Source organism: Somniosus microcephalus, chromosome 5 (assembly GCF_052327205.1).
Source record: "Somniosus microcephalus isolate GS21.2 chromosome 5, FLI_Smic_1.0, whole genome shotgun sequence".
Taxonomy (NCBI): domain Eukaryota; kingdom Metazoa; phylum Chordata; class Chondrichthyes; order Squaliformes; family Somniosidae; genus Somniosus; species Somniosus microcephalus.
Genome location: NC_140991.1, coordinates 217,713,260 through 217,785,348, shown reverse-complemented (window position 1 = coordinate 217,785,348; position 72,089 = coordinate 217,713,260). Strand labels below are relative to the sequence as shown.

Here is a 72,089-nt window from a genome sequence, read left to right as displayed (position 1 = left end):
CGTGGCTTACGAAGGGAGTTAAGGAGAGTATCAAATTGAAAGAAAAGCCATGCAATGTTGAGAAGATAAGTGGTAGGCCAGAAGATTGGGAAATTTTTGAAAACTTGCAAAGGATGACTAAAAACATAATAAAGAGGGAGAAAATAGATTATGAGAGTAAACTAGCAAGAAATATAATAACAGACAGTAAGAGCTTCTACAAGTATATAAAAAGGAAGAGAGTAGCTAAAGTAAATGTTGGTCCCTTAGAGGATGAGACTGGGAAATTAATAATGGGAAACAAGGAAATGGCAGAGACTTTGAACAAATATTTTATATCTGTCTTCATGGTAGAAGACACTAAAAGTGTCCCAATAATAGTGGAAAATCAAGGGGCTAAAGGGAAGGAGGAACTTAAAACAATCACTATCACTAGAGAAAAAGTACTAGGCAAACTAATGGGACTAAAGGCTGACAAGTCCCCTGGACCTGATGACCTCTGGTCATCTGCCATTGGGAAAATGCTGGCATCCATTATTTAGGAAGTAATAGCAGGACATTTAGAAAATCATAATACAATCAAGCAGAGTTTTATGAAAGGGAAATCATGTTTGACAAATTTATTAGAGTGCTTTGAGGATGTAACGAGCAGGGTGGATAAAGGGGAACCAGTAGATGTAGTGTATTTGGATTTCCAAAAGGCATTCGACAAGGTGCCACATAAAAGGTTACTGCACAAGATAAGAGCTCATGGTGTTGGGGTAATATATTAGCATGGATAGAGGATTGGCTAACTAACAGAAAACAGAGTCAGGATAAATGGGTCATTTTAGGTTGGCAAACTGTAACTAGTGGGGTGCCACAGGGATCAATGCTGGGGCCTCAACTATTTATAATCTATATTAATGACTTCGATGAAGGGTCTGAGTGTACTGTAGTCAAATTTGCTGACAGTACAAAGATAGGTGGGAAAGCAAGTTGTGAGGAGGACACAGAGTCTGCAAAGGGGTATAGATAGGTTAAGTGAGTGGGCAAAAATTTGGCAGATGGAGTATAATGTGGGAAAATGTGAGGTTATCCACTTTGGTAGGAAGAATAGAAAAGCAAAATATTATTTAAATGGAGAGAGACTACAGAATGCTGCGGTACATAGGGACCTGGATGTCCTCGTACATGAAACACAAAAAGTTAGCATGCAGGTACAGCAAGTAATTAGGAAGGCAAATGGAATGTTGGCCTTTATTGCAAGGGGGATGGAGTATAAAAGTAGGGAAGTCTTGTTACAACTGTACAGGTTGTTGCTGAGACCACACCTAGAGTACTGCGTCCAGTTTTGGTCTCCTTATTTAAGGAGGGATATACTTGCATTGGAGGCAGTTCAGAGAAGTTTCACTAGGTTAAATCCCTGGGATGAAGGGGCTGTCTTATGAGGAAAGGTTAAGCAGGTTGTGCTATTCTCATTGGAGTTTAGAAGAATGAGAGGTGATCTTATTGAAACATAAGATTCTGAGGGGGCTTGACAGGGTAGATGCTAAGAGGATGTTTCCCCTCGTGGGGGAATCTAAAACTAGGGGGCATAGTTTTAGAATAAGTGGTTGCCCATTTAAGATGGAGATGAGGAGGAATTTCTTCCCTCAGAGGGTCATGAATATTTGGAATTCTCTACCCCAGAGAGCTGTGGAGGCGGAGTCATTGAATATATTCAAGGCTGAGATAGACAGATTTTTGAACAAAGGGGAGTCAAGGGTTATGGGGAACAGGCAGAAAAGTGGAGTTGAGGCCAAGATCAGATCAGCCATGATCTTATTGAATGGCTTGAGAGGCCAAATGGCCTACTCCTGCTCCTATTTCTAAAAAATATAGAGCTGCAAAAAGGGAGAATGAAAAGAAACTTGCAAGGGATATCAAAATCAATATGAAGAATTTTTACAGTTACATTAGGAAAAAAGGGTAGGTAGGAGGAATGTTGGCCCCTTAAAAGCTGAAAGCGGTGATATTGTAAATGATTATAAGGAAATGGTGGACATGTTGAATAATTACTTTACAACAGTATTTACAGTAGAAGAAGAGGATAGCTTGCCAGAAATCCCAAGGAAACTAATATTGAATCAGGGACAGGGATTCAATAAAATTAACGTAAGTAAAATAACATTAATGAAGAAAATAATGGCACTAAAGTGTGACAAATCCCCAGGACCAGATGGTTTCCATCACAGGGTTTTAAAGAAAGCTGTTGAGCACATTGCAGATGTCCTAACTATAATCTTCCAAAGTTCTCTCAATTCAGGAACCGTTCCTTTAGATTGGAAAATTGTGCATGTCACTCCGTTATTTAAGAATGGCGAGAGAGGGAAACTAGGGAATTATAGACCAGTTAGCCTAATAACAACAACAATTACTTTTATTTATATAGCGCCTTGAACGTATATAAAACGTCCCAAGGCGTTTCACAGGTGTATTAAAAGACAAAAACTTTGACACCGAGCCACATAAGGAGAAATTAGGGCAGGTGACCAAAAGCTTGGTCAAAGTGGTAGGTTTTAAGGAGCCTCTTAAAGGAGGAAAGAGAGGTAGCGAGGCGGAGAGGTTTAGGCAGGGAATTCCAGAGCTTAGAGCCTAGGCAACAGAAGGCATGGCCACCAATGGTTGAGCAATTATAATCAGGGATGCTCAAGAGGGCAGAATTAGAGGAGCGCAGATATCTCGGTGGGGGGGGGGTGTTGTGGGGCTGGAGGAGATTACAGAGATAGGAAGGGGTGAGGCTATGGAGGAATTTGAAAACAAGGATTGGAATTTTGAAATCAAGGTGTTGCTTAACGGGGAGCCAATGTTGGTCAGCGAGCACAGGGGTGATGGGTGGAAAGGGACCTGGTGCGAGTTAGGACACGGGCAGCCGAGTTTTGGATGACCTCAAGTTTACATTGGGTAGAATGTGGGAGGCCAGCCGGGAGTGCTTTGGAATAGTCAAGTCTAGAGGTAACAAAGGCATGGATGAGGGTTTCAGCAGTGGATGAGCTGAGGCAAGGGCGGAGACAGGCGATGTTACGGAGGTGGAAATAGGCGGTCTTAGTTATGTTGCAGTTATGTGGTCGGAAGCTCATTTCAGGGTCAAATATGACACCAAGGTTGCGAACAGTGTGGTTCAGCCTCAGACAGATGTTAGGGAGAGGGATGGAGTCAGTGGCTAGTGAACAGAGTTTGTGGCAGGGACCGAAAACAATGGCTTCGGTCTACCCAATATTTAATTGAAGAAAATTTCTATTCATCCAGAAGTGGATGTCGGATAAGCAGTCTGACAATTCAGAGATGGTGGAGGGGTCGAGAGAAGTGGTGGTGAGGTAGAGCTGGGTGTCATCAGCGTACATGTGGAAATTGACGCTGTGTTTACGGATCATGTCGTCAAGGGGCAACATGTAGATGAGAAATAGGAAGGGGCCAAGGATAGATCCTTGGGGAACACCAGAGGTAACAATGCGGGAGCGGGACGAGGAGCCTTGCAGGTGATTCTCTGGCTACGATTATATAGATAAGAATGGAACCAGGCGAGTGCAGTCCCACCCAGCTGGAGGACAGTGGAGAGGCATTGGAGAATGGTGGAGAGTTCAACCATGTCAAAGGCTGCAGATAAGTTAAGAAGGACATGGAGGGATAGTTTGCCTTTGTCACAGTCACAAAGGATGTCATTTGTGACTTTGATGAGAGCCGTTTCGGTACTGTGGCAAGGGCGGAAAGCTGAATGGAGGGATTCCAACATGGAGTTGCGGGAAAGATGGGCACAGATTTGGGAGGCGACAACGCGTTCAAGGACTTTGGAAAGGAAAGGGGGGTTGGAGATGGTGCGGTAGTTTGCAAGGACGGAGGGGGTCAAGGGTTGTTTTTTTGAGAGGGGTGATGACGGCAGATTTGAGGGAGAGGGGGACAGTACCTGAGGAGAGCGAACCGTTAATAAGGTCAGCTACATGGGAGCCAGAAAAGGAAGTTGGGTGGTCAGCAGTTTGGTGGGAATAAGGTTCAAGGAGCAGGAAGTGGGTCTCATGGACAAGATGAGCGCGGCGAGGTCATGAGGGGAGATCAGAGAGAAACTGGAGAAATATGTGAGTACAGGGCTAGGGCAGGGGGGAACCTTAGAGGAAGTTTGACCATCTGTTTTTGGGAAATTGCTAGAGTCTATAATTAAGGATAGGGTGACTCAACACCTCAAAAAGTTTCAGCTGACCAGAGAGAGCCAGCATGGATTTGTGAAAGGTGGGTTATGCCTGATAAACCTGACTGAATTTTTTGAAGAGGTGACTAAACTAGTGGACAGGGGAATGTCTATGGATGTTATTTATATGAACTTCCAGAAGGCATTTGATAAAGTCCCACAGAAGAGACTTTTTTCTCAGGTAGAAGCCCATGGAATTGAAGGCAAATTATTGACCTGGTTAGGAAATTGGCTGAGCGGCAGGAGACAGAGAGTAGGGATAATGGGTAGGTACTCTAATTGGCAGGATGTGACCAGTGGTGTCCCGCAGGGATCTGTGTTGGGGTCTCAACTATTCACAATATTTATTAACAACTTAGATGATGTCATAGAAAGTCATATATCCAAATTTGCCGATGATACAAAGATAGGTGACATTGTAGGCCGTGTAGATGAAAGCATAAAATTACTAAGGGATATCGACAGATTAAATGAATGGGCAAAACTGTGGCAAATGGATTTCAGTGTAAGCAAATGTGAGGTCATCCACTTTGGACCTAAAAAGATAGAACTGGGTACTTTCTAAATGGTGAAAAGCTATAAACAGTGGATGTCCAGAGAGACTTGGGGGTCCAGGTACATAGATCATTAAAATGTCATGAACAGGTACAGAAAATAATCAAAAAGACTAATGGAATGCTGGCCTTTATATCTAGAAGACTAGAATACAAGGGGGTAGAAGTTATGCTGCAGCTGTACAAAACCCTGGTTAGACCACACCTGGAGTACTGTGAGCAGTTCTGGGCACCACACCTCAGGAAGGATATATTGGCCTTGGAGCGAGTGCAGCGTAGGTTTACCAGAATGATACCCGGACTTCAAGGGTTAAGTTACGAGGTGATATTACACAAATTAGGGCTGTATTTCCTAGAATTTAGAAGGTTAAGGGGTGATCTGATTGAATTTTTCAAGATATTAAGGGGAACAGATAGGGTAGATGGAGAGAAACTATTTCCGCTGGTTGGGGATTCTAGGACTAAGGGGCATAGTCTAAAAATTAGAGCCAGACCTTTCAGGAGTGAAATTAGGAAACACTTCTACACACAAAGGGTGGTAGAAGTTTGGAACTGGCAAATGGCAATTGATGCTAGATGTTCATTTTAAATCTGAGATTGATAGCTTTTTGTTAACAATTGCTGGTATATGGATTTAGGTCACAGATCAGCCATGGTCTCATTGAATGGCGGAACAGGCTCAAGGGGCTGAATGGCCTACTCCTGTTTCTATGTTCCTATGGTGGGGGATGGAGGTGTAGAGAGATTAGACATCAATGGTAAAAAGGAGACAGTTCTGGCCAGGAAACTCTTAAAGTGGCGGAGGGTGTCGGAAGAGTCATGGATGTGGGTGGGAATAGACTTGACCTGCTGAGTATTTCCAGCATTTTCTGTTTTTATTTCAGATTTCTAGCATCCGCAGTATTCTGCTTTTATATTTATGGCCCCTAGTTTTGGACTCCCCACACAAGTGGAAACATCTTCTCTACGTTTACCCTATCAAACCCCTTCATAATCTCAAAGACATCTATCAGGGCACCCCTCACCCTTCTCTTTTCTAGAGTAAAGAGCCGCAACCTGTTGAACCTTTCCTGATAAGTATATCCTCTCAGTTGTGGTATCATTCTTGTAAATCTTTTGTTGCACTTACTTCAGTGCCTCTATCTCCTTTTTGTAATATGGAGACCAGAACTTTTAACACAACTGGCTCTCAGATCCTGTGGGAATCAAGAACGAGCAGTAGACAGTCAGGAACTAAACACTTGTTCAGGTAAACTGAAAACATAAGATTGCAGAACTCAGTTGACCGATTACAGAACAGCCAGGAGGAAAAGTTCAAGAAAAGTATTTTTTGATGTCGGGACTAAAACTCAGAAAGGACAGATATCAAAAGGGAGTGAAGGTGTCACAGACAAACTACAGGATGCCAATCATCATAGAATCAAAAGCACAATTAAAGAAGATGAAAAGGACCAGAAAGACTTCAAACAAAAGTCAATGGGGGAAACAGAAGCAGAGCAAGGGATATTTGAGTAACATGAGGACTAGTTTTGATCACCTAGCTCCATTTTTGTCACAATTAGTTTGTAGTTCTGATCCTTAGAGGATCTTGGGAATGGAATACATTTTGTAATTAATTCTAGAATGCATCATGCTCAAATGTAATTGAATATGTATATACAGTAGGTGCCATGTGAAATGGTGATGTGTGCCATTTTATGATACTTGTTTAATTCCAAAACAAACTTTAAATTGCAAAAAGACAAACTTGAATTGTAGATTTCAACTTTCCAGTCATCACTGGCACTCAATAATGGCTAATTTTGTTCTTATTTTCTAGTCCAGTGGCACTGAGGCCAACTGTATTGGCCCAATTGCTGCTCTGGCTGAGATGAGCTAGTATTATAGGGGGAAGAAAGCCCTTCTACTTTCCACTACTAACCAGATAGTTCCGATGGGCATTTGCATTATGTTTCAGTAGTTGTTTTATTACCTTTCTTTTTAGTATATTAGTATTTCCCTCTTTCTTTATTTCAATTAGGTACACATGTGGCCTAGATGGGATAACTTTTATTTACAGAGACATTGAATAAGCAGGCTGCTGGGAAATAGTTATTTTCTCAGCAAACTGAAAGTCAGATACTGATATTCTGCCTTATAGTTCCTTCTGTCTTCTAAAGGTACAACATACAATGTTCTGAACAAAATTAATGCAAATTATGATATCTTTCACAGATCAAAAGGGAGATTAAATAAAGCAAGTTTACCCACAGAAATAGAATAAGAAAATTTGTTCCAATAAGATGATGGATTTTTATACTGAGGAATTAAACCTTAAGAAAAGGTTAATCGAACTTCCTTCTTGACCAAATGTCTCTGCAACAACATATAAGTGTTACCAGAACTCCTTATATAATATGTCAAAATTCAGGAATTTTAAAGTCTAGCAATATGTTTATTACTCCAATAATAGTAAAGTCCCTCCAGGATTTCCCTCTTAAGTTAACCCTTTTTCTGCTGTTCTTGCTTTTGTGTTTTCCCTCAAATATACATTAAAAAGAAATTCAACTGTTTCGACTACTCAACATGTTACAAAATAAACAAGCAATGCAAAATTTCAAATGCAAAGTTTCATTTGTCACATTTCTAATTACTGGAATAAGAAAAACAAAATGTAAATGACATTATTCATAAACTAAGCACACATTTTCATCAGTTACATCGCTACAATGAATTGAAGGCTCAATACATCTCTACTGTATAATGCAATGATTAAAAAATCCTACCAACCATTTAATTATTTAATGTACACTATTCGATCTCCCATGGTGTTGGACATGACGAGTGAAGACCAAATGTAGTCTTCAGTTGAAAGGCAGTTAGAGGGTGGGGAATAATGGGACCAGGGTGTACAGAGGTAATTTAGCCCTAATTTTAAAGTCATACATTCTTTTTTTTAATTTTTTTTTAATAGGATGTGGGCGTTGCTGGCAAGGCCAGCATTTATTGCCCATCCCTAATTGCCCTTGAGAAGGTGGTGGTGAGTCACCTTCTTGAACCGTTGCAGTCTGTGTGGTGAAGGGAACGGTCGCATAGTGGTAATGTCACTGGGCTATTAATCCAGAGGCCTGAACTAATGGCAGCTGGGGAATTTAAATTCATTTAATTAAATAAATCTGGAGCTAGTATTAGTATTGGTAGCCATGAAACTATCGGATTGTCGTAAAAATAAAACAAAAAAGGTGACTCAACAGTGGTTAACAAGGGAAATTAGGGATAGCATAAGATCCAAGGAGAGGACATATAAATTGGCCAGAAAAAGCAATAATCCTGAGGATTGGGAGCAGTTTAGGATTCAACAAAGGAGGACAAAGGGATTAATTAAGAAAGGGAAAATAGAATATGAGAGTAAGCTTGCAGGGAACATAAAAACTGACTGTAAAAGCTTTTATAGATATGTGAAGAGAAAAAGATTGGTGAAGTCAAGCATAGGTCCTTTGCAGTCAGAATCAGGGGAATTTATAATAGGGAACAAAGAAATGGCAGACCAACTGAATACATATTTTGGTTCTGTCTTCACAAAGGAGGACACAAATAACCTCCCAGAGATGCCGGGGAACATAGGGTCTGATGAAAGGGTGGAACTGAAAGAAATCAGAATTTGTAGGGAAATGGTGTTAGGAAAATTGATGGGACTGAAGGCCGATAAATCCCCAGGGCCTGATAATCTACATCCCAGGGTACTTAAGGAAGTGGCCCTAGAAATAGTAGATGCATTGCTGGTCATCTTTCAGAACTCGATAGACTCTGGAACAGTACCCATGGATTGGAGGGTAGCTAATGTTACCCCACTATTCAAAAAAGGTATTAGAGAAAAAGTGGTAAGCCTGACATCGGTAGTGGGGAAAATGCTAGAGTCCATTATAAAAGATGTGTAATAGCAGAGCACTTGGAAAGCAGTAACAGGATCAGACAAAGTCAACATGGATTTACAAAAGGTAAATCATGCTTGACTAATCTACTGGAATTTTTTGAGGATGTAACTGGTAAAATAGATAAGGGAGAACCAGTGGATGTGGTGTATTTGGACTTTCAGAAGGCTTTCGATAAGGTCCCACATAAGAGGTTAGCGTGCAAAATTAAGGCACATGGGATTGGGGGCAAGGTATTGACTTGGATAGAGAACTGGTTGGCGGACAGAAAGCAGGCGGAATAAACGGGTCATTTTCTGAGTGGCAGGCAGTGACTAGTGGGGTACTGCAAGGATCGGTCCTAGGACCCCAGCTGTTCACAATATATATTAATGATCTGGACGAGGGAATTGGATGTAATATCTCCAAATTTGCAGATGACACAAAGCTGGGTGGGAGGGTATGCTGTGAGGAGGATGTCGTGAAACTCCAGTACGATTTGGACAGGTTGGGTGGTTGGGCAGAAACATGGCAAATGCAGTATAATGTAGATAAATGTGAGGTTATCCACTTTGGTGGCAAAAACAGGAAGGCAGATTATTATTTGAATGGCAATAGATTGGGAGAAGGGGAAGTGCAAAGAGACCTGGGTGTTCTTGTGCACCAGTCGCTGAAGGTAAGCATGCAGGTGCAGCAGGCGGTTAAGAAGGCAAATGGTATGTTGGCCTTTGTAGTAAGAGGGTTCGAGTACAGGAACAAGGATGTCTTGCTACAGTTGTACAGGGCCTTGGTGAGACCGCACCTTGAGTATAGTGTGCAGTTTTGGTCGCCTTACCTGAGGAAGGACGTTCTTGCCATGGAAGGAGTACAGCGAAGATTCACCAGGCTGATACCTGGGATGGCAGGAATGACGTATGAGGAGAGATTGTGTCGATTGGGCTTATACTCACTGGAGTTTAGAAGATTGAGAGGGGATCTCATAGAAACCTATAAAATTCTGTCAGGCCTGGACAGACTAGATGCAGGAAGGATGTTTCTGATGGCCGGGGAGTCCAGAACCAGGGGTCATAGTCTAAGGATAAGGGGTAAGCCATTTAGGACTGAAATGAGGAGGAATTTCTTCACCCAGAGAGTGGTGAACCTGTGGAATTCTCTGCCACAGAGGGCGGTGGAGGCCAGTTCATTAAATATATTCAAGAAAGAGTTGGATATATTTCTTAAGGCTAAAGGGATCAAGGGATATGGGGAGAAGGCAGGGACAGGGTACTGAATTTGGATGATCAGCCATGATCTCATTGAATGGCGGAGCAGGCTCGAAGGGCCGAATGGCCTACTCCTGCTCCTATCTTCTATGTTTCTATGTTTCTATGTAAAACCGATCTGGTTCAATAATATCCTTTAGGGAAGAAAATCTGCCGTCCTTACCTGGTCTGGCCTATATGTGACTCCAGACCCACAGCAATGTGGCTGACACTTAACTGCCCTCTGATATGGCCTAGCAAGCCACTCAGTTGTAACAAACCACTACAAAACATAATAAGAATAATAAGAATGAAACCACCCAGCATCGACCTTGGCACCGCTACGACACACCCAGCCCAGTTGACCTGGAAAAGTTCTCCTCACCAACATCTGGGGACTTGTGCCAAAATTGGGAGAGCTGTCGCACAGACTGGTCAAGCAACAGCCTGGCATAGTCATAATCACAGAATCATACCTTTCAGCCAATGTCCCAAACTCCTCCATCACCATCCCTGGTTATGTCCTGTTCCACTGGCAGGACAGACCCACCAGCGGCACAGTGCTATACAGTCGGGAAGGAGTGGGCAAGGAAACTTCCTGCTGATTACTAGCTACCACCCTCCCTCAGCTAATGAATCAGTACTCCTCCAAGTTGAACACCACTTGGAAGAAGCACTAAGAGTAGCAAGGGCACAGAATGTACTTTGGGTGGAGGACTTCAATGGTTCGGTAGCACCTCTACTGGCCGAGTCCTGCGACATGTGGTGAGAGAACCAACACAAGGGAAAAACCTACTTGACCTCGTCCTCATCAATCTACCTGTAACAGATGCATCTGTCCATGACAGTATTGGTAGCAGTGACCACCGCACAGCTATTGTGGAGACAAAGTCCCGTCTTCACACTGAGGACACCCTCCACCGTGTTGTGTGGCACTACCACCGTGCTAAATGGGATAGATTCAGAACAGATCTAGCAGCTCAAAAATGGGTATCCATGGTGCTGTGGGCCATCAGCAGCAGCAGAATTGTATTCCACCTCAATCTGTAACCTCATGGCCCAGCATATCCCTCACTCTACCATTACCATCAAGCCAGAGAACCAACCCTGGTTCAATAAGGAGTGAAGAAGAGCATGCCAGGAGCAGCACCAGAAGTACCAACCTGAGGAAGCTGCAACACAGGTCTATATGCATGCTAAAAAGAGGAAGTAGCATGCTAGAGACAGGACTAAGCGATCCCACAATCAATGGATCAGATCAAAGCTCTGTAGCCCTGTCACATCCAGTCATGAATGGTGGTGGACCATTATACAACTAACGGGAGGAGGAGGCGCCATGAATATCCCCATCCTCAATGATGGTGGAGCTCAGCAGGTGAGTGCAAAAGACAAGGCTGAAGCGAAAGGCAGAAGTGCCGAGTGAATGATCCATATTGGCCTACTCCTGAGGTCCCCACCATCACAGAAGCCAATCTCCAGCCAATTCAATTCAATCCACGTGATATCAAGAAATGGCTGAGAGCACTGGATACAACAAAGGCTATGGGCCGACAACATCCCGGCTATCGTGCTGAAGACTTGTGCTCCAGAACTAGCCGTGCCTCTAGCCAAGCTGTTCCAGTACAGCTACAACACTGGCATCTATCCGACAATGTGGAAAACTGCCCAGGTATGTCCTGTCCACAAAAAGCAGGAAAAATCTAATTCGGCCAATTACCGCCCCATCAGTCTACTCTCAATCATCAGCAAAGTGATGGAAGGTGTCATCAACAGTGCTATCAAGCGGCACTTACTCACCAATAACCTGCTCACTAATGCCCAGTTTGGGTTCCGTCAAGACCACTCGGCTGCCGACCTCATTACAGCCTTGGTCCAAACATGGACAAAAGAGCTGAATTCCAGAAGTGAGTTGAGAGTAACTGCTCTTGACATCAAGGCAGCATTTGACCGAGTGTGGCATCAAGGAGCCCTAGTAAAACTGAAGTCAATGGGAATCAGGAGGAAAAATCTCCATTGGCTGGAGTCATACCTAGCACAAAGGAAGATGGTTGTGGCGGTTGAAGGTCAGTCATCACAGCCTCAGGACATCACTGCAGGAGTTCCTCAGGGCAGTGTCCTAGGCCCAACCATCTTCAGCTGCTTCATCAATGATCTTCTCTCCAACATAAGGTCAGAAATGGGGATGTTCGTTGATGACTGCAGTGTTCAGCGCCATTCACAACTCCTCAGATAATGAAGCAGTCCATGCCCGCATGCAGCAAGACCTGGACGGTGTTCAGGCTTGAGCTGATAAGTGGCAGGTAACATTTGCGCCACAGAAATGCCAGGCAATGACTATCTCCAACACGTGAGAGCCTAACCACCTACCCCTGACATTCAATGGCATTACCATCGCCGAATTCCCTACCATCAACATCCTGGGGGGTCACCATTGACCAGAAACTTAACTGGACCAGCCACATAAATACTGTGGCTACAAGTACAGGTCAGAGTCTAGGTATTGTGCGGCGAGTGTCTCACCTCCTGACTCCCTTGCATATATTATTTTGACAAAAGTTTATGGCAATTTGGGAAGCAGAGAAATAAAGTTGGCTGCAGCCTCGGCGTTTCTCTGCAGTACAGGCTGAGAAGCTGGGAGACTCTTCAGAATTATGAGGTGGGTTTACATTGTGCATTTCCCAATTAGTTTTAGTATGCCTCAGTTTGTCAATCAAATTCTCAATATTAAAGGTTATATTAGCAACATTAGAAAATGTAATTGACATGTGCTCAATTTCTGAGTACAATTCAGTCACTGTTGAGTTCCGTCACAGCAGTTTGCTGCATCATTGCTGATTTTATTTCAAGCGTGATCTCTTCCAAAGCTTCTGCATGGTGAGTGACATCATCTGGGTTGCTCCACCTATTCTTCCATTTAAATTATATTTTCTTTAGTCTGGAGATGAGAACTTGTCTCTTCTCGGAAATATCAATTTGACTTTCAGTTTCGACTGTAACTCATCCATAGAATCGACCTCTGTCGCCGAGTTAGGGAGGGCAAAATTGGCAAGACACAAGGCAAGGTGGTCTCCGCAAGGCATAGAGTTTCGACACCGATAATGTTGTAATTTAATTGTGAATTTATTTTAGTTTAATTAGATTTTCTGTTCAATTATTACTGCACTTGTGCAGCTGCCTTTCTGTTTCTGTGACACAGGGGCAACACAGCGTCACCACTATTGGTTTATTTAAAACAGGCAACGACAGCGAAACCTCGGGCTGCTCCCGGAGCCGGGTTGCGCATGCGGCTGGAGTCAGGCTGCCTCTATTGGCAGCCAGCACGGACCATTGATTGGTGCACTGTTTTCGACCTCAAGTTTCTTGTTGTTTTTCCCCATAAGGTGGCGGGGGGCTACTAGTCTTTTATTAACTACAGCTCTGCGCTTGCAGCTGTTATAAATGTTCTTCCTGGAGGAGGGCTATACTCTGTGGAGTGAGTTTTCAGGCTGGAGGCCGCTACTGTTCATCATGTTGCTGGTGGTTGGGGCCTTCATCGTGGTCTTCGTTCTGCTTTTGTACATGGTTTCCCCACTGATCAGCCCCAAGCCGCTCAAACTGAACGGGTCGCACGTTGTGGTGAGTGAGAACTTGGCAAATAGAATCCCGGGGATACTGTGTGTTTCTGGGAATGTGTTGAAGAATCCCGGGGATACTGTGACTGTTCCATGGAACAATCACTCCGATCTGTAAACAAAAGAAAATCCAGGAACGAACGCTTCCCGGGGGAGAGAACTGTCTGGGGATTCCTGCTGCATATTGCGTGTTTTGTACTTGCAGAAGCTGAATAATAAGCGCTTCAGTTGGAGCTGCTAAATATGTTCGGTGCTGCAAGAAACTGTCTTAAATGATTACTTTCTCCAAGAAAAAAAACTTCTATGCTTTCCCTTCCACTTTTTTTTTACTAATTTAGCTTTATACACTACTTATAAGCAATGCTCTATATTTCACTTGTTACTTTTTTCCCCCATTTAAAATAAAATGCAGAACTGTACTTTTCTCCCCTCCCCGTTTTTTGTATTTTTGGCTTAATATTGATTCCAGAGGCTGTTCTCTTTTTCCCATTAGTTTGTTCAAGATATTATAATCTGTCCTGGTCATGTCATTAAATGTGTTTCTGAAAGAACAACGGTGCTCTTTGTTGCCCCTTCCTACATTCATTCTACCTGCATGTGGAGAAGTACCAGGCCTTTGCTTTGCACTTGCTCCCAAGGGCACAGTTCAGTTTAAGAACACTGTGTGGAGAATTGTAGTTTTTTTTTATTCATTGATGGGATGTGGGTGTCGCTGGCTAGGCCTGCATTTAGTGCCCATCCCTAATTGCCCTTGAGAAGATGGTGGTGAGCTGCCTTCTTGAACCGCCGCAGTCCATATGGTGTAGGTACACCCACAATGCTGTTAGGAAGGGAGTTCCAGGATTTTGGCCCAGCGACAGTGAAGGAACGGCGATACAGGTCCAAGTCAGGATGGCGTGTGGCTTGGAGGGGAACTTGTAGGTGGTGATGTTCCCATGCGTCTGCTGCCCTTGTCCTTCTAAGTGGTAGAGGTCGTGGGTTTGGAAGGTGCTGTTGAAGGAGCTTTGGTGAGTTGCTGCAGTGCATCTTGTAGATGGTACACACTGCAGCCACAGTGCGCCGGTGGTGGAGGGAGTGAATGTTGAAGGTGGTGGATGGAGTGCCAATCAAGCGGGCTGCTTTATCCTGAATGGTGTCGAACTTCTTGAGTGTTGTTGGAGCTGCACTCATCCAGGCAAGTGGAGAGTATTCCATCACACTCCTGACTTGTGCCTTGTAGATGGTGGAAAGGCTTTGGAGAGTCAGGAGGTGAGACACTCGCCGCAGAATTCCCAGCCTCTGGCCTGCTCTTGTAGCCACAGTATTTATATGGCTGGTCCAGTTCAGTTTCTGATCAATGGTAACCCCCAGGATGTTGATAGTGGGGGATTCAGCAATGGTAATGCCATTGAATGTCAAGGAAGATGGTTAGAGTCTCGCTTGTTGGAGATGGTCATTGCCTGGCACTTGTGTGGTGCGAATGTTACTTGCCACTTGTCAGCCCAAGTCTGAATGTTGTCCAGGTCTTGCCGCATATGGACACGGACTGCGTCAGTATCTGACGAGTCTCGAATGGTGCTGAACAGTGTGCAATCATCAGCGAACATCCCCACTTCTGACCTTATGATGGAGGGAAGGTCATTGATGAAACAGCTGAAGATGGTTGGGCCTAGGACACTGCCCTGAGGAGCTCCTGCAGTGATGTCATGTGATTGAGATGAATGACCTCCAACAACCATAGCCAACTTCCTTTGTGCTAGGTATGATTCCAACCAATGGAGAGTTTTCCCCTTGATTCCCATTGACTTCAGTTTTGCTAGGGCTCCTTGATGCCACACTCGATCAAATGCTGCCTTGATGTCAAGGGCAGTCACTCTCACCTCACCTCTTGCATCCAGCTCTTTTGTCCATGTTTGGACCAAGGCTGTAATGAGGTCAGGAGCTGAGTGGCCCTGGCGGAACCCAAACTGGGCGTCAGTTAGCAGGTTATTGCTGAGTAAGTGCCGCTTGATAGCACTGTCGACGACACCTTCCATCACTTTGCTGATGATTGAGAGTAGACTGATGGGACGGTAATTGGCCGGGTCGGATTTGTCCTGCTTTTTGTAGACAGGACATACTTGGGCAATTTTCCACATTGCCGGGTAGATGCCAGTGTTGTAGCTGTACTGGAACAGCTTGGCTAGGGGCGCAGCTAGTTCTGGAGCACAAGTCTTCAGTACTATTGCCGGAATCTTGTCAGGGCCCATAGCCTTTGCAGTATCCAGTGTCTTCAGCCGTTTCTTGACATCACGTGGAGTGAATTGAATGGGCTGAAGACTGGCATCTGTGATGCTGGGGACCTCAGTAGGAGGTCAAGATGGATCATCCACTCGGCACTTCTGGCTGAAGATAGTTGCAAATGCTTCAGCCTTGGCTTTTGCACTCACGTGCTGGGCTCCACCATCATTGAGGATGGGGATATTTTTGGAGCCTCCTCCTCCTGTTAACTGTTTAATTGTCCACCACCACTCACGACTGGATGTGGCAGGACTGCAGAGCTTTGATTTGATCCGATGGTTGTGAGATCGCTTAGCTCTGTCTATCGCATGTTGCTTCCGTTGTTTGGCATGCAAGTAGTCCTGTGTTGTAGCCTCACCAGGTTGACGCCTCATTTTCGGTATGCCTGATGTTGTTCCCGGCATGCTCTCCTGCACTCTTCGTTAAACCAGGGTTGATCTCCCGGCTTGACGGTAATGGTAGAGTGAGGGATATGCCGGGCCATGAGGTTACAGATTGTGGTTGAATACAATTCTGCTGCTGCTGATGGCCCACAGCGCCTCATGGATGCCCAGTTTTGAGTTGCCAGATCTGTTCGAAATCTGTCCCATTTAGCGCGGTGGTAGTGACACACAACACGGTGGAGGGTATCCTCAACATGAAGACGGGACTTCGTCTCCACAAGGACTGTGCGGTGGTCACTTCCACCAATGCTGTCATGGACAGATGCATCTGCAACAGGTAGATTGGTGAGGTGCAGGGTTTGCCCCTTTCAGGTTTGCCACATTTTGTTGGAGCTTGAATTGTGCTGTCATTGTTTTATATATTTTTATTTTCTAATCGAGGTCAAGGTTTTGCAATGAATTGATTGCATGTTGTTCTAACATACCTCCAGTTAGTAATTGCATAGCAGTGCTCAGTGATTAGCACAGTTCTGAGCATAATTCCCTCAATTTAGATTAGAGAAATATAAATGTCTGTCAAGCTATACTTGATCTTTAGTAGTAACAAAACATATTCGCTTCCATTTTCTACTATAAAAAGGGTATCCCATCTGCAAGGATTCAACTTAGAAGTGAAAGGACAATTCTTTGTGATTTTCATTTTCCATAAATTATTTTAAATGGTTCAGAAAGCTCAATTATCAAAGGTTTTATAGGTTGTAGCACTGGTGACAAGTGCAACTAACAGTTATTTCAGTCAATGTGAAAGATTTCAAGTTCCTTATAACGACAATATGTTGCTTTAAAAAAACACTCATGAAACAACATACACAAGCAAAATACTGCGGGTGCTGGAAATCTGAAATAAAAACAGAAAATGCTGGAAATACTCAGCAAGTCAGGCAGCATCTGTAGAGAGAGAAACATAGTTAACATTTCAGGTCGATGACCCTTTGTCAGAACTGGAAAAAGTTGGAGATGTAACAGGTTTTTAAGCAAGTGTAGGGGCAGGGAGAGGGGGGAGGAGAGGAAAGAATGAAAGGGAAGGTCTGTGATAGGATGGAAGGCAGGAGAGATTCGGAGACAAAAGGGACCATCTCCTTTTGCCTTGCACCATCATCCCTTTTGAGCATCGATTGATTCTTGGCAACTTTCAAACTTGCCCTACCTGTGTCTTCTGATTTGTGTCTTTTGTTGTACCTCCCTTAAGTTCGCCCAAATTCACAACAATCTCTCAACCTTGTTGTCCTGTACAGCCTCTCTTCCTCCGGAATCTCGATCGCTGACAAAACCATCTCTCCAACCATTTTTTCTTCTTTCTCACCATATGCATCACCCTGTCTAGCTTTAAATGTTCCAGCCTCATTCTGCCCCAGCAGGAGGAAATAATTATCTCCCAAATCTCACCAGATGACTGTTCTAGCTCCCTCTCTTGTCCACTCTCCTTTTTCTTTTCCCCCCTCCCCAGAATCAAAGGCTGATCTTTCAGCCTTAATGCCTCTGGAACTCTCTTCCAAAATCATTCCGCTTGCGCACACGCTAAATCCCGAACTTGCGGTCTGTCTTGACAGATGATCCGCACCGACGGGGAAATACTTATTGCTGGCGCAGAGTTGGGCCAACTGCCCAGCAATTACAGACGAAAATGTTACGGTTAGTGAAAGCAGGCGCAGGAGCCTGTTTCACTGCGAAAGGAACCATCTTTCCACTCTTTTGCAGGCTAAGCCGCGTTAATGGTGAAAATAAATAAGAGTTTGCATCCAGCCAGGGTGGTTCAGCAATGTTTTAAGGAGTATATTTTTAAAATTTATCAAAAGCTTTTTTCATTTTAGACAGGCCGTAGTATAATTTGATATCTTGATTAAATACGGTACAATTTATGTAAAAGCACTGTCCTTTCTCTTCTGTCGCCTTAGTACAAAAAACAGCAGCCTGACACCTGGCAGGGGCTTCGACTCCCTTGCCTAAGGGACTGTGTTCTACTTTTGGGGCTTAAACAGGGAGTTCCAAAGTCGGCCAATAGACCCGAATTCAGGTCGGGACATCCTGATTTGGCAGGAGAGACTAAGTCCCAGCCTGGATAAATCGAACCAAAAAGGACTTGGTCGCTGGAATGTCATACCATGTGATTTATGACGAGAATCAAATCTAGCATCATAGTCACAGCCAGCAACAACCTGAGCAGACACTCTTGTCTCTGAATATAACCGCAGTGAATGAAGTGACAGACTTTTATGAACAGGATTTTACCTCTGAACTGTAACTTTATTTCCCTGTGCGCCAGTATCCCATTGAACAATTAACTGTAAAAACCTGATGCTGGTTCCCACATAATCTGTCAAGAGGAAACTCTGCGCTTCCACTGATTGGAGCACCAGGCCCATGTGATCCCAGGTACGCTTCCGCACACGCTGCGCCCCTGGGATCTGTGGCCATTACACTGCCCTCCAGTACACAGCGTCAGAGAGCAAGTTCACGAAGGAGGGTCCCCATCAGGTAAGTTTGTGTTCTATTCGGATGCCGGCGACGTACTCCATAGGTATGCTGCCGACTGCAAAATCTGCCCCTTATTTATGTCTTCAATTTGATTTTTTTTTTTCTCTCTCTCTCTCTCTCTCTTTCCCCCACCCCCAATACTGTTTTGTTTTGGAATAGTGTGCATTATGGGACTACATTTTTTTTTTTTTCTAAATGGATCTGAATTTAGAAACCAATTTTCAAGTGTAGTTTTTCTGCAACAGCCTGGTGCCACAAATATTGTCTCCAATGCTGCCATTAGTCAATTCCTTTCCAATAGCATACTGATTACTTGCTTACTGTTTATGTTGAACCATTAGTGTTAAATGTATGTTGGGTAGAAAAAAATCTTAACTCGGTTCAGTCACTTATTCTTTCATCATTCTACAAGTATTGCTGTGAACATAAGAAAAGCACAGATAGTTGCTGACAAACCTAGGAAGGAAAGGATGGAGAAAATTTAACGATTTGTACATGTAGTATAAGGTTGGTAATAGATTCCAACATATGTGTTTACAGGGTTTTAGCACTCCAGTCCCATTTTAATATTCTGCTTTTCCTTATGTTTCCTTATCTGCATTTCCTTATGCCAGAATGTTAACAAATGTGAAATCTCATAATATCTTGATTATGGATATTACCAAATTTGCTGGGTGTCTGTATTTCAATAGCTTTTAAAATAAATTACATAAAAACTGACTTACAATAGAAGGTACCTTTTTGTTCCATGAGAAATGTTCTTTTTATTTACTGTGAATCTTAAATGTTTTTTACATATAGGTGACAGGAGGATCGAGTGGTATTGGGAAATGCATTGCCATTGAGTGCTTCAAGCATGGTGCTTTTATAACCCTGGTGGCTCGGGATGAGGTATGTGACTGGATCAGTTATAGGAATCTGCCTGAATACTATACTTTAATTGTTTCTTATAGGATTATTTTGGTGGGAAATGCTTTTACCCAAACCAGTGATAAAAAGACTGGTATTGAGATTGAATCAATTTGTTCCTTCAATCAGGTTGTGAGAAAAGGTGGGGGAGAAGGTTTGATTTGAATAGTGACATTTTTTTACATGTTTCAATTTACAGATTGGGAATTGTTATGGGTGAAGTCTTTGACTGAAAAGGGTTACATTGACCTTTTTCAATACTGAAAAATATTTTAACACTAAAATAATAGACACTGCATAAGCAAAATACTGCAGATGCTGGAAATCGGAAATAAAAACAGAAAATGCTGGCAATACTCAGGTCATGCAGCATCTGTAGAGAGAGAAACAGAGTTAAGGTTTCAGGTCGGTGACCCTTCATCAGAACTGGAAAAAGTTGGCGATGTAACAGGTTTTTAAGCAAGGGTAGGGGCAGGGAGGGAGGGGAGGAAAGAACAAAAGGGAAGGTCTGTGATAGGATGGAAAGCAGGAGAGATTCAGAGACAACAGGGATGATGGTGCAAGGCAAAGGAGATGGTAATGGGACAAGTTCAGAAACAAAAGATGACTCTAGTTGAGGTGTGAATGGCAATGGCAGGAGGATCAACAGCCTCCATGTGTGAGAGAGAGAGAAAAAAAATGATATGGGCAGAGGTTATGATTTGAAATTGTTGAACTCAATGTTGAGTCCAGAAGGCTGTAAAGTGCCTAATCGAAAGACGAGGTGCTGTTCCTCCAGCTTACGTTGAGCTTCATTAGAGCAGTGTAAGAGGTCAAGGACGGAGAGGTCGGAGTGGGAGTGGAGTGGAGAATTAAAGTCACAGGTGACCGGAAGCTCGGGGTCCCCCTGACAGACTGAACGGAGGTGTTCCACAAAGCGGTCACCCAATCTGCTTTTGGTCTCCCCAATGTAGAGGAGACCGCATTGTGAGCAGCGAATACAGTATACTAAATTGCAAGAAGTACAAGTAAATCGCTGTTGCACCTGGAAGGAGTGTTTGGGGTCCTGGACAGTGGGAAGGGAGGAGGTAAAAAGGGCAGGTTTTGCATTTCCTGCGCTTGCATAGGAAGGTGCTAGGGGACGGGGTGTTGAGGGTGATAGAGGAGTGAACCAAGGTGTCGCGGCAGGAGCAGTCCCTTCGGGGTGCTGAAAGGGGAGGTGAGGGGAATATGTGTTTGTTGGTGGGATCACGCTGGAGGTGGTGGAAATGGCGGAGGATGATCTGTTGCATGTGGAGGCTGGTGGGGTGAAAGGTGAGGACAAGGGGAACCCTATTGTGGTTCTGGGAGGGAGGGGAAGGGGTGAGAGCAGAAGTGCTGGAAATAGAATGGACACGGTCGAGGGCCGTGTCAATCTTGGTAGAGGGGAATCCTCGGTTGAGGAAAACGGAAGACATGTCGGAAGCACTAGTATGGGAGGTGGCATCGTCGGAGCAGATGCGGTAGAGACGGAGAAACTGGGAGAATGGAATAGAGTCCTTACAGGAAGCCGGGTGGGAGGAAGTGTAGTCCAGGTAGCTGTGGGAGTCTGGGCTTATAGTGAATGTTTGTCAATAGCCTGTCCCCAGAGATGGAGACAGAGAAATTGAGGAAGGGAGGAGTCGGTGACGGACCATGTTAAGGTGAGGGAAGGGTGAAAATTGGAAGCAAAGTTAATGAAATTTTCTAGTTCAGGGCGAGAGCAGGAAACGGCACCAATACAGCCATCAATGTACTGGAAAAAGAGGTGAGGGAGCGGACTGGAGCAAAGAATGTTCCACATATCCCACGAAAAGACAGGCATCGCTAGGGCCCATGTGGGTGTCCATAGCATCACCTTTAATTTGGAGGAAGTGAGTGGAGTCAAAGGAGAAGTTGTTCAATGTGAGAACAAGTTCAGCCAAGCGAAGGAGGGTGGTGGTGGATGGGGACTGGTTGGGCCTCTGTTCAAGGAAGAAGCGGAGCGCCCTCAGGCCGTCCTGGTGGGGGATGGAGGTGTAGAGGGATTGGACGTCCATAGTGAAAAGGAGAAGGTTGGGGCCAGGAAACTGGAAACAGTTAAAGTGGTGTAGGGTGTCGGAAGAGGCGCAGATGTAGATGGGAAGAGACTGGACAATGGGAGAAAAAATAGAGTCGAGATAGGAAGAGTGTGGCAAGAACAGGCTGAAACGATGGGTCTACCAGGGCAGTCCTGTTTGTGGATCTTGGGAAGGAGGTAGAAGCGGGCTGTGTGGAGTTGAGGAACGTCCAATCCCTCTACACCTCCATCCCCACCAGGACGGCTTGAGGACGCTCCGCTTCTTCCTTGAACAGAGGTTGGCAGCCGTGGAGGGAAGATCTCCAGAGGAGATGAGGTCAGTGACAGTCTTGGAAACGATGGCTTGATGTTCGGTAGTGGGGTCATGGTCCAGGGGGAGGTAAGAGGACGTGTCGGAGAGTTGACGTTCAGCCTCCGCAAGGTAGAGGTCGGTTCCCCAAACAACAGCGCCACCCTTGCCAGCAGGTTTAATGACAATGTTGGGGTTGGATCTGAGAGAATGGAGTGCTGCAAGTTCAGAGGGAGGTAGGTTGGAGTGGGTAAGGGGAACAGAAATATTGAGACGACCAATGTCACGCCGGCAGTTTGCAATGAAAAGACACTGCATAGTTGTAGACAGTCCAGTTTCTTTTCACAAAGCAGATTTCATGGTACACAGTAACAGTCATCATAAAAGTTCTGATGATTTTTGAAATAATTTTGTAATTGTATTCCTGGTGGATTGATAAGATCTGCAGTGCCAGCATATGAAGAAAATTTAAATTGGATTTGCCTGTCCAACCCTAATTGGATTAGCATTACATAACTTTATTATGTTAATTATTTTGGTTACGAATTTGTTTTAAGGCTAAAACTTTAAATTGACATAGATGACATTTTGAAAAAAAATGTAAGAAGCTGATCTGTTTCTGAGGCAAAGAAACATCTACAGAATAATTAATTCTTCAGCAAGGAATTGCTAGGTTTAGGAAGATAGGGACAGGAGTAGGCCATTTAGCCCCTTGAGCCTGTTCTGCCATTCAATGAGATCATGGCTGATCTGCGACCTAACTCCATATACCCGCCTTTGGCCCATATCCCTTAATACCTTTGGTTAACAAAAAGCTATCAATCTCGGATTTAAAATGAACAATTGATCTAGCATCATTGCTGTTTGCAGAAGAGAGTTCCAAACTTCTACCACCCTTTGTGTGTAGAAATGTTTCCTGATTTCCTCACTGAAAGGTCTGGCGCTAATTTTTAGACTATTCCCCTTAGATCTAGAATCCCCAACCAGGGGAAATAGTTTCTCTCTATCTAGCCTATCTGCTCCCCTTAATATCTTGAAAATTTTGATCAGATTCCCCTTAACCTTCTAAATTTTAGGGAATACAACCCTAATTTGTGTAATCTCTCCCCATAACTGAACCCATGGAATCTAGGTATCATTCTGGTAAACCACTCATCCAAGTCCAATATATCCTTCCTAAGATGTGGTACCCAAAATTGCTCACAGTACTCCAGGTGTGGTCTAACCAGGGTTTAGTATAGCTGCAGCATAACTTCTACCCCCTTGTAGTCTAGTCCTCTAGATATAAGGCCAGCATTCCATTAGCCATTTTGATTATTTTCTGTACCTGTTCATGACATTTTAATGATGTATGTATCTGGACCCCCCAAGTCTCTTTGAAACTCCAGTGTTTTTAGCTTTTCACCATTTAGAAAGTACCCTGTTCTATCCTTTTTAGGTCCAAAGTGGATGACCTCACAATTGCCTACATTAAAATCCATTTGCCACAGTTTTGCCCATTCACTTAATCCGTTGATATCCCTATGTAATTTTATGATTTCATCTACACTGCTTACAATGCCGCCTATCTTTGTGTCATCGACAAATTTGGATATATGACTGTCTGTGCCATCATAAGTCATTAATAAATACTGTGAATAGTTGAGGCCCCAACACAGATCCCTGTGGGACACCACTAGTCACATCCTGCCAATTTGAGTACCTACCCATTATCCCTATTGCCTGTCTCCTGCCGCTCAGCCAATTTCCTAACCAGGTCAATAATTTGCCCTCAATTCTGTGGGCTTCAACTTCAGTTAACAGTGTCTTATGTGGGACTTTATCAAATGCCTTCTGGAAGTCCATATAAATAACATATATAGACATTGCCCGTCCACTACTTTAGTCACCACCTCAAAATATTCAACCAGGTTTGTCAGGCATGACCTACCTAAGCAAACAATTTAAATTTTATACTTTTTGAAGGTAAATCACAAAAAAGTTATTTGTTGCTTACTATTTTTGTGCTAATTCTTTTCCAAAACTCGGCTGCCCATACCCTAACTCGCACCTAGTCCCGTTCACTTGGCTCTCCTGAGCCCGCTGACCTACATTGGCTCCTGGTCCAGCAACTCCTCGTTTATCAAAAAAAAATTCTCATCCTTGTGTTCAAATCCCTCCATGGCCGCGCTGTTCCCTATCTCTAATCACCTTCAGCCCTACAACCCTATGGGAACTCTGTTCCTCCAACTCCGACATCTTGTGTGTCCTCCACTTCCTTCGCCTCACCACTGACGGCTATGCCTTTGGCCGTCTAGGCAGTAAGCTTTGGAATTCCCTCCCTAAACCTCTTCGCCTCTCCACCTCTCTCTGGCTGAGAATTAGAGAAGTTGGTAGATCAGAGGGGAAGTCTGTCTGTCTCTGTCTCTCTCTCCTCCGACTAGAAATCCAATTTCAGCACAAGAGTCCGAGATTGAGGCAAAAGTATCAATTCGAAGCCTAGGCTTTTTGGAAGGAGATGAAGCCTTCAAGTAAAAACTTTGGTCATTAAAAGGCACACAAGACAATTCGGTGGATAAATTTAATCATGTTATTGTGAAATATATAATTTTGTTTAAATTTTATTTTGGACTTGAGAAATTTCAGTTATTGAAGGTGAGGAAGAAGGATGAATGGGAAAAATCAAAACATTTTGAATGACCTTTTGGAAACTTTTGGTGTAATTGCACATTCTGAATGCCAAGTTTAGATGGGGAAAATCCATTGTACATGTGGATATAGGAATTAACACAAAGTGGAACAAAAATGCGATGATTGGAAGTGCTGCTGAAATAAAATATGCATAGTAAATTTATAGTTATATTGGTTATTTGGGAAGATCAGTTGGACTGCAGGAGTTTCTCTAGGCTGAGGAGCTGGGAGATGCACCACCAATGTTAGGATGGTGTAATTGCATAAGTTTACATGGGCAGTTTCCATTATGATGATGATGGGGGAGGGGAAAGTTGACGCAAGTGAGACAAAAATATAATGGGAAGTAAGGTTTTATAGACAGGAAGCATGTGCAGATAAACTTATTAAAAACTAGATGGTATAAATGAATTGAGTTATTTTTAGTACAATGCATGTTATGAGGAAGCATTTTCAATGAATGCAGAAAATGCTGGAAATACTCAGCAGGTCAAGCAGCATCTGTGGAGAGAGAAACAGTTAACGTTTCAGGTCGAGGACCTTTAATCAGAACTGGAAAACGTTAGAGATGTAACAAATTTTAAGCAGGGGTAGGGGAAGAGGAGGAAAGAACAAAAGGGAAGGTCTGTGATAGAGTGGAAGGCAGGAGAGATTAAATGACAAAAAGCATGATACAGGAAACTTCGCGATATCCGGCACTGACGGGACCGGCGTGATGCCGATCTATGAAAACTTCCGGACAGACCAGCGCTAATGTTGAAGGATACGGAAGTTTTCATCTCCGTATCTGACAACAAACACTGTTGCTTAGCAACAGCTTGTAAACAGTCGGCCTGTACCTTGAAGCGTCTCTGTAGCTTAGCAACAGCTTCAGAGAGGCTTTCCAGAGACTGACTGCTTTTATAAAAAAAAAAAAAAAAATGCTAGGAGAAGAAGAAAAAAAAACCTAACAAAATGGCTGCTGATTTCTGCCGTTAGATCGAGGTTTCCGGACATACAACCTCCGGATAAACCAAAGTTTCCTGTAGTACAAAGCAAAAGGAGATGGTAATGGGACAAGTAAAGAAACAAAAGATGGGTCTGGAAGAGGTGTAAATGGGTATAGCAGAATCATCAACAGCTGTCATCTGAAAAAATAGGGGCAGATGTTATGGTCTGAAATTGTTGAACTCTATATCGAGTCCAGAAGGCTGTAAAGTGCCTAATCAAATGATGAGGTGCTGTTCCTCGAGCTTACATTGAGCTTCGTTGGAACAGTGTAAGAGGCCGAGGATGGAGAGGTCAGAGTGGGATTGGAGCGGAGAATTAAAGTGACAGGTGACCGGAAGCTCGGGGTCGCTCTTGCTGACTGAACGGAGGTGTTTCGTAAAGCAGTCACCCAATCTGCGTTTGGACTCCCCAATGTAGAGGAGACCACATCGTGAGCAGCATATACTAAATTGCAAAATATACAAGTAAATCGCTGTTTCACCTGGGAGGAGTATTTGGGGCCCTGGACAGTGGGAAGGGAGGAGGTAAAAGGGCAGATGTTGCATCTCCTGCGCTTGCACGGGAATATGCTGTGGGAAGGGGAAGGGGTAATTGAGGAGTGGACCAGGGTGTCGTGGAGGGAGCGGTCCCTTTGGAATGCTGATAGGGTATGGGAAGATCTGTTTGGTGGTGGGATTATGCTGGAGGTGGCGGAGGATGATCCGTTGAATGTAGAGGCTGGTGGGCTGAAAGGTGAGGACAGGGGGAACCTTTTTCCTCAACCGAGGATTCTCTATCGTGATTGAAATGGCCCTTGACCGTGTCTGTTCCATTTCCCGCACTTCTGCTCTCACTCCTTCCCCTCCCTCCTCAGAACCACGATAGGGTTCCCCTTGCCCTCACCTTTCACCCCACCAGCCTCCACATTCAATGGATCATCATCTGCCATATCCGTCATCTCTGTTCAGTCCGCAGGCGTGACCCCGAGCTTCCGGTCGCCTGTCACTTTAATTTTCCGTCCACTCCCACTCTGACCTCTGCATTTGCTTTTGCTTTGTACTATCATCCCTTTTGTCATTTAATCACTCCTGCCTACCACAGACCTTCCCTTTTGTTCTTTCCTCCCCTTTCCCTGCCCCTGCATTTGCTTAAAATCTGTTATGTCTCTAACTTTTTCCAGTTCTGACAAAAGGTCATCCTCTGCCAATGACGTGTTGCAGTTGTATCCTTTTAATCATGGCAGTATTGTAAATCGTTAGGTTCAAGATTTTTTTTCCCCCTTCAAAATGATGGTAATTTGCTTTTGAAGGAATTTCTCTAGGAGTTTGGTAGCTATTCCAGATTTTAAAGTAATTGTGGAAATTAATGGGTGGCTCAGCAAGTATTCCTTGAAAGCTTTTGCTTCCCATGTGCTCATTAACCGCCTGTTACTGCTTGCTCTATGTCTGAGGTGGCTGCTGGGACATGTAAGAAAATACATGGGAAACTGGGTTAGGAATTTTTTTAAGGAGTTGCAAATAATGCAACAGTTTTGATTAAGTGTATTATGGATATAACTAGGAAATGTTGATTGACTAATGTAATAATCCAATTAGAGATCATTGCCTTTTTTGCTTAGTGTTTGCATTTTCACTGTTCTAACCTAGAACAGATTAATCAGTTTGAAATGATAAACAATTGTTTTGTGTTGCTTTTATTGGAGGGGAGCAATTCTCTTCTATCAAATAAGAATCTGCACGTACAAACACCATGCTTTTTAAAAAAAAAAAGCAAAACAATCTTAAAATGCTTCTTTAATTGGAGCCTCAAATAGACCAGCACATTCGAATTTGCTAAGTTCATTGATCAAACAGCAGTTAAACTCTGAATCACCCGAGGCTTGGTTAACAGTTAGACTTTAGGAACTTGGAGACACAGCTCCACTTGAGCATATGCTGTTACAAATTTTACTGAATTTCCAAAAATGGCAGTCTAAAATGTGTTTCTTTGTTTTCCAGGGCAGACTTCTACGGGCAAAGAAGGAAATTGAGAAGCATTCAATTAACGATAAACAGGTGGGCGTAGAAGACTAGTAAGCTGTGCGAGTGCTGTATACTAGAGCATTTTGTGCGTGTTTGGGTGTGGAACACTTGTGATTTAAATGCAACCCTTGTATTTCTAAGTAGCTTCTTTGTTCACTGACATTTTATTGAAAGAGAGCAGTTCATTTGTGATTGGGGAATTAGAAAGCTTTCATTTTGGCAGGATAAATTGCGTAGCTCTGCAAATATGATGAAAATAATTCAGTTTCTGGCAAAATAATGTCAGCCAAGGTTTAAAAAAACTTTCTAATAGTTGGTTTTAAAACCAGTTAAATACTAACCATCCATAGCATCAGTATTTCTACCAGATTGGTTTCTTAGTTTTTATTTCTGTAGGGTATCACCATGTAAAGGCCCAAGTGACTGCAAGTGGGGCATATTCACTTTAAATTTACTGGGTATGCTGATGAGTTCTCTTCGGATACCCAGTCAGTATTGCACTTTTTTTGTCGTCTTCCCTTTTGAGGAAATGCTTACCCTTTATGCTGTTGCCTTCTTTCCGTACTCCACATTGCCCAGAGGTAGGCAATCTGTCATTGCGCAAGAGTGGTTTTGCTTCCCCCCTCTCGCTCCGTTGCATGCATGCTCTCTGTCTCGCTCTCCCTCTTGTGCTCCCTTGTGATTGTGCTCACCTGCACCTCACCCTCCCACTCTCATGTGCAGCACTCACCCCCCCCCCCCCTTATGTTTTCATGCCTCTTGGCCCCTTCTCTCCCTGTGCTCTTTTGCAGTCTCCCTCTTTTCCCCACCTCCTCCCCCATACAATCCATTTCATAGTGTAGTCACTTGTTTTCTAACTAATCTGGTTGATTCCTTCTTGCATAGTTGTATAGAATTTCATTTGCATGATAATTTCAGGAGATATTTGTGCTGTTTTGTATTCAATGATGCTTCCAGTGCATTGTGCTGCTTTTGTTTACAAAATGCACTTTTGGGAGTGAATACCTTCTGATTTGTTTCACAGGTAGTATTGTGTATATCTGTTGATGTATCAAAAGACTATGGACAAGTGCAAAGTGTGATTAAACAAGTAAGTTGGCTTTTGCTTTTTTCCAAACATACTAAACACTTACTTTGATGTAATAGACCCCATTTATATTTTGTTTATGCTTAGTAGAAGTGGTTGAAGAACTGCTGCGTCTGCTGGTGCTACAATGCTATGGAAACAGGCCTGCACTCTAAATGTGCTGACAGCCACACACACCTCTTACTCTCGCGTAGTTGTCTTTGATTTCTTTAATTTATCTAGGCCTCATTTAAATTACACTTGTTGCTGAAGTCGAGGCTTCCTGTTATGAACAATCCGATACTGTAATGTCTTCTTAGGCAGTCCCTCGGAACCGAGGATGACTTGCTTCCACGTTAAAAATGAGCTCACAGGTGGCTGATTAGTCCAATGTGGGACCTACAGTCTCTGTCACAGGTGGGGCAGACGGTGGTTGAAGGAGCGGGTGGGTGGGGTGCTTGGGTTGACTTGCGGTGCTTGTGCTTGGCTTGCGCTTGCTCCCGACTAAGAGACTCGAGGTGTTCAGCGCCTTCCCGGATGCTTCTCCTCCACTTTGTGCGGTCTTGGGCCAGGGATTCTCGGGTGTCAGTGGGGATGTTGCACTTTTTCAAGGAGGCTTTGAGGGTGTCCTTAAAGCGTTTCCTCTGCCCACCTGGGGCTCTCTTGCCGTGCCGGAGCTCCGAGTAGAGCGCTTGTTTTGGGAGTCTCGTATCGGGCATGCGGACAATGTGACCCGTCCATCGGAGCTGATTGAGCGTGGTCAGAGCTTCGATGCTGGCCTGAGCAAGAACACTGACGTTGGTGCGCCTATCCTGCCAATGGATTTGCAGAATCTTGCGGAGGCAGCGTTGGTGGTACCGCTCCAGTGCTTTGAGGTGCTTGCTGTACATGGTCCATGTCTCTGAGGCATACAGCAGGGCAGGTATCACTGCTGCCCTGTAGACCATGAGCTTAGTGCCGGGCTTGAGATCCTGGTCTTCAAACACTCTCTTCCTCAGGCGACCGAAGGCTGCACTGCCATTCATAGAAAAATGCATGGCATTGTAGAATTCAAACTCTAAAACACTGGAAATATCCCAGAAAACTTCATATTCATGTGTAATACAGGTAGACTATCCTTTATCCGAAAACCTTGGGACCAGCTGTTTCGGTTTTTGGAATTTTTCGGATTTCAGAAGGTTTTCATCTCCGTATCTGACAACAAACACTGTTGCTTAGCAACAGCTTGTAAACACTCTGGCCCTGCCTTGGAAGCGTCTCTGAAGCTGTTGCTAAGCTACAGAGACTCTTTCCACAGCCTGACTGTTTTTATAAAAAAATAAAATAAAAAATAATGCTAGGGGAAGAAAAAAAACCTAACAAAACAGCTGCTGATTTCTGCCGTTAGATCGAGGTTTTCAGCTCCCCCTGCTCCGTATCTGAATTCCTTGACTTAGAGGGGGTCTGGGGCTCGACTGCCGCCGCCAGTTGTGGGAAAGCCAGATATCGGCTGACTCCTACACTAAGCTGGCCTGCAAATCAGGTCGGGGGGTGGGGGGTGGGGGGGGGAAGAAAAGACTATCGGACGGGCCGCTGCAGCTATTGGACGGGCCGCTATATTGTTGGGTTCACTCTCCCGGTACCTCCTTCACACTGCCCGGCTCGGCCTGCAATCTCCTACCCAGGAGGGAACTCTGACCCTCTGCCCTGCTCACAGGGAAAGGCAGAGCTCCCGGACCACTCCTGTCATGTTTGGTGCCACTCGGGTCATGTCGTGCGCACGACTTACGCTCCACGAAAAAACTTTCGGTTTTTTAGAGGTTTTCGGTTTTCGGAAGTGCGGATAAAGGATAGTCTACCTGTAGTGGAATTTGGCTTATTTAGTTACCACAAATCAAAGGTCTTGGAATCGCAGAATGTTGCTGCAAAGTACTAAATCCTATGTAAAACCAGCGTCTCTGACTGTTAGTTACAACTGGGGTTTAGTATGGGAATTGATATCGTCATAGCTCCAAGAAAGAAACTTGAATTTTTTAAAACTTGTTTAATTACCTGTTGGAATAACCATACCTTGCTGAGAGCAGAAGGAAGTTAAATGTAGATCCATTTTTGCTGTCAACCACAAATGTATTATTTCAGAGTTTGTTATTGTAAATTGTATATCATTGTCCGAATGCTGTTTTGCTTGTTTTACGCAAATTCCAAACTGCTCTAGTATGAGAATAGTGAGGTGCTCGCTAAATAACATGGCTTAAAAGCCAACCTGAGTCTAACCAAAAGAGTTACGCTTTTTAATTGCATTGTTTATTTTTTGCCCGCACAGGTTCATTTTTTTTAAACCTTGCTTTGAGTGTGATTAAATCTGGGAATGCCAGATTATTAATAAATAAAGAATAGTTGACTTTTTTCAGGCAACCAAGCGGTTCAAAGTGGGAATCAGTTTCCCCTTTTCTCAACCAAACACATTTTTCCTGAAGCATTTTATTAATATTTAACTGTCACTCTAGGCACAAGAGAAGCTGGGACCAGTAGACATGCTTGTAAATTGTGCTGGAACATCTGTTGCTACAAAGTTTGAAGATGTTGACGTTGGCCTATTCAGAGTGAGTAATTTGCATAACTAAATTTAAAATTATTTTCTGTAAAGTGGAACAGTTTTTAGGAGTGTCTACTGCAAATTACATTCTATTTAACTACTTCAGAACTGAACAATTCCTACTAGTAAACATCCTTTCTTCTTCCCCTTTCTTCCTCCAAATATATGGATGCCTACCTTGAGCACTTGAATAGTTTAAAAGTCTTCTAATTCCTTAGGTATCCATTGTCTGCTAAAGTGTGCAATTGTGAATAATTTGGGACATGAATTGTGAAATGGCTGGGGGTTCAAAAAGTAGTGTCACATTTTTGAAACTTGATGTACTACCAGTTTATTTAAAAATAAAAGATGATGCATGATTGCACATTGTGTTGGTGCTCTAATGTACTGTTCCGTTAATTGGTAGTGTGCAGGTTCAGTCCTCTAATTAGTTAGTGCCATTTGATAAACCTCTGATCTCTGCTGCTCTTATTCCAGTCATTGGAATGTCTCAGAAAGCAGTCTGAGGCCTGGTTATAAAGTAACTTATCTTGGTAGAAGAACCATTCTATGCTCCAGGCAGTCTATAGAGAAGATTTTTTTTAAATTAAAGTGGGGTGACAAAGTAAAATTTCAAAGAAGTCTTGTGTGTTGCTTTTGAAAATACAAGTCTCTTAAGTGTGGGTATTGTGTATGGATGGAAATAGTTAATTGTGACTATAGTAAAGAAAGGCTCAACTGCTTAATTAGTATTGAAACAATTTTTGCTATTGTATGCATTGGTACAAAATAACACAATTTTCTAAAATACCCACGGGGAAAAATTCGGTTGCTTTGCACCTCTCATTAGCACCCGAGGGGGCGCTAATGGGAGGCGCAAAGCAACTAGCGCCTGGGCGCGGCGCCGCTAACTCCTCCCGCAAAATTCATTGGGAGGTTAGTGGCGGTGGTAGCCGGTAGTGCCCCGCGGTGCTGTGCCACCGGCGATGATGTCCTCACTGTGCGCAGCGCCCCGGCCGCAAACTTGGCTTGCGCCCCCTGACCTACTGCCGGACGCTATGTCCGACAGGGTCAGGGGGGAGTTCTTGCGGCTGAGGCGGCAATAATTAAAGGGCAGGTGTCAGGCAGCCTTTTTTTTTTTTGGGCCACCTGGCCTCCTGCTGTTGGGTGCCGGCTGCGCTACGACCCTCCCCTTTAATCAGGGGAGGGAGGCCTGCAGTACCGTGGCACTATGTGTCGACACGCATGGCACTGCTGCATTGAATTTAGGGTGCGGGGGCGAAGTTAGTGCCCCAAAGGGGGCGCAAGCCAATTTCCTCCCACCCTTCCCCCCCCCCCCCCCGGTTTTGGTTGAAATTGGTTTTAAGATAAGATTTGTTCATTTTTGTGTTTAAAATCTGACTTGCTTCCAGTGCCACCCTTCAATCATGAACAGTGATGGTGTGTGCCATTTCACTAATACACATGGTTTGTGATTTTTCTTTTTGAAAAGTCTGCAAACAAGAAGAAATGGAAAATCACATTTTGAAGTTTCATCACCAGTGAAGCAGTAGATTTTCTCCCTTGAATTTAAAAAAAAAGTTAAAAAAATAAACGTGCCAATATTATTCACCGAACCCTTCAAGAGGTCAATACGACGCTGTTCTTTAACTTCACTTGAGTATGACTTATTGGTTTGTTGCTCACTAACTATATGGTTCCTTACTTGTATGAAACTAAACTTGTTGCCGTTTTTCTTAAATCCTCCCTGCATCCAGCCTGTCTAGCCCTGTCAGAATTTTAAACGTTTCAATGAGATCCCCCCTCATTCTTCTAAACTCTAGTGAATACAGGCCTAGTTGACCCAATCTCTCCTCATACGACAGTCCTGCCATCCCAGGAATCAGTCTGATCCACCAAGTTTGATGACTGGAAATCTATCCTATCTGCCAGCTATGTCACAAGTAAAACCAGCTGTTTTTGCCTCTCTTCCTTTCTTGATGTAAACATTATCTGTGGCCAAGGCCTGAAGAATGGCAAGTGAACTGCTGCCAGCGCCTCTTCTGGCTCAGAAGTAACTGCTAAGAAGTGCACAGAGAAGTTGTCTTTGTCTCTTTTTTGGCCCCTCCTTGTTTAGGAGTGCCTGGTTTACACCTGACTCCCCACAATGGCACAGTTGAAATTGTCATCTCATGAAGAGTGCTTTTTGGATTCTTTGGGCTCGATTTTTCCAGGCCCGAGGAGGCGGGATTGGAGGCATGTGAGGTGTTAAAATCGCAAAAACTGGCGGGCGGGCCTGATCCTGCTTCCAACCCGCCTCCAAGCAATTTTCCCACATGCAAGTTTTCTGACCCTGTCTCCAAGAGGCGGGATAGGCCCTTAAGGCCCTTAACCAATTAAGTGTCTCTATAATCTCATTTTGAGAGGCCTTTCTGATTTTAACACTTTTCCCATGTGCTGCACGCCTCCTGTGAAACCTGGCAGCAGCACAAGTGGATTGCTTACTAACCGCTGCAGCTCCACCATTAAAAAGGAGTTTTCAGCAATCTTCATTTGCAGGTGGCAGAATTTTGTTGTCTCGGGTCTGGGGGAACTTTTAGCAAGCATACCCATTGTTGTGGAAGTTTGGGGCCTGACACCCATCTCCCGTGTGACCTCCTGGGAAACCCCTCTCCCCCACCTTGAATGAGCACTTCCTCAACTGAGGTATATACCAGAAGATGGGAAACATTTATTTCCTTTCCTCCTGGACATCAGATTCGGACGAAGACCAGCCGTGGCAGCAGCAGAACCATGAACAACACCAGCAGCAGCAGCAACAATAGGAGCGCCAAGCTGCTGCTCACCCACCTGAAGCTGCACAGGCCAGAAGGCGCCAGCGCGCGACCACATTGCTGCTCGGGATGCAAGGGACGCACTCATGTTGGCCAGATTTGCTTAGCCTGCACAATCAAACACTTTTGCCTTGCACCTTCTTGTCAGACCATCGACAATGGCCAAGAACCTGTGGATTCCTATCACTCTGACCACCATACTGACAATGTATTGGTGAGACCGCACCTGGAATACTGCGTACAGTTTTGGTGTCCATACTTAAGAAAGGACATACTTACTCTCGAGTCAGTACAAAGAAGATTCACTCGGTTAATCCCGGGGATGAGGGGATGGACATATGAGGAGAGGTTGAGTAGATTGGGACTCTATTCATTGGAGTTCAGAAGAATGAGAGGCGATCTTATTGAAACATATAAGATTGTGAAGGGGTTGGATCGGGTGGATGTGGGGAGGATGTTCCCGATGATAGGTGAAACTAGAACTAGGGGGCATAGTCTTAGAATAAGGGGCTGCTCTTTCAAAACTGAGATGAGGAGGAACTACTTCACTCACAGGGTGGTAGGTCCATGGAATATGCTGCCCCAAAAAGCTGTAGAAGCTACATCATTACATAAATTTAAAACAGAAATAGACAGTTTCCTAGAAGTAAAGGGAATTAAAGGTTGCGGGGAGCGGGCAGGAATTTGGACATGAGTCTAGGTTCGGATCGGTCATGGCCCTGTGGGTAGCGGAGCGGGCCCAGGGGCCGTGTAGCCTGATCCTGCTCCTATTTCGTGTGTCTAATTCTGTTAGATTCAGGAGATGGTTCTGTGATAGTGGATTGGCGGTTAGGATCAGATCAGCCATGATCTTATTGAATGGCGGAGCAGGCTCGAGGGGCCGATTGGCCTACTCCTGCTCCTATTTCTTATGTTCTTATGTAATTGCAAGTTGCCCTAAGCCCTCAATGTGGAAGTCCCATTTGCGAAATGACACACTCCACAACTGCAACAGTTTGCCATCAGAATTTTTTAATGACAATAAGCAACTGGTGGCATTTTAAAAATAAACACATTACACCCAAGTGACTACTTGTGTATTCTCTTCCTCTTACGCGTGCTCCTACGTGGTGCTTCCCCTGTGGCTTCAGCAGATGTGGAGGCCCCCTGCACACTTTCTTGCTGCTCCTGCCTCGACACCTTTGGCGGGCATCCTCTGGTATTGCGAGCCTCTGAGGACTCGGCAACAGTCTGCTGCTCCTGCGGCTGTGCAGGGGTTGAAATGCCAATCTCAGTTGGGTGGGGACTCTGGTGGGGCTCTGACCGAGGGCTCTGCAGTGGCATGGTTGTGTGAGTGCTTGGAGAGGGGCCCCCACTTTCTTGTTGTATTCCACCAACATCCCTCTCGTGGGTCAGCCCCACTTCAGAGCTAGCCAGTGGCTTGACAGCACCTTGCTGCAATTCAGGGGGGCCATGAGGACCCGTTTCTGTACTGGAAGTCCTACTCCCGAGGACTTGCCTGAAGGTCTGGTTTGTTTGCTCAAGAGCTGACCATCGCTCCTCAAGAGATGTCAGTCTATTCTGAACAAATACCATGTTTTCAATACCCTGGCGACTAAGCTCCTCCATGGACGTAGCCAGCCTCTCCCCGGCCGTAGCCAGCCTCTCCCCGGTGATGCGTTCATGTGCTAATGCCTCCACAAAGGCTCTGCTCATGTTAGCGATGGACTCCTCCATTCGCTCCACACTCGCAGCGACCCTGGAGACAAAACCTGCCAGAGACTCCTGCACCTCTTCCTGGAGTTCCAGCACCGCTCTTCTTCTGGATGGACCTGGAGGCAGAGTGTCTAGGACTCTCCACTGCTGTCCCTGTCTTCACCATCTGCTGATGCTCACTTGTGAGCTGTGATACACCAGGTGATAACACTGCACTATCTCGCGAAGGTACCACCGAGGTGTGAGTGTCTGCGCTGGTGCTGGGTGCGCTGAATTCTGCTGACGCTGTGCCCTCAGAGGTTGCCGCTTCCTCTGAGGAGTCTGGAGGCTCAGGCTGTTCCTCCTGGATAGTGGGGACGGGGGCTTTCGATTGTCCTGTGGGGGAGTAAAGGAACGAGTCAGAGATGAGGCCAAGGTTACATGCACATTGACTTTTGATCATCTGCAATATTCAATCTGTTAGAGCATCAGAATCATTATCAGTGACTCATGCAATGTCAATGAGAGAGATGATAAACTATTCTGTCACCAGCTTGCTCTGATGCACCCGCCTGTCCCTCCCCCACTTGCGCATCCTCCTCCACTCCCACGATCTCCAGGGCCGCCTCCTCCCAGGGGGTGAGCTGGGCTACTGAGGGTGGCCCTCCTCATGTCCTCGCTCTTTCCCTCTTATTGTGAGCTCTCTTTTCCTGCAATGAGGGAGACAAGTGGAGTTTGAGTGAGAATGAAGGGGTGAGTGTAGGGAATCCATATCATTGATGGCTAGAAGGAGACAAAGATGGAGTGAGGTGGCAAGACCAAGGCCCTCACTGTGTGTTGCAAGTTGTTTTCATAGCATCACAGCGATAGGGAGTATGAGGGCTGCATAGTCGAATAGTTAGGTGAATGTGACCATAGAGAGGGTAAGGGTGCAGGGATGTCAGTGTCAAGTGGGATGCGGAGGAAGAGGTTGCTAAAGCTGAGTGCTGGTGAGGAGAGGCAATGGGGATCAGATTGAGGGTGATGGGAAAATCATACTCACTTTTCCAGTGCGCAGAAGGTCATGAAACCTCTTCCTGCACTGCAGCCAGGTTCTGCGGCACATAGACAAAGAGTTGACCTCCTGGGCCACTTGCATCCACACAGCTTTCGTCTGCTGGGAAGGCTTCTTCCTCCCTGGGGAAGGGAAGAGCACCTCCTTATTTCCTCTTGCTCCCTCCACCAGAGCTTGCAGGGCGGCGTCATCGAACCTTGGTGCAGACTTTGGCCTACTGCTGGACATATTGGCTGGAGGAATCTATTACAGCAAAGGGCATAAGGTTTGCAGTCTGCAGAAGAAGCAAGGCTGCTTGCAGGCCTTAAATCCAGAAGCACTGATGACGTCAACGGAGGCGACTTTCAGGATGGAGAGACTAAGTGGACCAGGGGTTCCCACACGCTGGAAATCAATTGCTCAATTAGGGGAAAATCGCATCTTTTTCCCACATCAAATTGGAGTCGGGTGGCTAAGACGAAAAGCGGTTGACACGTCCCGCAGCCCGCCCCAGTGGCAAAATCGAGCCCTTTATGTTTAAGACAACTAACAAATATGGTATCCGCCAAGTCATAGGTGATTCATATACATGCCAACTTCGATAACTACCAAAGCTTGACTCAGTGGGTTTAAAGAAGCTGACGCCACCCCAAAAAGATGACCACTCCAAACTGTAAATACGTGCTGGATAGTCCATACTGTAGTCCAGGTGTTGTTCATGCAGTGCAGCCCTGGAGTTTGTGGTAAGCATGTCACTTTGCCAGTAGCAATGGCATTTTGTGAATTGCTGAGACACCACCTGTATCCTTTTCCTGTCTCACCAAGCACAGGAGCCAGGAAGGTACATACATTTTACTGGACTGAAAGTGACTTAAGACTGGTAGTTCTGCAGATTTTCAACATTTAAATGTCAACTTCTGGGTTCAAAACCCTGTCTCAGTGTACAAGGTTGACATCTATCTTTGTGTATATTAAGTATTGCAAAGTTTTGTATTTTAAATTTATCTGGACAGTTTAAATGGCTGAGTATTGTTTTTCTCCCAGAGGTTAATGGAAATCAATTATCTGGGTAGTGTTTATCCTACTCGAGCAGTCATTCACACCATGAAGGAAAGGAGGATGGGAAGGATAGTGTTTGTGTCCTCACAGGCAGGACAAGTGGGGTTATTCGGATACACCGCCTACTCTCCATCCAAATTTGCTCTGCGTGGATTGGCTGAATCTCTGCAAATGGAGGTACGTACATCAACATTTAATTTGTACCACATCTACTAGTACTTTGTTTTTTCTCTACAGATACAGCAAATTAGTGTTGACTTTGCTGTTTGAAATCGTCAAGGGCTAATGCTGTCTTTTAAATAGCAGATGTTTGTGGCCTCCATGATTTCTTGAGTCATGCTGGACTATGTTTCCAGCCTTTTTCTAGAACGTGCAGGCCCAGAATTTGCAGTCAGCAGCAAAGCAAAGGTGTTGGCTGCTGGCCCCGAAGTAGCTTCACACAAGGATCTCTCCAAACAAGGAGATCTCAATCCCTGTGTCAAAGCTTGGGTTTTCCAACCTTCAATTCAGTTCAATGGACTGCAATGGGGATTCCCTTGTTCAAACTGCTGTGACGTCAATGGGCTGTCTAAGCAGCCAATCAAAAGGCAGAATTCTCAGACAGCGAACAAGGCAATGAGTAAGCTCTTAAAATTCTAACTTTTAAAATAGTTAGAGAGAAAAAGAAAGTTTGGGACTCGCATGGGGAAAAGGCAAACCAGAAATAAAGATGGCCAAACTTTTTTTAAAAATTAAAAATTCTTTTGAACAGTTTCTTTTAATTTAAATTTTTATTAAAATGGACAAATTTCACACTGCATAAAATTAAAATTAGTTTTCCAGGCCCTTAACATTTGTTTAGCAGTCAATACGCTGTTAAAACCCCAGTTATACCTAATCCCTTTGGGTCTAACTTTTAGTGGGGAAATTAGCAGCGTACTTACTTTTGTCCGTTTCAATGATTTCCGAGATTTTGCTGATTGCCGGCTCGGGGGGGGGGGGGCAGACAGAGCACAGCCAGTTTCGGAGCGGTCATTGAGAGACCGTAACTTTGGGATTTCCGCAAGCGCCTGCACCAAATCCGAAGTTGTGGTCAGTTTCAAAGGCAGAATGACGGCGAACACTAGCAGAAATTTCTCTTATTTTTGGGCCTGCCTTAGTCGAAGGTTCAAATTAAGTTCTCCTCATAGGCACTTCTCTCTCTGGAATTTGGGGGGGTGGGGAGTGGAGGATTGGCAACGTTACCGCAGACCATTCTTTGTGTGTACAGCAGCTAGCTAAATAGTGATTTTTGACAAGGTGATAGAGCAGGATTGTTGCTTGTTTCTTTTGAGCTACGAAATGGTGAGAGAGTTGGAAAGAAGGACATGAATGGAGGAAAACTGTCAAACCCATCTTGACGGATGGACATATTGATGCTTTTTTTCATCTTGCAGTAGGTAGATAAGAATCTGTGTACAAATATGCATGTATATATTCTTAAATGGGTCACGCTCCAATGAAAACTAAGTAAACATTTCCTGTGGAAATTCCACATTTGCCTGTTGTTTCCCTGTCCTGCGAGTAGATGGCACTCTAACAGGAAGCTAACAGACAGATGAGAGCAAGAGACCATATGTTCTGACTGTGTGTGTAAAGCCATTGAACATTGTATAAAAATATTTACTCTGAATTTTAAAAAAAATTATGTCGTCATTAAGGCATTTTGATATTTCATGTTTCAGAATTTAATTCTCATTCTCTTCCTAAAACACTCATAAAAATATTCAAGTATAGTTACTTTTCAATTAATTAACTTTCATTTTACATAGAAACATAGAAGATAGGAGCAGGAGTAGGCCATTCAATGCGATCATGGCTGATCATCCAAACTCAGTACCCTGTCCCTGCTTTCTCCCCATATCCCTTGATCCCTTTAGCCTTAAGAAATATATCCAACTCCTTCTTGAATATATTTAATGAATTGGCCTCTACTGCCTTCTGTGGTAGAGAATTCCACAGGTTCACCACTCTCTGGGTGAAGAAATTCCTCCTCATCTCTGTCCTAAATGGCTTACCCCATATCCTTAGACTGTGACCCCTGGTTCTGGACTCCCCGACCATCGGGAACATCCTTCCTGCATCTAGCCTGTCTAGTCCTGTTAGAATTTTATAAGTTTCAATGAGATCCCCTCTCATTCTTCTAAACTCCAGTGAGTACAAGCCCAATCGACCCAATCTCTCCTCATATGTCATTCCTGCCATCCCAGGTGTCAGCCTGGTGAATCTTCGCTGCACTCCTTCCATGGCAAGAACATCCTTCCTCAGATAAGGCGACCAAAACTGCACACAATACTCAAGGTGTGGTCTCACCAAGGCCCTGTACAACTGCAGCAAGACATCCTTGTTCCTGTACTCAAACCCTCGCTACGAAGGCCAACATACCATGTGCCTTCTTAACCGCCTGCTGCACCTACATGCTTACCTTCAGCGACTGGTGCACAAGGATGCCCAGGTCTCGTTGCACTTCCCCTTCTCCCAATCTATTGCCATTCAGATAATAATCTGCCGCCTTGTTTTTGCCACCAAAGTGGATAACCTCGCATTTATCCACGTTATAGTGCATCTGCCACTTCTGCCCAATCACCCAACCTGTCCAAATCATACTGGAGTTTCTCGGCATCCTCCTCACAGCACACACTCCCACCTGGCTTTGTGTCGTCTGCAAACTTGGAGATATTACATCTAGTTCCCTCGTCCAGATCATTAATATATATTGTGAATAGCTGGGGTCCAAGGACTGATCCCTGCGGTACCCCACTAGTCACTGCTTGCCACTCGGAAAAAGAGCCGTTTATTCCAACTCTGCTTTCTGTCTGCCAACCAGTTCTTTATCCAAGTCAATACCTTGCCCCCAATTCCATGTGCCTTAACTTTGCACGCTAATCTCTTATGCGGGACCTTATCGAAAGCCTTTTGAAAGTCCAAATACACCACATCCACTGGTTCTCCCTTATCTATTGTTACCAGTTACATCCTCAAAAAATTCCAGTAGATTAGTGAAGCACGATTTACCTTTTGTAAATCCATGTTGCCTTTGTCCGATCCGGTCACTCTTTTCCAAGTGCTCTGCTATTGCATCTTTTATAATGGACTCTAGCATTTTCCCCACTACCGATGTCAGGCTTACCGGTCTGTAATTCCCCGTTTTCTCTCTACCACCTTTTTTGAACAGTGGGGTAACATTAGCTACCCGCCAATCCATGGGTACTGTTCCAGAGTCTATCGAATTTTGGAAGATGACCAGCAATGCATCTACTGATTCTATGGCCACTTCCTTAAGTACCCTAGGATGTCGATTATCAGGCCCTGGGGATTTATCGGCCTTCAATCCCGTCAATTTCCCTAACACCATTTCCCTACAAATACTGATTTCTATCAGTTCCTCCCTTTCATTAGACCCTGTGTTCCCTGACATCTTTGGGAGGTTATTTGTGTTCTCCTTTGTGAAGACAGAACCAAAGTATGTATTTAATTGGTCTGCCATTTCTTTGTTCCCCATTATAAATTCCCCTGATTCTGACTGCAAGGGACCTACGCTTGACTTCACCAATCTTTTTCTCTTCACATAGCTATAGAAGCTTTTACAGTTAGTTTTTATGTTCCCTGCAAGCTTACTCTCATACTCTATTGTCCCCCTCTTAATTAATCCCTTTGTCCCCCTTTGTTGAATCCTAAACTGCTCCCAATCCTCAGGTTTACTGCTTTTTCTAACCAATTTATATGTTCTCTCCTTGGATCTTATGCTATCCCTAATTTCCTTTGTTAGCCATGGTTGAGTCACCTTTTTTGTTTTATTTTTATGCCAAACTGGGATGAACAAATTCTGTAGTTCATCCATGCGATCTTTGAATGTTTGCCATTGCCTATCCACCATCAACCCTTTTGAGTGACATTCCCCAATCAATCCTACCCAACTCGTGCCTCATCCCATCATAGTTTCCTTTATTTAAATTCAGGACCCTAGTCTCTGAGTCAACTACTTCACTCTCCATCTTAATGAAGAATTCCATCATATGATCGCTAGACCAGAGGGGCCTCGCACAACAAGATTGCTAATTAATCCTTTCTCATTACAGAATACCCAGTCTAAGATAGCCTGATCTCTAGTGGGTTCCTCGACATATTGGTCCAGGAAACCATCCCGTATGCACTCCAGGAATTCCTCCCCCACAGTATTGTTACTAATTTGGTTAGCCCAATCTATATGTAGATTAAAGTCACCCATGATAACTGCTGTGCCCTTATTACACGCTTCTCTAATTTCCCTTTTAATGCCATCCCCGACCTCCGCATTACTGTTTGACGGTCTATATACCACTCCCACTAACGTTTTCTGCCCCTTTGGTATTTCTCAGTTCTACCCATACAGATTCCACATCATCAGAGCTAATATCCTTCCTTACAATTGTGTTAATCCCCTCTTTAACCAGCAATGCTACCCCACCTCCTTTTCCTTTTTGGCTATCTTTCCTGAATATTGAATACCCCTGGATGTTGAGTTCCCAGCCTTGGCCACCCTGGAGCCATGTTTCCGTAATCCCAATCATATCATATTCGTTTACCTCTATTTGCGCAGCTAATTCATCCACTTTATCCCGAATGCTCCTCGCATTAAGACACAAAGCCTTCAGGCTTGGTTTTTTTTAACGCTCTTAGATCTTTTAGAATTATTATTTACTGTGGCCATGTTTGATTTAAACCCTTGATTTCTCTGTCTGCCACTTTTGGTTTTTCTCCTTCCTGTCTTTTGCTTTTATCCTTGTTTCCCTTTCCTCTGTCTCCCCGCTCAGGTTCCGAACCCCCTGCCATTTTAGTTTAAACCCTCCCCCATAGCACTAGCAAACACTCCCCCTAGGACATCAGTCCTGGCCCTGCCCATTTTAATTTGTCACTTTCCCTATTTTACATTAAATTTTTACTTTTTTATTCTGAATAGCTTAAATATAGCTGCGCAATATTGCATTATCTCATGCACCATATAATCATCTTCCTATCAAACAATTGTGTGCAAATATGGGCACCAGTCAACAAATTTGAACCAGAAAACCCTGCCAACACCCTCGTAATACTCTAATAACATAATTTGCCATAAATCAGTGGCCCTGATAGTGTATTGTCCGTTGCATGGGATAAAACAGAATATCCTCTAGTTTGTTGTGAGCAGCCCCAATGGGAGATTTGCAACATGTTCATTGCATCAATTAAAAAGAAATAATGTAACTAGATATACCATTTTAAGGACCTGTTTCATTGATTACATTAAGTCTTCACCCTTTGCCCTCCCTTTTCCCTAACATGAGAAAATTAAATAGGCACAGAGTTAAATTCAGAGTGGGCTGGTGAGACATTGGCCAGAAGTTTCGGGAGATGGGCGGGAAACCCGGAGGCCAGGTTTCCTGCAGTTGCCTGATTTGTATGTGAGGCCTCAGTTTCCTGCCCGCAGCCAGCCAAATTGAGAGGTTGGCTGGCTGCGGGCAGGCAGGCCTGCAGCTGCAGAGAGGGAAGGATGGGGGGTGGGGGAGTCGGTTAGGGATCGGAGATTCGATTGGGGGTGGGGGGAGTCGGTCAGGGATTGGTAGTGGGGAGGAAGAGAGGATTGTGGCCAGCTACTGGAGGATTGTGGCCTGTCTCGGCATCATTGTGGGGGCGGGGGCGGGTGGAAGGCCTCATGAGGTGGTCTCAGATCACGGGGGTTGGTAGTGACCCTGGATCCAGGAGATAGGTATAAAGCCGCTTTTTTTTATTCATTCACTTATGGGATGTGGGCATCGCTGGCAAGGATGGCATTTGTTGCCCATCCCTCCACTGGCTCAACGAGCCGATTGGTCTCCTTCTGTGCTGTAACCATTCTATGATTCTAATTGCCCTTGAGACAGTGAACCGCTGCAGTCTGTGTGGTCAAGGTATTCCCACAGTAACTTTATTGTAATGGTTTGGTACAACTGAGTGGCTTGGTCAGCCATTTCAGAGGGCAGTTAAGAGTCAACCACATTGCTGTGGGTCTGGAGTCACATGTAGGCCAGACCAGGTAAGGATGGCAGATTTCCTTCCCTAAAGGGCATTAGTGAATCAGCTGGGTTTTTTATAACAATCTGGTAGTTTTCTTGGTCACCATAGTAGCTTTTATAATCCAGATTTATTTAATTAACTGCATTTAAATTCCCCAGCTGCCGTGGTGGGATTTGAACTCATGCCTCCGGATTATTTGTCCAGGCCTCTAGATTACAAATCCAATAATATAACTACTATGCTACCTCCTGGAAGCATCAGCCCCCACCTCGCTTTAACTGCCGGGTTTTACAAATTGTATAAAACCTGTCCGCATGCAGTTAAAAACAAAATGGAGGTTAAAAAAGAGAGGCTTCCAGCCTCAATATAATACTTAAGTTGATGTTCGGCCCCCCTGGGAGCGGGTTAGTCGCCCGCCCCTGTCCTGTCTCCGTTAAAACCAGAAGTAGGCGGGTTGGTATGTTGGCCTTTTATTACAAGAGGATTTGAGTATAAGAGTAAAGACATCTTATTGCAGTTATATAGGGTCCTGATGAGACCACACCTGGAGTATTGTGTCCAGTTTTGGTCTCCTTACCTAAGGAAGGATATACTTGCCATAGAGGGAGCGCAACGAAGGTTCACCAGACTGATTTCTGGGATTGGGTGGGGGGGGGGGGTGGGGGGAGATTGTCCTATGAGGAGAGATTGAGTAGACTAGGCCTATATTCTCTGGAGTTTAGAAGAATGAGAGGTGATCTCATTGAAACATACAAAATTCTTACAGGGTAGATGCAGAGAGGATGTTTCTTCTGGCTGGGGAGTCTAGAACCAGGTGTCACAGTCTCAGAATAGGGGGTCGGCCATTTAGGACGGAAATGAGGAGAAATTTCTTCACGGAAGGTGGTGAATCTTTGGAATTTTCTACCCTAGAGGGCTGTGGAGGCTCAGTCGTTGAGTATATCCAAGACAGAGATCGATAGATTTTTGGATAGATGCTCATTGAAGAGCTTTTTTTTAATGATGTCAAGCTTGCCAGATTTGATTGTAGAGTGTTTTATCCAAAATTTTGCTTGTTTACATTTCTAGGTGAAGCCATACAATATCTACATTACAGTTGCTTACCCGCCTGACACAGACACGCCTGGCTTTCAAGAAGAGAATAAAGGCAAGGTAAATGGTAGATTTTTAAAAAAAGAAACTGGCTGATGCTTTTTTTATACAAAGGGGTGGGGGAGATTTTTCTGTCCCTTTTCTAGGTCACTCCAGCACCATGTGTGCTTGAGAAAGCAGATGATGTGCTTCTTGACCCCTCTGCAGCCCTATAAGGAAGTGCATGAGAGTGGCTTCAGATTCTTCGATTTTTCCTTTTTTGTTCTTTGAAAGTAAAAATAAGATTTATTTATCTTCCCATTTTCCATAGGAATTTTAAGCAATTTCTCATAGTAAAATACTGAGAAAACTGCAGCCGTAAAAAGTTAGAATCAGAGAACATGTACGATTTTCTCGTGCTAAAGAAGATCACTGGTTGCCTTGGACACTTTCCAGGCACTGGACAATATTTGTTTTTAATTCGTTTTATGGGAATTTACTATACAAACCTATATTCTTTTGATGAAGGGGTGTTGAGGCTTGTATTATTAAATGCTATGTATTTGTTGTAGAAGTGAAAGCGACTTTTAAAACGGTCCCCTAAGTGGAATCTAGTTACTATACAGGTAGACTATCCTTTATCCGAACTTCCGAAAACCTCTAAAAACCGAAAGTTTTTTCGTTCAGGGTAAGTCGTGCGCACGACATGACCAGAGTGGCGCACGACTTACGCTGAGCAGGGCAGAGGGTCACAGAGTTCCCTCCTGGGTAGGAGATTGCAGGCCGAGCCGGGCAGTGTGAAGGAGGTACCGGGAGAGTGAACCCAACAATACAGCGGCCTGTCCGATAGCTGCGGCAGCCCGTCCGATATTCTTTTCCCCCCTGCCGACCCCCCGCCGACCCCCACCCCTGACAAATTTCCCAGTCTTATAAAATACCTTCTGAAATCCGAAATTTTCCAAAAACTGAAACACGGCTGGTTCCAAGGTTTTCAGATAAAGGATACTCTACCTGTATTACAAATCTTTTGTTCTAATCCAAGCTTGCCTTGTTGGTCAAGTGTAAACCTCAGTAAGATTACCTCCTAATAACTTAATCAGTCACTGTGTTTGTAATACCAACTATCAAGTGTTGCAACATAAGAACATAAGAAACAGGAGCAGGAGTAGGCCAATCGGCCCCTCGAGCCTGCTCCACCATTCAATAAGATCATGGCTGATCTGATCCTAACCTCAAATCTTCTATCACTCTCCATCCACCCGAGCCCATGTGATCTCCCGGGAGAGGCGAAAAACCAGATAAAAGACCCAATGGCCAATTTGGGAGAAAAAAATCTGGGAAATTCCTCTCTGACCCATCTAGGCGATCGAAACTCGTCCAGGATCACTCTGTCCCTATATTTTCTACAGTACTTACCTTCTGTAAAGGCGATCTCCACCCCAGCCAGGAACAGGAATAAAACCATCTCCTGAAATCTAACACAGAATTAGAACACAGTAGGAGCAGAACCAGGCTACACGGCCCCTGGGCCCACTCCACTACCCACAGGGCCATGACCATTCCGAACCTAGACTCCTGTCCAATTTCCTGCCCGCTCCCCGTAACCCGTAATTCCCTTTACTTCGAGCAACATTTTCTCTCAACTATCTGCATTGTAGTGTTTGGCATTAATGGTGAATTGTTTACAATATATTTTTAATATTGGGATTCTGTTATCCAGCAGAGCCTGTCTTGGGTACTTCAAGAATTGAATCAATTAAATCTGTGGTGAGAAATTTCCAGTTCATATATTTAAAAACAAATCCTAAGGTGGTCCATTAGTGACTGGGTTTTGTTGAATAAACCATACAAACAAATCCGAAAGTGTCAAAGAAAGCAGAACTCCATTGAAAATGAGCTAAAAACAAAGTCACTCCTATGGAAAATTTTAATTAGGGTTAGGAGGATTCGAAACGATCTGGGGACTTGACTGATGATCCGGGGACTTGACTGATGATCCGGAGACATGAGTTCAAATCCTACCAAGACAGCTGGGGAATTTAAAATCAGGTACTTCATTAAATAAATCTGGAATAAACAGCTAGTGTCAGTAATGGTGACCATGAAACTACCGTATTATCATTAAAAACCCATCTGTTCACTAATGTCCTTTAGGGAAGGAATGCTGTCCTTGTCCAGTCTGGCCTATATGTGACTCCAGACCCACAGCAACGTGGTTGACTCCTAACTGCCCTCTGAAATGGCCTAGTAAGCCACTCTGTTGTATCAAAACTGCTATGATAAAATATAATTAACCAGATGGATCACCCAGCATCGACCGAGGCATCTAATTCGGACACGACAAAGCACACCCAGCCCAGTCGACCCTCAAGTCTTACTCACTAACATCTGGGGACTTGTGCCAAAATTGGAAGAGCTGTCCACGGACTAGTCAAGCAACAGTCAGACATAGTCATACTAACAGAATCATACCTTTCAGCCAACGTCCCAGACTCCTCCATCACTATCCCTGGGTATGCCCTGTCCCTCTGGCAGGACAGACCCACCAGAGGTGGCGTCACTGTGGTATACAGTCAGGAGGGCGTGGCCCTGGGAGTCCTCAGCATTGACCCCGGACTCCATGAAGTCTCATGGCATCAGGTCACGCATGGACAAGGAACCCTCCTGCTGATTACCACCTACCGCTCTCCCTCAGCTGATGAATCGGTACTCCTCCATGTTGAACAGCATTTGGAAGAAGCACTGGGGGTAGCAAGGACACAGAATGTACTCTGGGTGGGGGACTTCAATACACCGCGGAAGCAGCATGCTATAGACCAAGCTAAGCGATCCCACAACCAACTGATCAGATCAAAGCTCTGCAGTCCTCCCACATCCAATAATGAATGGTGGTGGACAATTAAACAACTAACTGGAGGAGGGAGCTCCATGAACATCCCTATTGAATAGTATAGCACAGAAGGAAGCTATTCAGCCCATCGAGACTGCACCAGCTCTTTTCGAAGAGTATTCCAGTTAGTCCTACACCCCCTGGTTTTTCCCCACATCCCTGCAATTTTTTTGCCTTCCAAGTATTTATTCAATTTCCTTTTGAAGGCTACTATTGAATCTGTATTCACCACCCTATCAGGCAGCGCATTCCAAATGCTAACTACGCGTAAAATTGTTTGTCCTCGTGTCACCTCTGGTTCTTTTGCCAATCACCTTAAATCTGTGCCCTCGTTATCGTTATCCTCAATGATGGCGGAGCCCAGCACGTGAGTGCAAAAGATAAGGCTGAAGTGCAGAGTGGATGATCTAACTCTGCCTCCTCCTGAGGTCCCTACCATCACAGAAGCCAGTCTTCAGCCAATTCAATTCACTCCACGTGATGCCAAGGAACAGCTGAGCACACTGGGTGCAGCAAAGGCCCCGACAACATCTCGGCTGTAGTGCTGAAGACTTGTGTCCAGAACTAGCCGCAACTCTAGCCAAGCTGTTCCAGTACAGCTACAACACTTGCATCTACCTGACAATGTGGAAAATTGCCCAGGTACGGTACAGCCTTGGGCCAAACCTGGACAAAAGAGCTGAATTCCAGAGGTGACTGCCCTTGACATTAAGGCAGCATTTGACCGAGTGTGGCATCAAGAAGCCCTAGAGAAATTGGAATCAGGGAAACTCTCCACTGGCTGGAGTCATACCTAGCACAAAGGAATGTTGGTTGTGGTTGTTGGAGGCCAATCATCTCAGCCCTAGAACATTGCTGCAGGTGTTCCTCAGGGCGGTGTCCTAAACCCAATCATCTTCAGCTACTTCATCAATGACCTTCCCTCCATCATAAGGTCAGAAGTGGGAATGTTCGTTGATTGCAGAGTGTTCAGTTCCATTTGCAATTCCTCAGAAAATGAAGCAGTCTATACCTGGATACAGCAAGACCTGGACAATATCAGGCTTGGGCTGATGTGTGGCGCGAATGTTACTTGCCACTTAAGTGCCAGGCAATGACCATCTCCAACAAGAGAAAGTCTAACCACCTCCCCATGCCATTCAACAGCATCGCCATCGTCTAATCCCCCACCATCAACATCCTGGGGGGTCATCATTGACCAGAAACTTAACTGGACCAGCCACACAAATACTGTGGCTACAAGAGCAGGTCAGAGGCTGGGTATTCTGTGGCGAGTGTTTCACCTCCTGACTCCCCAAAGCCTTTCCACCATCTACAAGGCACAAGTCAGGAGTGTGATGGAATACTCTCTACTTGCCTGGATGAGTGCAGCTGCAACAACACTCAAGAAGCTCGATACCACCCAAGGCCAAGCAGCTCGCTTCATTGACACCCTATCCACCACCTTAAACATTCATTTCCTCCACCACTGGTGCACCGTGGCTGCAGTGTGTACCATCTACAAGATGCACTGCAGCAACTCGCCAAGACTTCTTAGACAGCACCTTCCAAACCCGCGACTTCTGCCACAAGGCCAGCAGGCGCATGGGAACACCACCACCTCCAAGTTCTCCTCGTCACACACAATCCTGACTTGGAAATATATCATCGTTCCTTCAGTGTCATAGAAACATAGAAAAATAGGAGCAGGAGGAGGCCATTCGGCCCTTTGAGTCTGCTCCGCCATTCAATATGATCATGGCTGATCCTCTATCTCAATACCATATTCCCGCTCTCTCCCCATACCCCTTGATGCCTTTTGTGTCTAGAATGTCGCTGGGTAAAAATCCTGGAACCCCGTACCTAACGGCACTGTGGGAGTACCTTCAGCACATGGACTGCAGCAGCTCAGCACCACCTTTTTCAATGGCAATTAGGGATGGGCAATAAATGCTGGCCTTGCCAGCGACGCCCAGATCCTGTGAATGAATTTTTTTTTTTTAAATTGCTGCTCCGATGATGACAAATTAGGATATTATCTGGCTTATTGACTTCTCAAACAATTAATTGTTTATTTTTTCTGGCATTTCCTTACTTCAGAATCAGTATATGAATTGAGAATATTTTGTTTCCTAGCCGTTGGAGACCAAATTGATCTCTGAAACATCAGGACTATGTCAGCCAGACCAAGTGGCAAAAATCATTGTAAAAGATGCAGTGGTAAGTGCCTATTGAGAGAAATCTGAATAACATATTTAAGGGGCTTGTAAATTACAGCCACAGTTTCCCCACATGCCATTTTTTTTAGCTTTGTCTTAGAAGACACTGAGAGGAGGATAAGTCACTTTTCTTTCCTCCTCTAACCAGGATGGAGAAACAAAATGGCCTGAACCTCCCGATGTTTGTCTTTAATTCTCCTGTACTCAGTTAGAATGGTATTGTCTGAGGCCACCTATCTCCCTTGTGCCACGAAGTAGTGTGACATGGGGAATTTTTAAAAAGTGTTGTAATACAACAACTTCTGTCAAAGTTTGTACCTTTTTTATAATGTTTGAAAAGGCTGTGATTTTTATACTCCAGGTACTGGACTAGCAGCAACCCAGAGGTCGCGAATTTAAATCCTACCATGGCAGGTTCTGAAATAGAATTCAATAAATCTGGTCATTTGTGCTGGCTTCAGAAGCAATTCGCATGAAAACTTCTGGACTGTTGTAAAAACCCAACTGGTCCATTAATGTTCTTTAGGGAATGCAAACCCTACCCAGTCCACAGTCCAACACTATATGGTTGTATTTTAATATCCCCTCAACTGGGGATAGGGCAATAGATATGGCCTTGCCAGTGTTGCCCATATCCCAAGAACGAAAAAAGTTTGATATATCTGAAAATTCTGGGGTATGGAGGCAGGATTGAGTGACTTAGTGATGTATAGTGTCGTGAAACAGTGTGGCAACACCAGTAAAATGATCACAAAAAAGAGCAACTGTTGGGACATTTCCTAAATAGTAGGAAATGTCCCAAGGTGCATCACAGGAGTGTAATCAGACAAAAATATAACTTTGAACTCTCTCTCCTTGCCTTCTCCCTATCCTCCATTTTCAACCAGGACACATCAATCCTAATCATTACCATGCCTAATTCACAAAACATGGTCATTTTGGATTATGTATTGGATGCCATTTAACTGCTAGTGATGTGGTATTTCTAAAACTTGTGGACATGATTCTGTAATGTATAGAACAATCATGTTGCAACTGTATTGTCTGATTGTATAAATATTGAAGTGTGATAGCTGTGATTGTACTATTTATACAATTAAAGTACTGAGCGATATTAATTTTTTTTATTGTAGAAAAGATATCTATTGCAAAATGTTTCTTAAAATTGTAAGTGTGTCTTTCCCCTCTTTTACCTCCCCCCCTCAACTAGCAAGGAAACTTTAACAGTTCAGTTGGTTCTGATGGATACATGCTGTCTTCACTCACCTGTGGTATGTCTCCTGTCACTACTATTACAGAGGGTCTTCAGCAGGTATGTGAATATTTGTGAATTTCTATTTTCGCTTTTCTAAGAACTTGATGAGTGAGGATCTTTGTTTTCATTTTTTTTTTAACTTTTTTTTTTAAACATCCAGATTTTGAAAATATTCCTCATCAGATTTTTCTCTGCTCAAAAATTGACCAGATTTCCTGAAACCTTGCAGTTTTTGTAAGTCTCGAGATTTAGTTCCTTGCTGTACACAGAAATGAGGTCTCGTGTGGTCTGTAGTGTGTTCCCCCATCCTCCTCTCCAGTAAAGCATCAAAAGGCAAGTCAGGTAACTTAGAATTATAGGTTTACTTACAACTCTGGAGCCTCTAATTGCTAGCCACCAAATTCCATTTCAGCATGCTGAAATTCCCATTTTGTCTATTATCTCCCCCGTCACCCTTTTTGTTTTTTGACAAGAACATAAGAAATAGGAACAGGAGGAGGCCATTTGGCCCCTCGAGCCTGCTTCGCCATTCAGTAAGATCATGGCTGATCTTCTACCTCAACTCCACTTTCCTGCACTATCCCCATATCCCTTGATTCCCTTAATATCCCAAAATCTATTGATCTCTGTCTTGAATATACTCAACGACTTGAGCCTCCACAGCTGTCTGGGGTAGAGAAACCCAAAGATTCACCACCCCCTGAGTGAAGAGATTTCTCCTCATCTCAGCCCTAAATGGCTGACCCCTTATTCTGAGACAGTGACCCCTGGTTCCCCCAGCTAGGGGAAACCTCCTCCCTGTATCTACCCTGTCGAGCCCTGTAAGAATTTTGTATGTTTTAATGAGATTACACCTCATTCTTCTAAACTCCAGAGAATATAGGCCTAGTCTACTCAATCTCTCCTCCTAGGACAATCCCCCCATCCCAGGAAACAGCCTGGTGAGCCTTCGTTGCACTCCCTCTATGGCAAGTATATCCTTCCTTAGGTAAGGAGACCAAAACTGTATACAATGCACCAGGTGCGGTCTCACCAGAGCCCTATATAATTGCAGTAAGGCATCTTTACTTAGATACTCAAATCCTCTTCTAATAAAGGCCAACGTACCATTTGCTTTCTTAATTGCTTGCTGTACCTGCATGTTAACTTTCAGTGATTCGTGTACAGGGACACCCAGTCCCTCTGAACACCAACATTTTCCAATCTTGCACCATTTAAAAAAAAACTCTGCTTTGCTTTTCTATTTTTCCTACCAAAGTGGATAACTTCACATTTCTCCACGTTATATTCCATTTGCCATGTTCTTGCCCATTCACTTAGCCTGTCTCTATTCCCTTGAAGCCTCTTTGCATCCTCCTCATAACTTACATTCCTACCTAGCTATGTATCATCAGCAAACTTGGATATATTACATTTGGTCTCCTCATCCAAATCATTGATATAGATTGTGAATAGCTGAGGCCTAAGCACTGATCCTTGCGGTACCCCTCTAGTTACAGCCTGCCAACCTGAAAATGACCCGTTTATTCTTACTGTTTGTTTTTTGTCCATTAACCAATCCTCAATCCATGCTAGTATATTACCCCCAATCCCATGAGCCCTAATTTTGTTTAATAACCTCTTGTGTGGCACCTTATCGAATGCCTTCTGATAATCCAAATACACCATATCCACTGGTTCCCCCTTAACTATTCTGCTAGTTACAACCTCAAAAAACTCTTCGTCAAACATGATTTCCCTTTCATAAATCCATGTTGACTCTGCCCAGTCCTATTATTATTTTCTAAGTGCCCTGTTACCACGTTCTTAATAATAGACTTTAGCATTTTCCCTACTACTGATGTCAGGCTAACTGGTCTGTAGTTCCCAGTTTTCTCTCTCCCTCCTTTCTTAAATAGCGGGGTTACATTTGCTACCTTCCAATCTGCGGGAACCGTTCTAGAATCAATGGAATTTTGGAAGATGACAACCAATACATCCACTATCTCTATAGTCACCTCTTTCAAAACCCTAGGATGTAGGCCATCAGGTGCAGGGGATTTATCGGCTTTCAATCCCATTAATTTCTCTAGTACTATTTGTTTTACCAATACTAATTTCTTGTGGTTCCTCATTCTCACTAGACCCTTGGTTCTCCACTATTTCCGGGAGATTTTTTGCGTCTTCTTCCGTGAAGACCGACACAAAGGGCAGGATTTTCATTGGGCCGTGGAGGCGGAATTGGAGGCGTGTGGGGGGTCAAAATCTCAATGGGGGGGTACGAACCCAACCCGCCTCCATGCCAGTTTCAAAGGAGGTGGATACCTGACTTGTGCTGGGAGCCGCCTCCCCAAGGCGGGAAGGGGATTAGTGCCAATTAACTACCTGTTAACAGGTAGTTAAGGGCAGTTTTAGCCTAATCCCTATTTTTATTCCTGAAGTGTGGGAATTCAAATCCCGCCATGGCAGCTGGGGAATTTAAATTCAGTTAATTAAATAAATCTGGAATAAAAAGCTAGTATCAGTAATGGTAACCATGAAACTATCGGATTGTCGTAAAAACCCCGCTAGTTCACTAATGTCCTTTTAGGGAAGAAAATCTGCCGTCCTTACCTGGTCTGGCCTATATGTCACTCCGAACCCACAGCAATGTGGTTGACTCTTAACTGCCCTCTGAAATGGCCTAGCAAGCCACTCAGTTGTAACAAACTGCTACGAAATACAACAAGAATAAAACCGGATGGACCACCCGGTATCGACCTCGACACTGGCTATGGACTCGGCAACGGCACACCCAGCCCAGTCGGCCCTGCAAAGTCCGCCTCACCAACATCTGGGGACTTGGTGCCAAAATTGGGAGAGCTGTGGCACAGACTAGTCGAGCAACAGCCTGATATAGTCATACTCACAGAATCATACCTTTCAGCCAATGTTTCAAGCTCCTCCATCACCAGCCCTGGTTATGTCCTGTTCCACCGGCAGAACAGACCCACCAGGGGTGGCGGCACAGTGGTATACAGTCGGGAAGGAGTGGCCCTGGGTGTCCTCAACATTGACTCCGGACCCCATGAAGTCTCATGGCTTCAGGTCAAGCATGGGCAAGGAAACCTCCTGCTGATTACCATCTACTGCCCTCCCTCAGCTGATGAATCAGTACTCCTCCATGTTGAACACCACAGAATGTTCTCTGGGTGGGGGACTTCGATGTCCATCACCAGGAGTGGCTCGGTAGCACCACTACTGACTGAGCTGGCCGAGTCCTGAAAGACATAGCTGCCAGTCTGGGCCTACGACAGGTGATGAGAGAAACAACACGAGGGGAAAAACCTACTTGACCTCATCCTCACCAATCTACCTGTCGCAGATGCATCTGTCCATGACAGTATTGGTAGGAGTGACCACCGCACAGTCATTGTGGAGACGAAGTCCCATGTTCATACTGAGGACACCCTCCATCGTGTTGCGTGGCACTGCCACCATGCTAAATAGGATAGATTCAGAACCGACCTGGCAGCTCAAAACTGGGCACCCATGAGGCGCTGTGGGGCAGCAGCAGAATTGTGTTCCACCACAATCTGTAACCTCATGGCCCGGCATATCCCTCACTCTACCATTACCATCAAGCCAGGGGACCAACCCTGGTTTAATAAGGAGTATAGAAGAGCATGCCAGGAGCAGCACCAGGCGTACCTAAAAATGAGGTGCCAACCTGGGGAAGCTGCAACACAGGACTACATGCATGCAAAAAAGCAGTCGTGAATGGCGGTGGACCATTAAACAATTAATGGGAGGAGGAGGCTGCATGAATATCCCCATCCTCGATGGTGGAGCCCAGCACCTGAGTACAAAAGACACGGCTGAAGCGTTTGCAACCATCTTCAGCCAGAAGTGCCGAGTGGATGATCCATATCGACCTCCTCCTCAGGTCCCCACCATCACAGAAGCCAGTCTTCAGCCAATTCGATTCACCCAACGTGATATCAAGAAATGGCTGAGCGCACTGGACACAGCAAAGGCCGTGGGCCCCGACAACATCCCAGCTGTCGTGCTGAAGACTTGTGTTCCAGGACTAGCCGCGCCTCTAGCCAAGCTGTTCCAGTACAGCCACAACACTGGCATCTATCCAACAATGTGGAAAACTGTCCAGGTATGTCTTGTTCACAAAAAGCAGGACAAACCCAATCTAGCCAATTACCGTCCCATCAGTCTACTCGCAATCATCAGCAAAGTGATGGAAGGTGTCCTCAGCAGTGCTATCAAGAGGCACTTACTCACCAATAACCTGCTCACTGATGCCCAGTTTGGGTTCCGGCAAGACCACTCGGCTCCCGACCTCATTACAGCCTTGGTCCAAACATGGACAAAGGAGCTGAATTCCAGCGGTGAGGTGAGAGTGACTGACTGCCCTTGACATCAAGGCAGCATTTGACTGAGTGTGGCATTAAGGAGCTGAGAAGTCAATGGGAATTGGGGGGGAAAACTCTCCACTGGCTGGAGTCATACTTAGCACAAAGGAAGATGGTTGTGGTTGAAGGTCAATCATCACAGCCCCAGGACATCGCTGTAGGAGTTCCTAAGGGCTGTGTCCTTGGCCCAACCATCTTCAGCTGCTTCATCAATGACCTTCCCTCCAACATAAGGTCAGAAATGGGGATGTTCGCTGATGACTGCACAGTGTTCAGCGTCATTCACAACTCCTCAGATAATGAAGCAGTCCATGCCCGCATGCAACAGGACCTGGACGACGTTCAGGCTTGGGCTGATAAGTGGCAGGCAACATTCGCGCCACACAAATGCCAGGCAATAACTATCTCCAACAAGCGTGAGTCTAAGCACCGCCCCTTGACATTTAACGGCATTACCATCACTGAATCCCCCACCATCAACATCCTGGGGGTCACCATTGACCAGAAACTTAACTGGACCAGCCACATAAATACTGTGGCAACAAGAGCAGGTCAGAGGCTAGATAATCTGCGGCGAGTGTCTTGCCTCCTGACTCATCAAAGCCTTTCCACCATCTACAATGCACAAGTAAGGAGTGTGATGGAATACTCTCCACTTACCTTGATGAGTGCAGCTCCAAGAAGCTCAACACCATCCAGGACAAAGCAGCCCACTTGATTGGCACCCCATCCACCACCTTAAACATTCACTCCCTCCACCACCAGCGTACCATGGCTGTAGTGTGTACCATCTACAAGATGCACTGCAGCAACTCGCCAAGGTTTCTTTGGCAGCACCTCCCAAACTTGCAACCTCTTCCACCTAGAAGAACAAGGGCAGCAGGTGCATGGGAACACCACCACCTCCAAGTCACACACCATTCGGACTTGGAACTATATCGCCGACCCTTCATCGTCGCTGGGTCAAAATCCTTGAACTCCCTACCTAACAGCACTGTGGGAGTACCTTCACCACACGGACTGCAGCGGTTCAAGAAGCCGGCTCACCACCACCTTCTCGAGGGCAATTAGGGATGGGCAATAAATGCTGGCCTTGCCAGCACTGCTCACATCCCATAAATGAATTTTTTTTAAAAGACTACATGGGGATAGAATGTTATGTTTCAGCTATACAAAGCCCTGGTTAGACCACACCTGGAGTACTGTGAGCAGTTCTGGGCAGCACACCTTCGGAAGGATATATTGACCTTGGAGGGAGTGCAGCGTAGGTTTACCAAAATGATACCCGGACTCCAAGATTAAATTAGGAGGAGCGATTACACAAATTAGTGTTCTATTCCCTAGAATTTAGAAGGTTAAAGGGTAATTTGATCGAAGTTGTCAAGATATTAAAGGGAACAGATAGGGTAGATAGAGAGAAACTATTTCCCCGGTTTGGTGAGTCTAGGACTAGGGGGCATAGTCTAAAAATTAGAGCCAGACTGTTCAGGAGTGAAATTAGGAAACACTTCTACACAAAGGGTGGTAGAAGTTTGGAACTCTCCTGCAAATGGCAGTTGATGCTGGATCATTTGTTAAGTTTAAATCTGCGATTGATTTTTTATTAACCAAAGTTATTAAGGGATATAGAGCAATGGTGGGTATATGGAGTTAGGTCGCAGATCAGCCTTGATCTCATTGAATGGCAGAACAGGCTCGAGAGGCTACATTGCCTACTCATGTTCCTATGAGTTGAGGGAGAAGTGCTTGTCCTTTCCTCTTCTATCTGTACTCCTGCTTGTGGAATATTGGACCTTGACCAACAGCCCTGTTAAGAGCCAAACTGGCTTTTATTTGGTCCACTATGCCTCTAAATGGTGATGTGGCATCTATTTATCAAGTGGAGCAACAGTTGAGGCCACTGCTCAGGATTTGAATCCTGTTCCTACAATGAAGGTTCCAAATGAGCTCCCATGATGGCTCAAAGTATATCTAGTGAGTAACTGAGCTTTGTAGACCAATTATAATCCCTGATTGTCATCTGGCTGGCAGAAAGCCCTTGGGTTTGATTAAAAGCAATTCTACAAGGTTGTCTTTGACCTTATTAGGCTAATGTTAAAATCTAGATCATGGACTTGGAGCAATCCTCATACTAATTATTGTTGTTTGGGCCCATCGATATTTTGGGAGATCTATCCCAGCTGCAGGTGTCTTGTGTTCAAGCTTCTCCCACCTCTTGAGTTGTTGTTGACCTTGGGGGAGAAAGATGAAGTACCTGGTACAATTTTCATTCTCAAATTCAAGCATCCTCCACTTACCAAGATCTCACCCTACCATACCTTAGTTTCTGTTGAGATATTTTATTGTCCTTATGGTAATCTGTTGCTTGTTCTGGGGGAAGGGTGAGCATTTGGAAGCCATTTTAAAGTGGCACAGGAAGATTGCAAAGGCAATCACTGAGATCAAAAATGTCTTTTTTTTTAAAGTGTGAAAGATGATGTCCCTTTATCAGTTGTTGTGTGATCTAACACTGTGTAAGTGAATATCTGCTTCCCTGGCCAGTGTCGGGATGCATTCATTTTGAAGCAAACCACCATGCCTATATTATTTGAAAGAGTTGACCGATGACTACAAGGCCAAGGATATAATTCTCGTGATCCCTTGAAACAGCCATGAACAGAAGATGCAAAGCAATTTAATGCCATGTGGCCACCAGCATAATTGTGGAGCATATGGTTGTGTGGACAGATCAGGAGGCATATATAGACTTGCCAAGGTATCAGAGATGATGCACATTGCACAACTTTGTCATACATGGAGGTCTTATCATGGAGGCAGAAAATAAGGCGGCCTGGCTACACTCAGTGGCAATGGCATTGAGTCAGAAGATGGCCCTGCCGAAACCCAGGAGAGCCAGCACACACTAATTCACAACACGTTCCACTTGGTGCCTGAGCTGTAACTGTACCATGAATGGGTAGGGTTTTTTTGCACTGGTTCTTTCCCTTGGTGACAGTGAGGGGTTGTGTCTTGAACCTAATTTAGTGCTCCTTCTAGATGCTTCCCCAGTGGGAGGGGTAAGTGAGGTGGCTACTGGCTGTCAGTGTTCATCTCTTGGGATGGTGGTGCCATGTAATCCATCGAGCCTGCTCCACCATTCTTGAATATACTCATTGATTGAGCATCCACTGTAGCATTGTTCTACCTCACTTAATCACCAACTTGAATCAAATTCCAGTTCTTAAATGTATCAGCATATATTAAATTAACCTGCCTGATTTAGGTGGTATTGTGCTCCTTTTACATTTTTTTTTCCCCCTCCAGTTTTATGGATAGTTCTTATTATTTGGATTAATAATCTTCCTGGGTAGTGGAACCTTTTTGTTTAAGCAAGTGAAGAGTACTGAAAGTCAAAATAAATGTACATGTAATTTGACAGGCCATTCAGTGTAGTTTAACTTCAGTCAAGCCTCTAAATTGAGGGGAGGAAATGGAACTCCTCATGGAATTGCAGTGTAAAATTTTTACCAACCGTTCGGTTTCTTTCAACATTGACTTAATGGATTTTTTATTTTATATAGATCGTTACCATGGGCCTTTTCCGCACAATTGCTCTGTTTTACTTGGGAAGCTTCGACAGCATTGTACGCCGCTGTATGATGCAGCAAGGAAAGTGTGCAGCTTTGGAAAAGAAGGATTAACCTCAGTTTGATTTGGAGGCCAAGGATCAGACTTTGAAAGATGAATGATTGAAGGAGCTGTTTCGGTGAACAATAATTTTATTCTTTGCCTCTCCATTCCTTGTCTCGGTGGCATCGGGCCTTGGTTTGGTGGGGGATTGTTGGTAGAAAGAGAGGACCACAAAATGGAAGTTAATGGTATAATAGCAGTATGGCTCTGATGCCTAGAATGGGAATTGCAATACAATTTATAACCAGCATGGATTGGCAGGAGTGCATGTGAAAGGCTACAAATCATAAAAGCATCTTTTTTTTTAATGTATTGTGCTATTTTTGTAATTGATTGACTTCTCCCCTCCCCCAACTAGAGTAAATCAGAAAGTTCCGCATTATTTGGTTTATGTATTTCATGCTTTTGGTATTTCATTAGAATCAGTAAAGGAAATGTGATTTTGCCTTTTTTTTTGGTCTTGCAACTTGTTCATCTAGCTTTGATTGGCTGTGCTACCATTAAAATTGAATCCTTTTGCACGCTTTAAAGTCTTAAGATGGTTTAGGTTTGCGTGGGTGGGGGAAGCAAGAGCTTGATAACTGCTAGATGGATGTATGTCACCACATTGGTTCTGGTAACATGAAGAACATAGACAGCAGTTTTGGAAACCGAGGTTGATTAAATGTTCAGTAGGAGGTGCTTTTTTTATTATTAAACATTCAGCCGCGACCCCCAATACTGTACTTGGTGAATAGCCTGATCAAAACCCAATTTGAAAAGTCTTCCCTAGGTCCATGACCCTTCGGCACTAACTGGGTAACTTTCTATTTGAATTGATTAGAGTTTGAAATTAAGATTTACTGAGTAATTCTTCATTAAGTTGCATAAACAATTGAATAAAATACTTTATATTGCAGTTACTGTTTTTGTGAGGTAGCGAAACTATATATCAGAATGCAGTATGATGCATCACTCCAGATTGCTGAATAAGTAATATTTTCCTTTTATAGTTGCTTGCATTCACGTGCTCCCTACTGATCATACGTTCAGCAGCCTCATAATCTAATATTCCCACTTGACAGTGGTCTTTGTTTCTTTATAAATCTATAATCTGTTTCTGTAGAAGTCTTGTTAATCTTCAAAAAAATAACTTGTAAAAATAAGCACCAATTTGGTGCTTTTGAACTATAATCACTGTTGTAATGTAGGGAAATGCAGCAGATAATTTGTGCACAGCAAGGTCCCACAAACAGCAATGAGATAAATGACCAGATAATCTGTTTTAACAATGTTGGTTGAGGGGTAAGTATTGGCTAGGATACTGGAGAGAACGCCCCTTTTTTTTTTCAATAGTGCTATAGGACCTTTTACATCCATCTGAGAGGGTACATGGAGCCTCGGTTTAACGTCTTGTCTAAAAGACGGCACCTCCAACAGTGCAGCACACCATCAGTACTTTTTTTGTGCGCAAGTCTTTGGAGTGGGACTTAAACCCACAACCTTCTGACTGAGGCGAGCGTGCTACCACTGAGCCAAGGCTGATACCATATTGAACCATAAGGTGGTGATTATCAGAGAGGCTAAATCTGGAATGTTTTTAAGGAGATACACAGTTTCTTGCCCAGTTCACACAGGTCCCAGATCTCCTCCAGAGGGCGCTGTGCCAAAATGGCTCTTTAATTACAGTAAGTTCGAGGGAAAATCCCATAGAAAGTCTGTGGGCAAGTGCAATGAATGGCTGGCGCCGTTTGTTCGCCGCAGAAAGCAAAATCTGGTCCAATGTATAAGTTCAAGATCTTAATAAATTCTTGTTGGTGCTAGAGAATGAAACTTTTAGGCACCCAGTAGCATCAGGTACTCCACTGTCAGGTATAGCGCAGCCAGATGCAGAGTAAAGCTCCCATTCTGTCCCAACAACATTCCACACCAGCTATCCTGTGTTCTTTCAGTGAACTTGCCAGTTAGCGACTGTTTTGTGCTGTAGGCTGATGCATGCTAGGAACTGAATTTAGACTGTCCAAGTTCAATTCACAAGACACTTACAGCCATTAGACAGAAGATACTTAGTTTTTTGCTTGCCTCGCTTCTATTGAGATTATGCTAGAGGAAATATGTAGACTATATTGGCAGATACCTACAGGTAAATCAAAATGTGCAAGATTCATTAAGTAATTGAGTTTGCAATTTAACACCAGATATGCTTTAAAAAATTGAATGAATTTTTAATTGTTTTGTAAGAGAAATTTTGAATGCTGAAACAATCTTGATTTTTTTTTTACATTTCTTTAAAAATTTTGCCTTGCATTAATCACTTATGAATTGCATCATCTAATACCTAGTTTAAAAACAAAATCAACTATAGACCTGTCTGATAAACCATTGGTTCAGTACATATCCAGTTAAAATAAATTCTAGCGAAAATATTATGTGCTAATTGACCAAACTTTCAGACATGGGCCCAGAGTTTGCTGGAGCGGGACATCTCGCAGCATGCCCTGTTAGACTTGTTCGTGCACGTTTTAGGTTTAAAAATGTTTTGCCTACAAAGCTTCTGGAAGTGCGAGCTGATAACGGGGCATCTGGGACCTTGGTGAACAATGGGACCAACAGTGTATCTCCTTAACCAATGAGATTAAAGGATTGAGAAAGAAACAGAGGAAAGACAGAGAAGACTGAACAGAAGGGTGAATTGGAGTGGGTGAATTCAGTGTCAAATCAGGAACAGAGAGGGGAAGAAAGATTAGATTGAGGGGGGGTGGGGTGGGGAAGACAGAAAGGAAAGGAAGAATTTTTTTTTAAAGTTCCAACTGTAATTCACAACCTGAAGGAATGATCCTCCACAATTTTAATTGTTCACTTTCTGGGCAAGTGAGGTTGATAGGATAATTGTTAATGACTGCCAGTCATTAAAAGGGTACTTGAGCTGTTTAAACTCGCCACAGAAAGTGAAGTCTAGTAATTATGTGCAAATGCAGCAACTTCATGAAAATCACAGGGATGTTAAGTGCTAGCTGTTGCTTTTGGGAAGCTAATGGCACAAATAGGTCAGCAACTTGTGGCAATTCATGAGGTATCTCTTCCTCACCACAAGTTGCTGGCCAATTTGTACATTAAAATGGTATGCATCATTCACATGCTATTTTTTTCATCAAACTCTTGGACGTTATGTGCTCACCTATTCAAGATCTACTTCATGGGTGGTGAGCATTTTCTGCAATGGCTGAGTAAAATTTTATGAAGGTGATCAGGAAAATCTTACAGAAAAATGTTGCAAATTTCTTGCACAGTTGCTTGCTGCTGTATTCTTGTCTCATTACAACTGAACTTTTCACGTGGTTTTACTGATGTGTGAACATGTGCAATTCACTCTTGAATGCAGCAACATTTTAAATTGCCTCTTCCAGCTGTGAGATCATTATCGTAAGATTATGAGCATACACTTTTGAGTAAACAGTGGTAGATTCTGATTAGTGATGAGTCTCTTTCTTATGTGGGCATATGTTTGTTGGCTACCTTTTTTTGTGCCAATTGTCTCTTTCTCCTCTCCTGAAGGTGTGGACTCCAGGCTGGGGAATAGTTCCATAATCGTTGTCACCCAAGCAGTCATTATTCATGTGTAGGGTTTCCGGTGTTTCACATTTAACTTTTTTTTTTTTTGGTTTGCACCAAATTTTGTATTTTATCAATATTATGTATTTATCTTAATTTATGTATTTTTTTAAGGGTGAAAAATTGGGCTAGAGCCAAAGCAAAGTAAAATCCTTACTAAAACCAGGGAATTGAGCATTAAAAGAAAGAAGTCATGAAGTGGAGAGTTGCGGAGGGCCAAAGTGGATAGGAGTTTGAATTAGTGGGTTTTATTGACTTAATCCAAAAACTGGACGATCTGGTTGTGTATGAGCCTTGACGGTCAGTGGTAACAGACCATGTAACCATTGAGCCTAATTATGTCCTCACCAGACATCCAAACATGTACACTTTCAGCAGGGGTCACTGGACAGTGACCAGCAGTGGGAAACTTGAGGAATTTTCCCTTCTGTGACCAGGGGTGCTGAAGTCAATTGTTGCTCTGGAATTCCCTCCTTAAACTCCTCCACCTCTCTGCCTCCTCTTCCTTTTTAAAGCCCTCCTGAAAACACATCTTTTTGACCATGATTTTGAACACCCTCCTAATAACTCCTCTCTTGAGTTGGCATCCATTTATGTCTATATATACATAACTTCTGAAGCACATGGGATGTTTTTTCTACATTAATGGCACTTTTTAAATGCAAGCTGTTGTTGTATAAGGCACCAATTATATCATCAACCAGAAAATTGTACAGGGAAGTTCCACTTTATTTGGTTTAAATATATCCAATGTCCAGACAAGAATTTCAACATTAAAACTATATTTCATTTCTGTTCACTCAAATTATGTACTAGTCTTTTAATGTGCATTTTCAGTTCATTGTTAAATAAGTGAATCAATTCATTTTTTGTCCATAGTATATTTGCTCATATACACTTCAGAGTATCTGTCTCTGGTAATTGCACTATAGATATTGCAAGATTGAAAGTTTTATAGAAATATTCTGATATAATGGTAAGGCAGCTTTTGGGCCTTTATTTTCCTTGCAGCCATTCCTAAAAGGTATCTGAAAAAAGGTATCTACGGTAGCTAAGCAAATTAATAATTAAAGTTTGGTTTCCTCTATCCTCTTCCCTGTACTGTAGTTATGATGTCTTGTATTATTCAGCCTAATAGAACTTGGGTCAATTTGTTTTCAGTTCATCAAAGTCTTATTCTAGGAATTTGAAATTGCACAGCAAACTATATTCTAAAACAGCAATTGAAAGATGCATTTTAGATTTAGTTAATTGCCAGCTATGTATACTTTCTGTTTCCCTTCTCTTTCCACCCCATTTTTATAGATCATAAACTTTGCTTGTGAAGAAGGCAGAATTTATAAGATTGCAGTATGTAGTTCTGAAGTTGTATTTTCACTCTAGCATGTAGAGTAAATGTGTATCAAACCATGTACCTGAAAATATACTAAAACCGTTAATGTGATTCACTGGCATAGATTTTCTGTTACTGCTCTTATTTGGAAAAATAGAACAACCTTTTTATAAAAAAATAAAAAAAACAAACTAACCTAATTAGAGCATTAACCACCAGTGGTGTATCAAAGTCTTGGCTTTTTGAAGTATTCATAAAAATGAATTCAGGTTTACTTGCATGCACATTCATTTTCTTGGAGAGGTGTGGAAGAAGGGGAGAAGAAAACTAAAACCTGTAGAAAATTACAGTAAAACCTGCTTGATTTGTGGACTAAATCAAAATGCTGCAAAAGGGAGGGAAGAGAGAGGCACTTTATAAAAATAAAAATAAAAACCCCAAAAAACACACTTTTTTTTATATTATAGATAGCCCATTGTGCCTGATGACATCACCCCAATACTGCAATCACATTGGGTTCGCACTGATTACAAAGATGGGAACCCAATTTTTGTTCTTCTGGCCCTGTCTCAACCTTAAGTTATTTCCTCCTGCTTCCTTAAGGTTACTGCGTCATGGCAGGTGATTGGTTCCAAAGGCCCCTTCTATGCTGCTCTTGAGCTGCCCATTACCAGGTGTGATGGTGCACCACACTGATTTTGACTTAAGTTTTCCTTCCTTGGAGGCTCCGGTGATGAACCTCCAAAGATGACCTGCCTGAGATTTGGGATCTCACCAAAGGAGGAATGAAGAGGGAGGACCTGTATTTAACCCCTTTGCTCCACTACATTCATGTACCAAAGCATGGTTAAACCCAATTTGGCTCCCCATTTACTTGTGTATATTTAAAAAGTGCAGTAATGTAAAATGGCAGTCCGTTTTGACTTAATATTCCTATAGAAAACTCAAGCAGAGAATCATAGCTTCTTTAGACCTCAGTACAGGAAACTTTCTGGTATCCGGGACTGAGCTGGTGCCGTACCATCAAAACTGCCGTAGAAACCAGCGCTAATGTTAAAACATATGGAGCTTTTGAGCTCCGTGTGAATCAACAAACCCTGTTGCTTAGCAACAGCTTCAAAACAGTCGGCCGGCAGCTTAAAAGCGTCTCTGTAGCTAAGCAACAGCTTCAGCTAGACCTTGCAGAGCCTGACTGGGGAAAAAAAAGCAACGAGAAGTAAAAAAAACTTATAGGAAACGGCTCCTGAATTTTGCCGGTATAGAGCTTTCCGGACATTTAACCTCCGGTTAAATGAAAGTTTCCTGTAGTAACTGGCAGTTGCTCCTGAATATTTTTATATTGTTTTAAAAAGAGACTGAATTGCTGCTATTGTTGCTATCCATTTCAGATATTTACTGCTTATGTTCTTTGATGTTTGGTGAAACAGTAAATAAAATCTTGGATGTTCACCGTATCCTGTGCTATTCTAACTCCTTATTTAAACACATTGACATTTGGGTAATTTAGAATTTTCTTCCTAAATATCCTGATTTAATTATTACTGTTCATGAATAAAACTGACAATATTTCGAAGCATGAGTGCCCTTAAGCCATTCTAACAATGTATGGGATTTGTGGCCATTAAATCTGGAAAATGCATGACTCTTAGTTTTTGTTAAGTTTTTAATGTTCGGATTAGGACTGCAGTATAATGGGAAAGGTTAATTGGCATTCTATGCTTGGATTAGGTTTGTGTCTCTCAAACCTGTTCTCTCATTCTGTAATTGCTGTTTGTACTGGGCACTCTTATGTTTTGACTTCCTTTCACCTGTTCAATGTTCAATAAATATGTTTTGCTGTTTATAGCCTGAGTTGTGGTCTAATAAAATGTTTATTCTTCCACTTATCATTGGTAGCATCTCATTTCATCTTTGAGTACCAATTTTCGTTATGAATTTATGTATTTTCCTTACAATTTTTGCCAAGTTTCAAATGTTTGGATCAGGACTGCAGTATAATGGGAAAGTTTCATTGGCACTCTGCTTGGATTAGGTTTGTGTCTCTTAAACCTACTGTCTAATTCTGTAATTGCTGTCTAGTACTAGGCACTGTTCTTATGATTTTAACTTCCTTTCACCTGTTCAATTTCCTGTAATAGATCACAGACTATAATGGATCATTAGCTGTAAAAGTTACTGTCTAGAATCAATGAACCATAGAATGATACAACACAGATGGAGGCCCATCGTGCCTGTGCCAGCTCTTTGAAAGAGCTATACACTTGGCCCCATTCCCCTGCCCTTTCCCCATAGCCCTGCAATTTTATCCACTTCAAGTATTTACCCAATTCCCTTTTAGAAATTATTAAATCTACTTCCACCACCCTTTCAGGCAGTGCATTGCAGATCATCATAACTGGCTGCCTTTAAAAATAAATAAATAAATTCAGCTCATCTCACGGGAACGGTGGAATAGTGTTTGTTACTGGACTAGTAATCCAGTGGCCTGGACTAATGACCCGGAGACATGAATTCAAATCCCACCACGGCAGCTTGGGAATTTAAAATTCAGTTCATTAAATAAATCTGCAATAAAATACTAGCATCAGTAATAGTGACCATGAAACTATCGGATTGTCGTAAAAATCCATCTGGTTCACTAATGTCCTTTAGGGAAGGAAATCTGCCGTCCTTACCTGGTGTGGCCTACATGTGACTCCCGGACCCACAGCAATGTGGTTGACTCTTAACTGCCCTCTGAAATGGCCAAGCAAACCACTCGGTTGTCAAGAAAGAGGCTCACCACCACCTTCTCGAGGGGCAAATAGGGATGGGCAAAAAATGTGGCCTTGCCAGCGATGCCCACATCCTGTGAACAAATAAAAAAAAAAAAAAAAAATCTTGCCTCTGGTTCTTTCACTAATCTGTGTCCTCTGGTTACCAACCTTTTGCCAGTGGAAACAGTTTCTCCTTATTTACTCTGTCAAAACCCTTCATGATTTTGAACACACCTATTAAATCTCCCCATAACTTTCTCTACTCCAAGGAGAACAACTCCCGCTTCTCTAATCTCTCCAAGTAACTGGTACCATTCTAGTAAATCTCTGCACCCTCTCTAAGGCCTTGACATCCTTCCTAACATGTACTGCATAGAATTAAACACGAGCTCGGGCATAACCAGTGATTTATAAAGATTTAGCATAACTTTGTTGCTTTTGTACTCTATGGGCTCGAATTTCATCGGGCCATTGAGGCGGGATTGGAGGCATGTGGGGGGTTAAAATCGGGGGGCACGAACCCATCCCGCCTCCATGCCTGTTTCACAGGATGCGGGTACCCGACCTGTGCTGGGAGCCGCCTCCCCGAGGCGGGAAGGGGATCAGTGCCAATTAACTGCCTGTAAACAGGTAGTTAACGGGCAGTTTTTAGCCTAATCCCTGAAGTGAGCTTCCCGACGGCTCCAAACCATGTCAAGTTAGCGAGGCGGACTGTCGGGCTGAAGGACTTGGAGGGTTCGAAATGTCCGGTGTTCAGGTGAGTGATGGGTGCATGAGTGCAGAGGTTAGTGTGTTTGATGTGTGTAAAGTGTTTATATAAGTTTTACTTACCTTTTCTTACTAATGCAGCCTTCCTTCAGGTCTCTGGAGTCCCTCATCTCACTGGCACAAAAGCTCTTGACAGATGAAATGTCAATCTGTGATGTCACATGTTGCCGGGTGGCCCTTAAGCGGGCTCAACAAGGTCAAGTGAAAATCGAGTGGGTTGGCCACAACTCGATGGAGGCGGGACTACAACCCCAAAAGTTGTAGTCACGCCTCCATTGATAAAATCCAGCCCTATGCCTCTGTTTATAAAGCCACGGATACAGTGTGCCTTTAACTGCCTTCTCAACTTGTCCTGTCACTTTCAAAGATTTGTTTATGTACACTCCCAGGTCTTCCTGCACCCCCTTTAAAACTGTCCCATTTAGTTTATATTGCCATTGTCTTGCAGTCTTGTGGCCTAAAAATGTTTATTCCATTTACCATTAGTAGCATCTCTTCATCTTTTAGCACCAATTTTCATAATGAATTTATGTATTTTCTTATATTTTTGCCTCTGTATTCTAAAAGTACAAAAATGGGAAAGTTTAAAATTTTCCATACTTTTTATTTTAAAAAAGGCTGATGGTAATCTAGCTCTAAATTCTGAATTATTTTCACAAGATAAATACAAATTTGAAAGGCCATCTGGCCCATATCAGCAAGCCCATTCACAATGGGCCTATAGTCCTCCTAGCAATGCACCTGATTTTTAGATGATTCCAGGGTTTTTACCTCTCGAATTCTGTTAGTTCTTTATGTAAAGAAGGAGTTCCTGACATCAGCTCTAAATGTGCCTCTCACTAAGTGGAACCTGTGCCACCTTGTCCTCCCTGGTTTGACCAGGGCACTGCACGATGGCATGTTCCAACAGCAGGAGGATTGTGTAACCATATTAATCACTGTTTTTGTTCTATGAAGGCATTCTTCTGTAACTTCTGTCCCATGCAAAGGACATACCAAACAACAGGAACACTGACTGGAAGCACAGTTAGAACAATCTTATCACAACTTGTTCAAATCAGCCTGTATATAGCCACTAGATGGTGATACATATTTACTAGTTTACAATTTGTTTTTTTTAATTCTTGACCTATTTGTATTAATTTAGAGACTTTGCCATTATTGAAAACAGCATTTGTAGATAGTGAAAATGTTGCAAATCTATATATATACTATATATATTTTATGACTCAAGTTTTGTTGGCACTCAGCTGTGTATATCTATTAACACCAGGGCTGTTGCCATTCTTTCTGATTGCTATCTAACATTAAGACCTGGATGAGCCAAAACATCCTCCAGCTGCATGTGGGCAATACTGAAGCCATGCTCTTGGGGTTGGGGGGGGGGAGCGGGTGGAAACAACCTTCCTGGCTCCTGCCTTAGGCTAAGCTCAAAGGTGTGGAACCTTGGCATGCTGTGCAACCCAGAGCTCCATTTTATTCCTCAAATTTGACTTGTAAGACTATTTTCAGCTCTAAAACATTAGCAATATCTAGCCCTACCTCTGGTTCTCTACCCTAATGGCAAAACCAATGCATAGCTTTATCACCAAGGCTGGATCTCTCTCTCATTCTCTTCTTCCTGGCCTTTTGACCCTCCATAAACTTCAATTAATTCACTAAGGCCCTCACTCCCATCAGCCCCACCCTTGCTGAGTTTCACTGACTCTCCAAGCCCCAGCAAATTGATTTTAAGATCCATGTCCCTTCTCAATAGTCTCCCCACTTCCCTACCTCCACGATTACCACCAGCTGCTTCTGACATCAGCCTATTTCTCATTCTTTGCTCCACTATTAACTGCTGCTCTTTCAGTCACTGGCCTTCTCTTAGCATTGGTAACATTTTACATCAATTCATTGGCCGGTCAGAGAATTAGTAGTTACCTATCTTAGAAAGATGATAATGCTTCTTAATTTATAATGTAGATAATTTGATGTACAATAACTCTTGTTTGAATGTTATCTTGTGTATGAAATTGCTTTTAACAAGTTATAATTCACTGGAAATGATTCCCATTTATTATTTGCGTGCCTGTTGCATATAAAAGTTTTGATATTAATTCATATTTAGGGAATATATATATATATATATATATGTGTGTCTTGCATATGATTTGCACCTCCTGTCCAGAACTTTCCTTTTAATTTTTTTTAATTTGTTTATGGGATGTGGGCGTCGCTGGCAAGGCCAGCATTTGTTGCCCATCCCTAATAGCCCTCGAGAAGGTGGTGGTGAGCCGCCACCTTAAACCGCTGCAGTCTGTGTGGTGAAGGTACTCCCACAGTGCTGTTAAGTAGGGAGTTCCAGGATTTTGACCCAGCGACGATAAAGGATCAGCAATATACTTCTAAGTCAGGATGGCGTGTGACTTGGAGGGGAACTTGGAGGTCGTGGAGTTCCCATGCGCCCTGCTGCCCTTGTCCTTCTAGGTGTAAGAAGTCGTGGGTTTGGAAGGTGCTGCCTAAGCAGCCTTGGCGAGTTGCTGCAGTGCATCTTGTAGATGGTACACACTGCAGCCACGGTATGCCAGTGGTGGAGGGAGTGAATTTTTAAGGTGGTTGATGGGGTGCCAATCAAACGGGCTGCTTTGTCCTGGATGGTGTCGAGCTTCTTGAATGTTGTTGGAGCTGCACTAATTCAGGCAAGTGGAGAGTATTCCATCACACTCCTTGTGCCTTGTAGATGGTAGAAAGACTTTGGGGAGTCGGGAGGTGAGACACTCACCACAGGATACGTAGCCTCTGACCTCTTGTTGCCACAGTATGTGTCTGGTCCAGTTAAATTTCTGGTCAATGGTGACCCCCAGGATGTTGATGGTGGGGGATTCGGCGATGGTAATGTCATAGATTGTCAAGGGGCGGTGGTTAGACTGTCGCTTGTTGGAGATAGTCATTGCCTGGCACTTCTGTGGCGCGAATGTTACCTGCCGCATATCGGCCCAAGCCTGAACGTTGTCCAGGTCTTGTTGCAAGAGGGCATGGACTGCTTCATTATCTGAGGAGTTGTGAATGGCATTGAACACTATGCAGTCATCAGCAAACATGACCTTATGTTGGAGGGAAGGTAATTGGTGAAGCAGCTGAAGATGGTTGGGCCTAGGACACTGCCCAGAGGATCTCCTGCAGCGATGTCCTGGGGCTGTGACGATTGACCTTCAATCACCACAACCATCTTCCTTTGTGCTTTACTAGGGCTCCTTGATGTCAAGGGCAGTCACTCTCACCTCACCTCTGGAATTCAGCTCCTTTGTCCATGTTTGGACCAAGGCTGTAATGAGGTCGGGAGCCGAGTGGCCTTGGCGGAACCCAAACTGGGCATCAGTGAGCAGGTTATTGGTGAGTAAGTGCCTCTTGATAGCACTGCTGATGACACCTTCCATCACTTTGCTGATGATTGCGAGTAGACTGATGGGGCGGTAATTGGACAGATTGGGTTTGTCCTGCTTTTTGTGGACAGGACATACCTGGGCAGTTTTCCATATTCAGATAGATGCCAGTGTTGTAGCTGTACTGGAACAGCTTGGCTACAGGCGCGGCTAGTTCTGGAGCACAAGTCTTCAGCACGATAGCTGGGCTGTTGTCGGGACCCATAGCCTTTGCTGTATTCAGTATGCTCAGCCGTTTCTTGATATCACGTGGAGTGAATCTAATTAGCTGAAGACTGGTTTCTGTGATGGTGGGGACCTGAGGAGGAGACCGATATGGATCATCCACTCGGCACTTCTGGCATAAGATGGTTGCAAACGATTCAACCTTGCCTTTTGTACTCACGTGCTGGGCTCCACCATTTAATGAGGATGGGAATATTCAGGGAGTCTCCTCCTCCCGTTAGTTGTTTAATGGTCCACCACCATTCACGACTCGCTTAGCCCTGTCTATAGCATGCTGCTTCTGCTTTTTAGCATGCATGTAGTCCTGTGTTGCAGATTCCCCAGGTTGGCACCTGATTTTTAGGCATGACTGGTGCTGCTCCTGGCATGCTCTTCTACACTCCTTATTGAACCAGGGTTGGTCCCCTGGCTTGATGGTAATGGTAGAGTGAGGGATATGCCAGACCATGAGGTTACAGATTGTGGTGAAATACAATTCTGCTGCTGCTGCTGATGGCCCACAACGCCTCATGGATGCCCAGTTTTGCGCTGCTAGATCTGTTCTGAATCTATCCCATTTAGCACGGTGGTAGTGCCACACAACATGATGGAGGGTATCCTCAGTGTGAAGATGGGCCTTAGTCTCCGCAATGACTGTGCGGTGGTCACTGCTACCAATACTGTCATGGACAGATGCATCTGTGACAGGTAGATTGGTGACGCGGTCAAGTAGATTTTTCCCTCA

General features: G+C 43.9%; 1 protein-coding gene across 2 annotated transcripts; it reads left to right on the top strand.

The window, feature by feature from the left end:
• Nucleotides 1-13,119: 13,119 nt before the first annotated feature.
• On the top strand, nucleotides 13,120-66,077 carry kdsr (3-ketodihydrosphingosine reductase). 2 transcript variants are annotated; one of them, XM_085988694.1, is made up of 11 exons: nucleotides 13,120-13,483; nucleotides 19,458-19,547; nucleotides 27,547-27,603; nucleotides 28,595-28,660; nucleotides 31,123-31,218; nucleotides 37,755-37,946; nucleotides 44,868-44,951; nucleotides 49,876-49,959; nucleotides 51,169-51,270; nucleotides 59,159-59,254; nucleotides 64,795-66,077. In XM_085988694.1, exons 1-11 carry the CDS (start codon nucleotides 13,307-13,309, stop codon nucleotides 64,885-64,887), a joined length of 1,137 nt encoding a protein of 378 aa, XP_085844820.1. In that variant the 5' UTR covers nucleotides 13,120-13,306; the 3' UTR covers nucleotides 64,888-66,077. The 2 variants fall into 2 exon arrangements, with proteins under 2 accessions (XP_085844820.1, XP_085844819.1); XM_085988693.1 differs by having other exon boundaries at nucleotides 13,123-13,483; nucleotides 59,159-66,077.
• The last annotated feature ends 6,012 nt before the right edge of the window (nucleotides 66,078-72,089 follow it).

Bases quoted from the DNA above. Each gene is read 5' to 3' on its own strand.
- kdsr (XM_085988694.1), top strand. From the start codon at position 13,307: ATGTTCTTCCTGGAGGAGGGCTATACTCTGTGGAGTGAGTTTTCAGGC. The intron at 19,548-27,546 runs GTATGTGACTGG...TTTGTTTTCCAG, and splicing joins CCCTGGTGGCTCGGGATGAG to GGCAGACTTCTACGGGCAAA. The intron at 51,271-59,158 runs GTATGTGAATAT...TATTTTATATAG, and splicing joins TTACAGAGGGTCTTCAGCAG to ATCGTTACCATGGGCCTTTT.